General features: G+C 40.3%; 1 protein-coding gene and 1 long non-coding RNA gene across 2 annotated transcripts; both read left to right on the forward strand.

Moving 5' to 3' along the window:
* Positions 1–812: 812 nt before the first annotated feature.
* On the forward strand, positions 813–9,467 carry trhra (thyrotropin-releasing hormone receptor a; the record flags this gene model as incomplete). Its single annotated transcript, XM_079640782.1, has 2 exons — positions 813–1,622; positions 5,916–9,467. 2 exons carry the CDS (start codon positions 813–815, stop codon positions 6,351–6,353), a joined length of 1,248 nt encoding a protein of 415 aa, XP_079496908.1. The 3' UTR covers positions 6,354–9,467.
* Positions 9,468–41,765: 32,298 nt separating this feature from the next.
* On the forward strand, positions 41,766–43,512 carry LOC307013744. The gene is made up of 3 exons (XR_013801042.1): positions 41,766–41,815; positions 42,280–42,352; positions 42,752–43,512. It is a non-coding gene; the product is annotated as an uncharacterized lncRNA (long non-coding RNA).
* The last annotated feature ends 28,577 nt before the right edge of the window (positions 43,513–72,089 follow it).

The following is a 72,089-nucleotide window of genomic DNA, read 5'->3' on the forward strand; positions in this document are numbered from 1 at the left end:
GTATAGGCTCTGTTCAAATCTGGGCTTACTGTTTAAATGTATATCAACTGTATATGTATATTTTAATTAATATGTAATTATATGTGTCACTAATGTGCAGTGATTTCCAATTAAACTGTATGCTGTTGTTTGCAAATCTAAATATGGACTGACTCTTTACTCCTCTTATGAAGCATCAGCTGTAAAAAAAGAAAAAAAGAATGCTTAATGACTAAATCTAGTCGTTGGCTTCCAGTAGGAGCCTGTCTGTGACCTCACTCTCTCTCTCTCTGTGTGTGTGTGTGTGTGTGTGTGTGTGTGTGTGTGTGTGTGTGTGTGTGTGTGTGTGTGTGTGTGTGCGTGTGCGCGTGTGTGTGTGTGTGTGTGTGTGCTTGTGCATGTGCGTGTGCGTGTGCGTGTGTGTGTTTGTGTGCGTGTGTGTGTGTGTGTGTGTGTGTGTGTGTGTGTGTGTGTGTGTGTGTGTGTGTGTGTGTGTGTGTGTGTGTGTGTGTGTGTGTGTATGAAACGCTGCAGGAAGCTCTTTCTCAGTCATGACTGTGTGAGCAGTGACACAGGAGCAGGGTGCGGAGCTGTCTGCAACACCACCTCTGTCTTCCCCCTCCCTTAAAACTTCAATCAGCAAGAGGCTCAAACTGCTTTTCAATGAATAGGAGTTCCATTTGATCATTTGCAATATCAAAATCTGTCTTCACTTGAGAAGAAAATACCATTTGCCTGGATTATATGTGGATGAAATGAAGTTTTTTGGAGGATTTATGCTTGTTGGACTTCCAGGGCCCTGCAGGTAATTACAATTTTTTGATTTCTCAATTATGGAAAACCTCACCATGGATAACATGACCATGGAGAATGACACGTTGGTGCATGACAATCAAACCACGCTGGGGGTTTGGACTGACTACACAAATGAATACAAAGTGGTCAGCGTGTTTCTGGTGTCCCTTATTTGCGGTATGGGGATTGTGGGGAATGTGATGGTGATCATGGTGGTGCTGACCACCAAACACATGCGGACCCCCACTAACTGTTACCTGGTGAGCCTGGCCGCGGCTGACCTGATGGTGCTGACGGCGGCCGGGCTGCCCAACATCACCGACGCCCTGCACGGACAGTGGGTGTACGGCTACGCAGGGTGCCTGGGCATCACTTATTTCCAGTACCTGGGAATAAATGCGTCCTCCTGCTCCATCACAGCCTTCACCGTGGAGCGCTACATCGCCATCTGTCACCCCATCAAAGCACAGTTCCTGTGCACTTTATCCAGGGCGAAGAAGATCATCATGGTGGTGTGGGCGCTCACCTCCGTCTACTGCGTAATGTGGCTCTTCCTCTCGGACACGGAGAAGTTGGTGTACGACAACGTGGTGCTTCTCAGCTGCGCCTACAAGGTGTCCAGGACTTACTACCTGCCCATTTACTTCACGGATTTCGCGGTGTTTTACGTGCTGCCCCTCATGCTGGCCACGGTTCTGTACGGACTCATCGCCCGGATACTTTTCCTCAACCCGCTGCCATCTGATCCAAAGAACAGCACCAAGAAGTGGAAGAAGGAGGCGAGTCAGGGCGGGAGAATGGTCAGCACCTGCTCCTCCAGCAGCACCACGGCCGCCTCGCGCAGACAGGTGGGACACTGTTTGTTCATAATCAGTGCGTTATCAATGATTGTCTTTGGAGCTGTGTGAGTAGGGAGAAAGGGGCCATCTGGACCACTAGAGTACATTTCCTCCAATCAAGAACTTGCTTGAGTGATAACATTTTTGTCTACTCATGAGTGGCTTTAGCCCTCACCTTAGCACCACATTTAGTATTATCTATTCTCAAAACAGAATGATTTACCAAATTATTGTAATCTGAAAAATATATATTTGTATTATTAACATTTTAGGAAAGTTACCATTGATTTGCATAGCGTCTAAAAACAATTTAGACATAGCCCACAAGTAAATCTGTGTCATAATAGAAATGTGTTTTTCGAGAAATAACTTTTATTGAAAAGTCTGTAAAAAAGTAATTGAACGTGCAAAACTATCAATATAAGAAAAAGAAGCATAATTGTGATGAAAAACTGATAAAACTCATGTCATTTCCAAATGATAATGACCACTAACCTGTCACAATACTCCAGGTGCTAGTACAATTTACTAAAAATATTCTACAAAAGTTACACAAGTAGTTTTATTCTCTCATTGTTTTGGTTCCATCGTACCCCTCCGACCTGAATGTAATAATATACTATAAGATTTAACAAAGCAGTAAAAACAGACAACAGCAAAAATACATTAATGTGTCAAAATATCAACGCAACTTTGAGATGGATTAATTTAACATTATACTTTGAGATAAGAGAGCAGGCAGAGAGCGATGGCCCCTTTCAAACTTGATGTTAATTTTAATCTCAACTACCCATCTGGTAGTTTTGTCACTGTCACTGCACGGTTGCATTGCTGTTGCAGGAATACAATCTGTCCAGGAACAAAAAGGGATTCCAACGCTCCACTCAAGAAGGTCTCATTTAATCATGATGACACTCACAAGCTGAAAACAATACCAGCTGAAAGTGGTAATGAGAATTGTTGTAACACCATTAAAGATTATTTTGTGTCATTGCGTACTATTATTAAAGCACATTAACATAAATCCTAATACATTTATTTTGGAAAAATACAATCGACACAACTGAATATGAAAATATATCACAAACTGGAGTATCTGTCAAAATGTCCAAAACAGAAGATCTTTAATGGACTTCATACAAATACATCAGTTCAAAAGATAAGTAAAAGTTATGAAGTATTATGTTGGTAAATGGCTGAACCAGCGGCTCGCAGCTAAGGATGCAAAGAACACCATCAGGGCTGAAAACGCTAACAGTGTTTACTGAGGAACAAGAGGGTGGGCCTTACGTTTATAAAGCTATTCAAGTCTTTCAACCACTAAAAGCACATTCAACACATACCGATTTAAACTGAAGGCTGCCATACAAGGTGCCAGTTGCTCATCATCTAATGTAATCGTCATTCCCACACACTGACACACAAATAGCTAGGCTTTTGAGAGCACATTCAGCTTCAATATCTTGCCCGATAAAGCTGGGACATGTAAACTGGTCGGGCCGGGGACTGAACCGCCGCCCTTCAGATTTGTTGACAGCCCACACATTATTAAGGGGTAACCATTGCGACAAGAAAGTATTATCGTTAATAGTTGATTCGTCCCACAGTCTTTTTTCACCCTGTGGGAACTCCATGCTCTGTTGGATTGCCTAATCAGTTAACTCCAACTCAAATAGGCTTTTGGCGTTTTCTCCACCAGCCAGGCTTGTTTTTAATCTCACATCCAGAAACACACACTCACATGTGTTTCTGTGGACACAATCCACCATATATCATCGTGAATTACCTAAAGGTCAAACAGTAATGAGAAATCACGATTAGGTATTTTGCTCACTGATGACACTGCAAGCGCCCCCATCCAATCCAATCATCCTCACTTGACTGCAGCCGAGACGACGCAACATAAATATGGAGAAGATTTATTAATGGGAAGTTTCACAATCAGTATTTACATCTGGTAATTATATTAACAAATCCAGGCTTTGTTAAGTTGTGCATACAGATCAGGCTTCCTAGTTGGGAATTAATTAACAGCATCTGAATAAATAAATAAATAGGGTTTAATTAGATCTACAATCGCATGGTTTTAAAGATTCCAAAGGGTTGTTACATTAATAATTCTCATTGTATCACTGTTGGTGCAACATAGTAGTTGGATACATCTCTATAAATCGTTACTATTATTTCCATCTAAAATGGCGTGTCCTCATTAATTTGTATGTTGTACAGTTGAATTGAAACTCTCTATGAATATGACAGCATATATGCCCATTGTTGGTTGGAAAAATAATTAAATGATAGACCTGGGAAAATAATACGAAGTAAACAAAACTCAGACTTTACAGAATTTTCAGTTTCATATTTATGATAAGCAACACTCCTCAGAGTAGATTTCAGGAAAAAAACACAGGAATTAACAAAAATGTAAGTACCAAATTTATAAGAAAAACAAATGTTTTTCTAAAACTCGACCATATTGTTAAATATTTCTGAACAACAGTGTCCTCATAAATTATATTTAAACAACACATTTAAGTTGCAATTGTGACAGCCTTTGTTTGAATACAAACACAATTCAATCAATCAATGTTTATTTATATAGCCCAATATCACAAATGTTACATTTGTCTCAGTGGACTTCAAAGTTTGTACAGAATATCAGTATGACAATACGACACCCTCTGTCCTTAGACCCTCACATCGTACAAGGAAAAACTTCCAGAGAAAACCCCACAGTTTAAAGGGGAACATGGGAGAAACCTCAGGGAGAGCATCTGAGGAGGTTATCCCTCTCCCAGGACGGACAGATGGGCAATAGATGCCGTGTGTAAATCTAAGAGATAATACATTTTACAGCATAGGTAGACCAAATGTTTGGAAATACATGTGTCTATAATAATAAGATGAATCCACGAGTATGTCAATAATCCTGTGGGAGCCATCAGGGAAGTAGTATGATGAGAGTCAGGCTGGACCACAGCAACAGGATTAGCCTCGACTCAGGATCCCGGCGTAGATATAGACACAAAAAAGAGATTTGGGGGAAGCTGGGTTATTCGGAACATCAGAGTACACAGGTACAAACAGTAAAACAGAAGTAAGGTGTCCCCGACAGTCCAAGCCTAGAGCAGCTAAACTAACGTGTCTACGTACAGCACTCCCTTAGGATAGGTTTAGGGAAAGGGGAAAGGGATAGCAAGTGAGAAGTACAGTAAGAAACAGAGGTGGAGAGGCACACGCAGGGAGAAAGGTCCCCACTGGAACCTTAATTGGAATTGGTGAGAGGTAAGGAGTAGGTCTGTGACTACGTTCCACACTCCCCGGCCGGAATGTGGATTATATTGTATCTGTTCTTCTTATTTATAACATACAGATTTGAGCTGATGTTGATATTGAATGCATTCCCCTGTGAGGACACTGCTGCTTTCTGCTTATTCCATGGTGTGTCCTTAAAAAAATAAGTTTAAAGGCTTCACATTGCAATGAATACAATTGAATAAAATGATCACAAAATGATCATACATTTTTTTACTACTGTTGCCCTAAAAATAAATACTCAGACCCAGCAAACTGAACATTCAGATCTTCTGATTATGTTTCTGTGGCAGTTAGTCGTCCCAAAATACATTCTCCCCTACAATATTTGAGAAGGAGCATGGCTGCACCTCAGTGGATAGAGTGCTGGTGAAAATGACTTTTTATTTTCTTGGGCTTCACAAGTTACAATCCATCAAGAATTATGTTCTGACAACACCTGTTGTCACTGATGCAGCTTATCACTACAGGTCCTAGAATTAATAGTTTTTTGCATCTTTTTCAGAAATACAACAGTATAGTAGTTTTTTTTTATCTCCTTTGAGAGGAGATTAAACATTTATGATCATACAGTATGCTGACAATTTCTGTTTCCAGGGTCCTCATTGTCAGACTTTGTTAAGGGCTTTCTTCTTTATTTGCATTCCAAATAGCAAAAAAACTAAAGGAGATGCTAAAATGTAAATCAAGAAAGTCAAACCTGAAAAACTAACCCTAACCCTACATTTGAGCCGTATGTTTTAAGGAGTAAAACACAATAGGGTAATAATCTGTAGAGAAATTTACATTAAACTTCTGACTTTGAAAAAATAAGGATATTTAGCTAAGGAACATCCTGGGAACGCAGATAAGCTGCATAGTCTACTTGGACTTTAAAAATGTTCTTGTATTCAATGTTTCTTGGGCTATTTTTTGTGCATGAAAGATTAGATTTCTGTGTTTTCCTGTTGTTGTACCCTTTTTTAACACATTATTTCATTTGATTAGGTGACAAAGATGCTGGCTGTGGTGGTGGTCCTCTTCGCCTTGCTTTGGATGCCCTACCGGACCCTAGTGGTTGTCAACTCCTTCCTGGACGACGCCTACCTGGACAACTGGTTCCTGCTCTTCTGCCGACTCTGCGTCTACCTGAACAGCGCCATCAACCCGGTCATCTACAACGCCATGTCCCAGAAGTTCCGAGCTGTTTTTAAGAAGTTGTGTCACTGTGGCCCACAACGTATGGAGAAACCAGCTGCTTACAGTGTGGCGCTAACCTACAGCGCCATCAAGGAATCGTCCAATGGGGAAAGTCCAGACAACTTCCCTTCAGGATTGGACGAAGTGACCACGCCGACGGATCAGTACTTACCCGGCGTTTTGCCAAGTAGCAAGAAGAAGCCGTTCCTAAAGCACTCCCTATCAGGGAGTAATGTCAAAGTCTGACTATAAACAAACGTTGCCCTTAAAGACAGTAGCAGATCTGCAGGAGGGATTTAGTTACCCATGGGACTTTTTAGAGAAGATTTAATTAAAAGTACCCCAACACAACCAATTTGATGTTTTTTCCCTTCCTTTTCTTTTTGGCCCAAAAATATAATAGGATGCTATTTGATGAGCCAAGTTCAGCATTTTATACAAAGCAGATACAGGTAGCTTTCACAAACCTTGCAAAGATACAATTGATTGGTACAAAAAACAGAAACCAAATTGGAGCATCCACTTCCCCGTCCCTCTTCGCACAAAGCAGAACCAGACTAATATGCCACACTTAATATTGGTAGTTTCCTGCTATATGATGCGGCTCAGTGATGTTTAAAAACATACTTATTTCAATATTTATCAAATAACTATTGTTGTTCTAACCAAGAATCATGCAAGCTTCAGACAAAATATATATTTAAATTATTAAAATGATCATAAATAGAAATAGAATATTCAATCCCCTCTAGTCCTATTAAATCCCCCTGTGCATAATGTTTACAGCCATGGTCTTCTCTTGGGTCAGTGTTGTTACAGTTTGTTGCCGATGTGTTTTAATGAGAGCCTTACTACTTGTTCCTACAGATCGGTCTACAGTAATTACTGGTTTGATGGCAAGTCCATGTACTCTGTAGAGTATCAGATTGTGATGCTTCAGATTTAAATGATTTCCCATCTTGCTGTTACAGTATCTTTTTCGTTTCAGTCTCTAAATCACATTAGCGCAGTCCTGTTTGGGACTGTCTTTTAACTGTTTTTTAATTAAATATCCAAAACTAAAGGGAGTTTTGTAAAACCATGCTGTACCAGGCAGTGGAAATGTGGCACAAGATGCCAAAGTAACACCTAGCTGCTTTCGCAGCCATGGATGCGGAGGGGTTCAGGGAACTTTATACGCGGGGAAGTCAAACTTTTTGGTCTTCATGGGCCGCATAGCAACTTCCAAAGAAATTAACCGGGGCCCGCCTCTAACGCTATATCCAGTTCTCTGAAATGAGGCTGTCAGTTGCTAAAATAATATCATTAGCAGTAACAAGTTATGTAAGTAGTTTGTTGGAAAGGTAGGGTTAGGGTTATCAGTTTTGGTCTCAGTGCATTCATTGGACAGACCGGTCCAATTGTGCTAGCTTGCTGTGTGCTGGCGGTTTGCGGGGTGGATATTTTTTATTAAAATAAATGAACTCCCAGTTTTCGAAAAGCATATTTTGTTGTTTTATCTGGAATTTCCAATGCTCCCTTTGGAATTGCCCCCCATTGACATGATGTCTTTTGTTCCCTCGGCCCAATTGTCCACATGCAAATAAACACAGGCGACAATAACCAACGTGTTTATTTGTGTTAAGTGGTAGAAGTAAATAAATAGATTTTGAAAATTAAACAGTATTGGAAGTGAGAATTGAGGGCTTTCCTCGTAATGTAGAGCTTTCTCCCTTGATTGAGGCATCAAATCTACTTTGTTTAAGAACATATCATGGTTTAAAATGGAACCTTTTGGCAGAAAGCCCTCAAGGCTAACTTCTCCCAGGTGGAGCCACTGATCTAATGGAACACAGGGTTGAGGGAACAGACACGTACAGCACTGGCACTAACATCAAGCTATCTGGTAGTGTTAACTGAAATCCTCCAAACAGTCGGCTGGGGTTTTCTTTCCTACACATGTTAAATATGTAAGATGTAATGAGTGGTTTTGGAGGCTTTAAAGTTGTTGCAGTCAATTTTCTGTTGAGTAATAAGTAAAGTAACGTCATTTAAATTAATAAAATGTACTGTAATGGGAAATGTTTCAAGGAACTTGGCCAAAAGTGCATAAGACTGCTTGAGGATAGCTTGTGTTTTTGTGTTAAGACTGGGTAGCATGTAAAAGTATGTTGTTAAGCAATCTAATTTATCAAAAGTATATCCAAGTTCCTAATGTTATAACATAGAACATTGCATATCACATGTGTGTTTATATCGCCAAGCCCTACGATGCAATCTAATTTGTTATTATGGATAACTCGTAGCAAAAGCCTTTGTTCAAGCTCCTCCTTTCAAGAAACTATGTCATTCACATCGTGAAATTTTAATCTCACTCGTAGAGAGAAAAAGCATGGGCATGGAATAAAATGACCTTTTAAAAAGTTAAATAAAGGCCAGCTATTACAGAAACTAATTTAAACCTGCTGTGTCAATCTAAGGCCGCAGGGACTTTGTCTTTACAGTGACACAACAAGCTTTACGATGCTTTGGACACTGTGAATAAGACCAATGAGGACTCTGAGCAGTCTCTGAAGGTTAGCAGCCAGTGTATAATGATGAGGAAGAAATGTGTAACCCTGACAGCGAGGCTGTTTGTCAAAGGGTCAGCAGGCAGTAATTCACTAATACTGGCACAGACTGCAGAGTGCAGCCATTTTCTGTGATGTATATGCTCAGCAAAAATCTCGGAGCAATGATGGAATGTGTAAATAGATCACGACAAAGTGCCATACTTAAGTTGGTGCAATCCACAGTATGTATGACCTATGTATACAAATGTGTTTGTTTGACCTATGTATACAAATTGAATAGCACTCAGAGGGAATGACAACTGTGTGAACTCAATGAAAATAACCTGTTCATTATGAGCAGTCAGCTTTTCTGTGTAAAGTTGCTGAAATGTAATTGTGCAGTTCAATGTAAAATGATTAAACATTTTATTTTCAATTGTGTGCCAGCAAGTGCATCTAAAAAAGAAAAAAAGCTTGTTTCTATCCATTTTTTTTTTTTTTCATTTCAAACAAATCAGTGGAAGCTAACAAGCTCCAAACTTGAAGATGTGAGAGATAAAAGCTTTGGAGTTTGTAGCGCAAATTACCTTTTATTCATGCACTTTTATTTATTTTCTTCCTTTGCCCTCAGTTAAAATGCATTCTGTTTATAATAAAATACCACAGTTGTAATGAAGATGTGTTGCATCGTGCGCAGTTTGCAACATGAACGCAATGCTTTTGTGAGGTGAACATGAAGATCTTACACCAGATGTATTTTCATCTGAGGCGAGGCTTTTTCCTTCTTGCTGTTTAATGTATTGTTTTGTATTTTGAATTGTTTTGTCTATAATAAACAGAGACTATCATTGCAGCATATCTGCTTCATGGTTGGTGCAATATTGCTACATTACACTGTCCTGTAAGATTAACCCTCTACCTTCACCTGTACTTATCTACTACCAGCAGTTATTAAGAAACTGCCCCATCCAAGCCGACCAGGAATCAGGCACAGATAGCTGTATGAGCTGTGGCCAAATGGAGGACATCAGTCAGAGGCACTGGTGGCTTCTTTCTGCAGTCATTCAGCAAGTGGTGGCCTGCTTTGACACAAATTCATCTCACTGAAGCTATCACAGGCCAACACTGTACTCTCAACACAAACAATGTGACACCCACACAATTTATTTGCTGTAGGTTATATCTGACTGGTGACACCTCGCCCTATTTGGTTAACTGATCAATGCTGATAGCACTAGAGTATATATTCCAATAATTACCCATGCGATGTTATAGAGCTGAAAAGAGCTTAATGTGCTGGGAGAGAATCTCCTTGGAACACAGAGGCACTCATTTGATGACGGATGTTACATTTCATCTGCTGTGTGCACTCCAGCAATACATTTTAAGGCCACCCCCAAACACACACAAAATAATGCTATTTATTACATAGGCATTAAAATACCCACAAACAACCACTGGGAACATATAAGTAACCATAGAAACAAAACTTAACTAGCTAATTTCCCTGCCAGGCTTGGCGCCCATCCTCACATTGAGCAAAGGAAACACTTTGCGTATCATGAATGCAGCTTAACCCCCCGACCCTGACCCTAACCCAAGAGAAGACATATTTTTGATATAACTATTTTAGAAAACGCTTGTCATTATTCGAAAAAGCTTGCTAACCATTAGTCATTTCTAGTTTTTGCCAGGCCAAACTGGTTCCTCTCCAAAGGCGCCAAATGACGTCACGTCCAGGCTTCCCATAACCCTAAGTCATGTAACAACTATTCTTTTTTAATTCAAAGGTTGATCCTTTTACTAACCTAGTAGTTTGGATGGATAAACCTAACAATGAGCCCTTCACAGCTTCAACCATGTGTTACCAAGTATTGGAATGTGTTGTAAAGCTACCAACGCACATCTTTTTTGCATCAAGGTATAAAGTTCTAACTAGCAGAAGGAAGTGGGGTTAGGTAAACTTTTAAAGTGATTGGCGAATCTTTCTTTCAGAATGTGATAATGCTGAATGGATGTATTTACTCTTTTACTGGCTGTAAACCAAGAAGAATCCGAGCCACACAACCTCAAGAAGTGGCTATCTAATCTCATTCTGGTCACAATGTGTTCGGTATTCAATTACACTTCACATTAACATGCAACATCCCTATCCAGAAAGAATAGATACAGATTTAATGTTAATGGCAGGTGTAAATGGGGAACAATTGCAATGCAATCAGGCTATATAAAACCAGCCAATCCAATAACTTTACCATTGATGATAGATTGTATGTTAAAGTTCACTTTCTATACTAAATTAACCAGGATGGTTGGCTCCTGATCTGACATTGGGACTAGCACAAAATATACAAATATTGTGGCTGTATTGTGGCTGTATATTGTGGCAAATATTGTGCCCTGGCTTTTAGAAATTAAACCTAAACCTTTCACGTCTTATTTTCTATTTCCATATTCATAGAGTTAAAGGTGATGCAAATAACCACTTTGCTGAGTTATGGCAAACAAAATGTTTTTCTAAATAATGCTACCATTAAGAAATAAATATTTCTCCTCAAGTAAAAGATGTGTCCTCAACCTCTTGTGTTTGACATTTAAAGGTCCAGCGAGGTTTTATACAGCACTCTGCTGGAAACATGATTGATCCATTTGAGAAAAAGCTGAGCAAGACTTTCCAGCGAGTAGAATATTGTGTGCAAAGGGAACACTTTTTATTGAGTGTTTTGTCCAAGGTCGCTGAAACGCAGGCTCTCCTTGTACTTCATTAAAAAGGATTAAGCTGTATTAAGCAACCAGAAACACAATTTTTGTTCTACAAATCTATCCAGTTATGCTGTGAAAAGTGGTTCTACCGATACAGACTTACTGGCCATTGAGAGCCAGTCTGATTTGGTAAAGAGTAAGAGATCCAAAGGGTAAAATTGAGAGACTGTGCAGAGTTGAAGTGGCACAGAGAATGAGGCGTCAGCATAAAAGCCTCAGCAGTGCCCAGCGTCTATGAACCTAATTTATTTTCCCGCTTCTGCCTTCCAGCTCTGTAACGTCTGGAGTGCTGTACATTTTTTATGCTCATTTTTTAAACCGGAAGGGAAACAATGTTCATGCCATCAGCAAAATGCCAGGGCATTTGCACAAGAAAAAGAATATTGCTGTGGTGATGAACATTTAGCACCAATCATTCACCCCCACAGTGAATCATGGTCTTTGATTCCTTCTCAACAGTTAGTTTGACAATTTATTCAGCCATTTCCCAAGGAAATACATTATGCCAGATGACATCATTAACATCTTTTGAAATCATTGTTTTACCATTGTTTTGGCTAGAAAGCAACACAGTTGACGAATGAAAGCAGTGATCTTGAAATGTACAGTCTAATTGCTAAGCTAGTCCTCTGTGCACACATACTTTACCTTTCACTTAACCTGTTGTTGATATTTAATTGTCCTTGGGGGCATTTGTCAACACAATCCACACAAACTAATGAATAAATGTTCCTTTGTTTATGTAGTTCCATACACAGGTGTTTTCTGTAAGAAAAATGCTCTTTAACAAGAATCCCTTGCTTACAAAAATAATGTATGCTTCAATTCACCTTGTCCTGCTCTAGCAAAAGCTATCATTGTTTAAGAATGAGCTATTGAGCTATTAAAGGTCTAAAGACAAAGGCAACAGGCAGTGTGATTGATCAGGGTTCAGAAAAGGTTGCTTGTTCATCATCTCACCTTCCTACCTGCAGTCTGTCCCTCAAAGCTTGTCACTGCCTTGCTCCAGGGTCAATATTTACAACAAATGGGCGAAATACGCTCATTATTCTTTGCTAAAACCTTTTGAAAGAATGGATCTGAGGTATACTTGCGGGTCACCAATATCAATGAGGAGCAGTACAACCCTAGAAATCAAATGTTGTTATTTATTACTGTGAGTTCAATCAGTACACAGCTCAATTTACATTGTATTGGCAGGGGTGAAAATGATGGAAGGTCATTGTATTGATCAGGAGAGAACATTATGTTTGTGTCCTGAGTCTGACGTAATTATTTCAGACATGTATTCTTTGCCAAGTAGACTAAATGTAATACATTCTAATAAAAGTAATATCCAATTAGGTTCAATTATTTCACACATTGTGCCTTTTAAAAGGACCAGATACAGAGCCAAAGTGAACTGGAGCTACAACTTATTGTTTTAAATGTAAATGATTACAAATTCCGTCTCAGAATGTGAGATGCTATGTTATTGAACCCGTACTCAGTAAATACAGTACGCTACTGTATGTCTATATATGGAAGGTGCAACATAATCTAATATCCTTGTTTATTCAATATTTCAATTTTGAGCTTACTCATGACTTAGATGTCATGAGGTTGTCAGCCAGTTCATACATGTCTGTAATTACAACACAAAGGGCAAAACAGTGTGATTACAGCAGAATAATAGTAAACAATTGTATTAGATGCCTTTAGATATCATGAATATGGTGGAAACTAGGATACAAAGATGTAAGTACACGAAGGGAAGTGTGCTCAACGAGAGCTTGCTGTGATCAATTGTAGCTAGCGGAACAGTGGCTAATATAGTTACAACCATATAGTTGCACGTTTCTGCCTAAACATTCCACTTAAAAAAGGTACAAAACTCTATTTTCAAAAATTCATAAATGGCATGACAGTGATCATGTTATGCTTTTATTTGTGTAACAGTTGTCATGTGATAATGTAGACAAGATTAGGAAAAAGGTGACTTAGCAAACCAGCTAGCTAGCAACTAGCAAAAGCTAGTTTTTCTTTGGAAAAATTATAAGCTGTTTGGCTAGTCCATAAATAAATTAGGATATGTGAAAATAAAATATTTGCTGTTTATTCAAGATGCTTTTCATTTGCAAAGTAGAAACAGAAGAAAACAATATATAATTGTTATACTTGTAGCAGAAGCATTAGTCTGTCAAAAAGATAACGCCAAAAGATAAAATGCTGGGTCACACATGACACATGCTTGTACTCACACCATAACGCAGAAGATTCAAAGACACAAGGTAGATCTACAACCACTATAACTTACACAGCAGACAATAATAGTGAGGTCAAGGAAGTCAAGGCTTTCTGAGTTCTCTCCAACACCAATATGTGCACCTGTGTCAGCATAAACCGGCTGATTGGGAGGGCGGGAAGCAACCTTGATTGTTGGTTGACCCTCTGTCCATAACCCTGCACATGCTTCCCTGATGAAGTCTGAGGATCATCTGGGACTTTAGAGGCATGACTTAGTAAAGTGTACCTTAAGTCGACAACAATTACATTTGAATATTTTTGCTTTTGCAATTGCTCAGTTGTTCAACTATATGATTTGTTTGATCAAATGTGTTTATCAATGCCCAGCAAAAAACAAATCCATCTCGTGAAAGAACGTTTCAAAATTACAATATAGAAACTATCAATCATCAATATTAATGCTGAATGAATTACAATAAATGACATATATCTACATCTCACCTTCAGTTAGGTCTACCTTTCTGGGTGATTTAAAGACATCTTTATGGACATTTTTTGCTTTAAACTTGTATTTACAGTTTTCAGATGTCAGGCAACTAAATAAGGCTAAATCTTTAAAACATAATACGTATAAATATAATAGAAGAAATAAGATACTTTTCTCATTTGAGTTTCTAGTTACAGTTGAGCTCCTGCAGAATTAGGTTGTGGTTGAACGTCACATCAATCAAGTCAATCTGCAAAACAGCTCTAAGACAAAAGCTGTACGCGCACTGATGGAGAACCAAGTGAGGCATGATAAATACTGGCTGAGGAGAGGAAAATAAACACCATGCAGGCTAATGTTTCCATCACCACAGCCAATCGAATTGCGCACAGAATTAGAAAGACTGTGGCATGAATGAGCCATGTAGTCACAGCTTGTTTCACAGGCGTCCCTGGAAATATCTCACAGGAGTGCAGCCTCTATGAAACATGTCAGTGGTGGATAAAAGCTGGAGGGGAGGAGGCTAAACAAACAATGTGTGTGAGGTGAGAATCAGATGAGCTTGTAAGGTAGACTTTGTAGAGAGAATTAGTGCATGAGTGTGATTTATGAAACACCCTTACACAAATCTGTGAAATGACCAATGAAATAAAGGCAATGTGGGTCCAAATATTTTGCTCCCAGACCATAAACTAAATAAAAGATGATGTGACAGTTACATAAATTCACAAATTCATAATTTATTAAGTAGTTTTTCTAAGTTAAGAGCATTCTGGCCTCTCCAGGTCATGTTCTTGCAGATTAATTTAATCTGTTGTCATCAGGGCGTAGATATGCTCTACCTGCTCTAAAGACAAATCGCTTTTCAAAATCATTCATCCCCTCTGCACTCAAACTTTAAAATTCTTGAAAGGCTTTTTAACTTGATTATTTATTGATGTATTATTGTGATGCTATGAACTATCGTGTAAATTGGAATGATCCACATCTCTGCTCCCGGGTGTATCTGTGTGTTTTCTTCCTGTATGTTCCTGCCTGTGTACATGACATAAGCTGCTCATGACCAATTTCCCCTTGTGGGATTAATTAAGTTGTTGATTGATTGATTGATTAGTGTAGCAGTGCCCCTTTAAAGGGGACATATCATGCAAAATGAAGTTTTTGATGTCTTTTATACATAAATATGTGTCCCCGCTGTGTCAGGGAACTCACAAAGTGTCAGAAAAGAAAACTCTCTCTCTTTTCATCCGTACCAAAATCTGTAAAAACGGGGATACAACAGGCTCTGATTCAGATTTGGGTCCGATATGGCGGAAATGACGTCTTATCGGAAATGTGGACCCACGGCACTATCAGAAACAATGCCTGGCGTGTTTTGGACGTAATATGGTCTTTGTTTACATTAGCAAGCATCGCTAACACTCAGAACTAACCTGTAGCCTACTGGAGAGAGTATGTGTAAAAAAGCAGGAAATAAAAAAAGGAACTAACCTTGTGGTATACCAGCAAGAGAGAAAGCCTTTGAGCGCCATAATGTTTCAGAAATAATCCTTGATGTGGTTTGGAACATGATATGGCGTTTAATCATGGCAGAAATAACCTGTAGCATGCCAGTAATTCTGAGCGGGCATTAGCTCCCCCTCCTCTTTTTTTTTTTTAGCTAAGGACCCAAAACAGGCCTGAAATAGAGGGATATGAGAGATATCTAAAATGCATGATCTGCTTGGTATTTTGAGCAAAACACATCATAGACATGTTTTTTATATATTTCTATATATCTGAGACCCATAATATATGCCTACAAATAGAAAAATTACAATTTGGTTAATCAATGTACTCCTTTTTTATACTAAATTTTGCAGTAATAGGTTGTGCAAAAGCTCGGACATAACTCAGTTATTTTCAATCCAAAGTTCATAAGAACATCTACCTTTTGTTGCCTTTTAGTTGTATAATTAATTACTATTTACGCTGTATCAATGCTACTGTTTTCCCATTTATGTGGGTTAATGTATTAAAAGTAAAAAGTCAAACTTTCTTTTACAGTATGTTCTCTAGTAGGTTAGAAAGCTCAAGTACAAGAGAAAAACAAATGGGCTTTAACCATAAGCAGGGTAATTGTCAACTATCTAATTCAAAGGGCTATAAAACATTATTACACGGCTTAGTTGAATACTAGATCCGATTAATCAATTTGGACATTCCCGAGGTCTGTTTTGCTAACAGACGGCTTTTTAGGAGAACAGACCATTGATAAGGCAAATCCAGGGACTTTGTTTAGTCATATAAATCGTCAGAAAGAAGGCTTGACGAGTTAACATCAGCTGTGGACAACAAACATACATGTTTGCATGGAATACTTTTTGAATATACATTTCTATATTTGTGAAGAGCACAGAATGCTGGATTCATAATGGCTAAACTTTCCCCAGTAACACACAAATAAACCACAAGACAAGAGATGTTAATTAAGACTCTAAAAGACAAAGGGCTGGAAATCAAGACAAACAGGAAGTAAATCTGGCAGTATTAGATTAATGGAAAAGAAAATGTGAACAGACGTTTCTGTAACCTGCTGTTGCCTGATCAACCTTACGGTGTTCGTTTTTATTAATGACAACCTCGCTGCACATTTTCCCCTACATGTACAATATTAATCAAGAGAATATTTTTAAAACAGCAACAACAGACCTGAGTCTTTGTCTGCTGTCCTGTTGTCAGTATGTAACAGAAACCCAAACCCTAAGCAGTATAATAATAATTGACGTTAAACAGCAGCCACAACAGACACTTAAATCTATCTCTTCTGTGCTGTTTTCAGTGTTTTCTGCTGCAGGGGCTACTGCACAACAAGGGCCTCTGTGTTTCCCCAGCTGGTGGTGCTCTGCATTCTGTTCGTCACATGTGAAAAGTGTCATATGGATGAGTATTGAGCTGCAGGTCATTTAGCTCCTATCCGTGACGATGCTCTTAGGTTGAACAGTTCAAACACCATCGACCTGTTCCTTATGAACATAATGATTTGTGGGTATTTGCTTGTCGCTGATGCTGGCAGTGTGTATGCTGACACAATCAGTGATTCTGAATGGAACAGTTCCATTAATCTGTAGATATAAAGATTAATTGTAAACAAGCAATGAATCAATGGCAGAGGAAATATTCAGATCCTTGTAATCAAGCAAAATTACTAATACCGCACTGTGAAAATACTTTTTAAATCCTGCATTGAAGATTCTACCTTAGCAAACAAATTGTTATTACTGTTAAATCACTTGGGTACGATAAAATGTATTCTATCAGGGTTTTTCTTTATAATGGTTTTGGATTCTTATTACACTTGCATTAATATGTATTTTGTAATTTATCGCTGTAGATATTTAAGGCATATTATGTTCTACAAGTAAGCTTTTCATAAGCTCAGTTTTGTGACAATTCATTTTCTAGCTGATCCAGAATGGTTTATAAATATTGTATTAACCTTATTATGCAGGAGGATAGATCATCATTAAGTTTTCTACAAACATTCAATCCAAACACATCTGGAGATTCATGTTTTTTACTAGACGCGGATAAAGTGGATACAAAACTGTAACCTGAAAATAAATGAAAGCTGGTAGATTTTAAAAAGTACAGAGGTATAAAGTTGCATGGAATTAAAAAAAAAACACAAGTAAAGCAAATGCTGTGTCTCCAATCAATATTAATATCACTCAACAAGAGAACGGGCACTATAATAAGCATACAAGCGTCATCAAGACGATATGTCATTCCAATATTTGAACATGTGCTGAATAAGTATTTTGCTTCCAGACAAAACATAGATAAGAAACACAAAAATCAAACAGCTGTAACAGCTGTAACAGAAGAGATATGTGTACATGTGCTATTGATTTGATGGGAGCAGTGCCAGGTGTGTGTGCACAGCACAGAACGTTTCATACACAGCTCACATTCCCGTCATATTGCTGACAGGGTGAGCGGCTATAGGAACCCTGCTCACATTGACCCTGCCTTTCTCCTTTTTGACAGGTGAAGAAAGTGTTGCTAAGCAGCTTAATCTGTTTTACGCCTCAAATTTCAGGGATATAAATTACCCTTTTTGAACTCTAAATTATATCCTTGAGGGTATATTCAAGCAGTGTTTTTGAATATGGCTAATAACTATTGATGGATGGCATGGCTTGGTGACTACTTGTTGCTAAAAAGTTGGTTCTTTAAGAACTTTGCAACAGTTCAACATGTTAATTGATAAATGACAGATGACCCTCAGGCCTTTTTACAGAAGATAAAGCCAAATATCTTCTCCAGAAACCCTCTCTAGATAAATCTTTCATCTTTTTCAATCAGCAGTGTAAACAGTTGTACAGTATACACACACAATATTAGATTTGTTTGTGTTTTAATGAACAATTGATCTTAAAAATACCCATCTAAAAAAACTAGTTCAAAACACGATGGACTTTTCACTTCTTCACCTTAAAATTACAAAAAGTCAATAGTTGTAGGCAACTTTGTTACAATTGCCCTAGTTTTGCTGGAACGTACCTTTTGGATGCCACAGGGCGACTGTGGCTGTGAGGGAGTGTGGTCGTCTTTCAACCAGAAGGTTGTGGGTTCGATCCCAGCCCATGCAGTCAACATGTCGATGTATCCTTGGGCAAGATACTTAACCCTGAGTTGCTCCCGATGGCATGGCCAACGGTGTGTGAATGTGTGTGAATGTTAGGTCCTAGAGTAAGGTACACTGCTCTGTATGAATGGGTGAATGACATATAGTATGTAAAGCGCTTTGAGGGGTCTTAAAGACTGGATAAAGCGCTATATAAGTACAGTCCATTTACCATTTACTTTGGTGGATAAAACACGACAAGAAAACCCTCTAAAGGAGCTCTTCCGGTTGAGAAAACTTGATAAAGTACCTTCCTAAGGTTCCATTTCAATGGAGAAAACATGACAGATACCTTTCTAAAGTACAATCTAAGTTGCCTTTCCAGTGGAGAAAACCCAATGCAGTTTAGGCTGCCCTTCATGCAAAAAAAGAGATGACTTCTACGTACCTCTATGGAGAAACTTTTGTCTTTCATGGCAGAAGTTTACTGCTACAGAAACTGTTGTGTCCCGTCAAAAGTGTTAAGTTCAGTCATGTTTCATGTTTTTGTTGAATCATTTTCTGTCTTGTCTCCCACTTCCTATCCTGGTGTGTGTCTCCCGCCCTCATCAGCGTCAGCCCCGCCTCTGATTGTTTCCACCTGTGCCCAGTTACCTTTTGTTTATAGTCCCCAGCTTCCCTTTGTTCTTTGTCAGTTTGTCTTGTCCTGTCCCCATGCCAGTACTCTGCCCACCAGCGGATTATTTTCCTCACGTAGTGAGCTATTTTCGTTGTGCCTTATTGGAGCTTTTTTCACCTCGCTGAGAGTGTCGTTTTTCTTTTGTATACCTTTTGAAAATAAAGTATATTTCTTATACTTTACCTCTGTCTCCCGTGTCGTGCATTTGAGTCCTTTTCCTTGTTTATCCAAGTTTGTGACAGAAACACTTTGAATATTAATCACATAAATAAAATAAATGTATTTCCAAGGCTCACAGAAGAGCAGGTTTCTCACAAAATTGCTGAGTTGATAGACAAAGAGAAAGACAGAAGAAAGTTAGGATGGAACGACATCTTTCATTAAGAGGCCAATAATAGAAGAGAATAATCTTGGTCAGATCTCAGTCTCCCTCTATTGAATTGAAGGCAATATACCGGGTTCAATAAACACTTGTTCATGCTGACATAACAATATCCAAGGACAAAGAGAAAAAAGCTTTAAAATGCCCAAGAGTGCATTTTAAGCACTCAGCCTAAACTCAGGCTATTTGGCCACTCTGAAGCGTGCATTTTTGCTTTATTGGGGGGGTCTGGGGGGGTCCGAAAACCAGTCAGTATCTGGTGTGAGGGTTAGGGTTAGGGTAATGTTGTGAATCGAGTGGCCTGTGTTCGTCGTCCATAACATACGCCTGCCCATACCATAACCCCACCACCACCATGGGCCACTCGATTCACAACGTTACCCAAACCCTAACCCTAACCCTAACCCTCACACCAGATACTGACTGGTTTTCGGACCCCCCCAGACCCCCTCAATAAAGCAAAAATGCACATTTCAGAGTGGCCTTTTATTGTGGCCAGCCTAAGGCACACCTGTGCAATAATCATGCTGTCTAATCAGCATCTTGATATGCCACACCTGTGAGGTGGGATGGATTATCTCGGCAAAGGAGAAGTGCTCACTATCACAGATTTTTTCAGATTTGTGAACAATATTTGAGAGAAATAGTTATTTTGTGTATATAGAAAATGTTTTAGATCTTTGAGTTCATCTCATAAAAAATGGGAGCAAAAACAAAAGTGTTGCATTTATATTTTTGTTCAGTGTAACTCTTAAATAAAAGGGCTAGGACTGGGTATCCATATCAGTAAGACAACTTATTAATCAAATACACACATGTCTGGACTCCCAGTCTTTAATTTAAGAATATATGTCAAGCCACATTATGTTGTTGTATACTTTAAATGAAAGATTTTCCTTTAAAAAACATTAAAAGTGTAAGTATTATAATATTCCTGACTTAGATAAGATTCTATCTTAAGGAGTTAATTATCAGAAAAAATGTTTTGATGCTAAAGACCAAAAACCAGCCCTACAGAGTAAACTTTACATATCTACACATCAGTTAAGCACTTTGTTTTATGGAAAAAAAAAAAAATAGTTGAATATGGCCTGCGGGTCATGGACTTTTGAGTTTAGTATTTTTAAATTGTGTCTAAATGGTAACCCTTGATTCCGAAACTTTTGAAGGTATCACTTTACAATAAGACTATACATTATAAAGGATTCATAATTAGGTTATTAATTGTAAACACTTTATTAATCATTAAAGGCCCAGTGAAGTGTGCACCTGTGCATGATCTGTTATGCTAATACGTATAGTAATGACCAAAATTGTCCATTGGAACCCATATCAAAAAATGTTGGAATAGCAACAAATTTGACGAGTTTTGAATTTTCCGGGGAAATCTGCAGTCGACCTTCGCCTTCGTGGGCGTGGCTTGCGATCTACTGCGTGACGTCACGAGATGGACGCCGCCGCACTGTTTACATTCACCACCGTTCGTTTTTTCTCTTTTTCAAAGTCGAATTTCTCAACGTTTTTGAGCTAGTATTTTCCTGGAAAGTGTGTCGGAGTCGACTGGAAGTGATTGCCAATCGAGAAAACCTGACAATGGAGGCGACAGTGAAGAAAGAGGGATGAAAAACACAGGGGAAACGATGCATTGCCGCTGGCTGTAGTAATGTCAAGTCTGCCGAAGTGGCGATGTTTCTGTTCCCAAAAGATGAAGGTGAGCCTGGCTGGTGTCATTGTTTCGTAGATTATTTGATTGATCATGATAAATAAAGGCCAGTGGTCGATTCGAGAGAGAGAGAAAGAGAGACTGACAGAGTTACAGGGTTGTTGTTAGCATCTGGTGCTAGCTCGGAGCTAACGGAGATTAGCTGTTTCAACAATAAGGAGAGGGAGAGTGCTCTCCTGTGGGACTGAGAGAGATAACGTCAGCTCAGGGAGGTAAACTGTAGCCTAAGTTATCTCAGTGGGTTTGGTCATCTATGTAAACAAATATTTCCATCTATGTAATATTAGTTGTATAAAATAGGTTAAGAAATCCTTCCAATGTTTTTTGATTATTGAAATATATGTTTCATATGAGTGTTGAGAGCTGTATCCATAAATCTCTTAATGTTGCCCTCAAAGTGCATCAGATTGATCACTTTCCTCATCTATCCTGTCCGAAAAGCTGTCCAAACAAATCATTTCTCTCACACTAGTATCACTTTCCAGAGTCTCCGCCATGTTTACAATCGCAACTGGGTACATCTTGTGACGTCACAGCCACTATCGTCTGCAACTTCCGTTAGGCTCAGACGGCAAAATTAATAATTCATTAATTATGAATTATTAAAAATTATTTTAGCCATGAACAGGCACAATGATATGTAAGGAATGAAACTGCCATTTCATTTTGGTGCAAAAACATGCACTTCACTGGGCCTTTAAGTACCATTTATAAACCAGTTCTAACATAGGGGGGCTGCGATAATAAAAGGGGGTTAGGATACTTAACGCTAACCTGGGTTCCCCAGTACGAGCCCTTAGGACAAGTCACGCAGAAAAGAATAAAAGGATGGACAGGGACGCGGCCTCAAGTTCAAATGCTTACAAAAGTTTATTATATAAATAATCAGGTAAAAGTTCAGTATTATAAAGTACCGATTAAAACTTATCCAGCTTTCCCAGTCGACACACCTAAGTCCCACAATTTGAAGGCTGGCTCTGATAAGGAGAGAATAACTAGAAGAATTACAATATCACACATAGGGGAGAGTGGGGTAAGTTGAGCCATTTTTTAGTTATGCTGTCCTCTAAGCAAGGAGAAATTACACATAGTAAAAATGAAAACACACACCTATAATTCAGGATGTCTCCTATCAATGGCAATGATAATAATTAATATTTGATCAAGGGCAGTGAAAATATTACTTCTTTTAAAAAAATTTTTTATTGTGGCTCAACTCGCACCGGGTTAGGGGTAAATTGATCCAGGTCAGGGGGTCAATTGAACCACTGTTCAAACCTGGGCATACCTGTTCAAACCTGGGCATACAACAAATCTTAAAGGTAACTATAACAAATAAATAACAAACCAAATACAAGCTTAGTTTTTCAAATATAAATTTCGATTGAATTATTTGATTTTTTTTTAACATGTTAAAAGGAAAAGTAATCATACAAATGGTGATACAATTTCACACATATTGCCAATCAAACACAGGGTAAATTCAACTTTAAAGTAGCCCACAATGAGCTCTTATTGACAACTTGGCCTACTTTCATTAATTTCTCCATTGAAAAAGTGGCTCAACTTACCCCAAGGCCCATGGTTCACTTTACCCCATAGCCACCATTTTAGAAAAAAATAGCCTAGCATTAAAATTCAGAGTCATCTTTAGCTTTATGATTCACATGGTTTAATATGCTGCCAACACATACAATATATGTGTTTAGACCTGGATACTTTTTTTTTTGACATGACAGCAGATATAGCTGACATCTAGAAAATGTACTTTGACAAGCAAAAAACGCTTTTTTGTAAAAAGGTTTACTTACCAGACCACAATGAGTATCTTTCTTTCACAGGCAATGATAAATGGGTGGAGCTTGCATAATTTCTGGTCACTTTATTACAACTATAAGGCGTTGCCTGGTTACAGGGGGTGGTTCAATTTACCCACTGGCTCAACTTACCCCCTTCTACCCTATAGTGATAGTTAAATATTTAAAAAATGATTATTCTGGCCAACTGCTGAGGGTTTCCCCAAAACCACAATATCACCACGTGTAGCTGTATTCAATCAACACTCACTGCAAATCACCCATATCTGCATGCAAAGAGTGCCCAGCAAACCACATGCTCCACTCCACAGTATGGCCAGGATCGTCACTGAAGAAGTATAAGCACAGAGACAGTAAACTTGTGGGACAGGGTGGGTCGTTACAAGGAGGGTGCTGTAGCTTTAAAGATTCAAATCACTAGTTTGTACACAATACAACAAACTAGTCAATAAGCAAAACATAGAAGGCAGGCAAATCAATACTTTGGGCAACAAATAGCCTGTAGGCATGGTAAAAAATACAGCTAAAGCCTAAGATCAAGAAAAGGAAAGGCAAACGGTAGCAAACTAATCCTAAAATAAATGGAGAAAGGAGATTAGAAATTGTATTAAGACTTGTATGAATGTCCTTCAATGTACATACAATTAATCTCCTACCTTTGATGCAAACGCATCCACTATCAACTCACTGGACACCTCCGCAACGCTGATTCTCTACACCAGGGGTGGGGAACCTCTGGCCCCCGGGCTGTATACGGCCCGCGAGACAATTTGATACGGTCCTCGAGGTAATTTATAAACACACGCAAAAAAGACAATAAATTAAGAAATATAGACCGCAAAATAATTAAACAAGCGAGTGCCTGTTTTTCCTGGCCACGGTCAGGGTCCTTGAACACAACACGATCCTAACGTGTCATCACGTGGTATATGTCTCGTCTGACAGGGGTGCAGTTCTGACGGAGAGCACCAGAACGCCGCTCCGGCACTTCAGATAAGGAGCTTTACATGCCGCAGTTTTTGCGTGGCTGTGTCTTTAGTTGAAAGCCCAGTGGCGATCTGTTCATCTGTCATACTGATCATACAGTAGATAACTTTGTTATTATTAGCATCTGGTTAGCTAGCTATGCTAACGAATATAAGAAGCTTTTTCTACAACCAGTGAGGTAGAGGCACATATTTATTTGATCATTATAGTTATAAACAAATAAGAGAATAAAGTAAACAGGTATAAAATACTATGGCAGTAAAAAAAAAAGTTGTTACAGAATACAGTTTAAAAGGGGAGTGATTTGTAAAATATCCATAAAGATGGACGAGTCATGGTGAGATATCTGGATTAAGAGGTTGCTTTTTCTTTGCACAGCATGAAAGAAAGGCCAAATGAATGGGCTGTGATTTTTAGTATTTTTAAGCAGAGGTCAATAATTTGTACGGCCCTCGGAGGATGTTGAACAAATTGAAATGGCCCTTGAGAGGAAAAAGGTTCCCCACCCCTGCTCTACACAGTCTCTGCTGGGGCTGTCAAGAAGCCTGGCGTTTACAGGCCACATGTTAATAATTTAGTGGTACACTGAATGTTACAAGTCCTAACAGCAGCTTCACATACCTCGTATAGTAGGGTGACCAGGCGTCCCCGTTTTCCGGGGACAGTCCCCGTTTGTATTAGCCTGTCCCCGGTTGAAACTGTCCCCGGAAATGTCCCCGTTTTTTAATATACGTTAAAAACACATAGCAAGGTAAAACAAAACATTTTATGTCAGGAAACACTGGGTAAACAGACTGTGGTCAACAGCCCCCACTTCGGAAAACACAGTCAAGCCAGCCCACACGTTGTATTGCGGTGCGCGAATATCCTATGCATTACGGTAGAGGCCTGTAAAAACTGCCTTCAAAATAAAAGCGTTTACTCGGTCAATAACAAATATACCTAAAAAAACACACCAGGGTCATTCCAAGCATTCGGTGCCATTTCAGCTAGGGTATTCAAAAATAAAAAACCTAATTTTCCATGTTTTTTTTTAAATGTAATCTGACTGATGGCTTGTTAAAGTATAAGAAAAATATTTTGGTCAAGCTCAGGATATTATGCTTACATTTTTTTTTTTTACCATCCCCAGTTACTGTGTGTGCACCCTGTTACTGTGAAAAATAGTAACAGGGTGGACATTTTATGCTAAACTTGGCTATTGCTACATGTGTGATGATAATCAAGCTAGCACTTGGTGACAACAGAAACATATATTTGATAGATATATTCACCATATTTTCTAAATGTAAAACAAATGATCAGTTGCACTAAAAATGAGCACAACAGGGTGGACATTTTATGCTTTAGTTTACCGCAATAGTTAGGTTCTTTAAAACATTAGAAAAACGTTGAAGGAAGAACGCATTCACTCTGCTTCTTGAAGATTATTTCCCACTCAAAATGTATCCTTCTTCTTCTTGAGTCATACAAATAGTAGAATAGTAAAGGGGCGTGTCCAGAGGGATTAAAATCAGAGTAACAGGGGGGACATTCAAACAGGGGACACACACTTTATTTTCAATACAAATGAATTAATAACAACAATTTCAATTTGGTGAGGAATATTAGCAAAAGGGTCATACAACAACACTCACAAAAATGTAGAATTTTGTTTGTATTTCTTTGATTTCTTTTTGTATATCTGTTACAGACGTTGAGCAAACATGATTGGGGACACAGCAATTTGGCCTACTTGTGCTAAAATCAGAGTAATTATTTAGAATTTTTAATATCCTGGCTAAATAACATTGTTGTTTTATGGTAGAGGGTATAAACATTTAAAACCAAGCTTTTAAAAAATAAGCATTAGACCTTTTTAAATACAAAATATATGATATAATGTGGTGGGGACCTAAATGGCACCGAATGCTAGGAATGACCCACCAAACATATTCATATATACTGGAGCTTAAATTAAGAAATATGTACTATATAATGTGATCGATAATAAATTAAAACAAACTACGTATAACTACCAAATTATAACTGAGTGAATGTAAAATGTAAGGATACAGTTATGAAGACATATCTAACATTTCCACTGGGTGACTCATTTCAATTGATGTTGACACCATCTCTCAGCACTCCTAAAATAACATTACTTTCTGAAGAACAATTAAAAATGTATGCTGTTTAAAATCTCAAATTAGATCTATTGTACATCTATATTTTGATTATTATTTAATGGAAACTGTCCATAATCAAAGAGTCATTCGAAGTCAATCAAATACTTATTTCACTTCAGGGTGATAGCAGGAGACCCCATCTAGTCCATCAGAGAAAATCAGGAAATTCTGATGTAGAGTTTCAAAATAAAATACTTTTGAAATCTCATATATGGGCTATCGTCCTTCTGTTTTTATACAAGAATAAATAAAAAACTGTCAAATTATCAAAGACTTATTTCACGCCAAGGTGATAGCAGAACACCCCATATAGTCACTCAGAGAGAATCAGGACAATCTGATATACAGTTTCAAAATAAAAGACCTTTGAAGTCTCATATATGAGCTAGTCCTTCTGTTTGTATCCAACAGTTAAAATGTACGAATTACATTGAACCAGAATTGTCCCCCTTTTTTCTTTAACAGTGAAGAAAATTGGTTATGTTAATGATATATTGACGGCAAAACTCAAAATGTCCCCGGTTTTAATTTTGAAAATCTGGTCACCTTATCGTATAGGGGGAATACACGCCTATCAGCCAGACAACGATGACGGGAACAAGAACACTCGTAATAGTCACAGCTGACTTGGGTGAGGTGTCAGTGGGCATTTAAAGTGTAGTGGGAGATGCTGAATTACGTACAGCTGTGGCATTTTCATTATATGGAAGGGCCAGCTGACTAAAGAAGGGGGGGGGGGGGGGGGTGTGTCTTAAAGGGGCAGTGGCGGCCCAGCCACGTGAAAAAATGATCTTACAGCTAATCTACACAAGCTCCACCCATTTCTCATTGCCTGTGAAAGGGAGATACTCATTATGGTATGGTAAGTAAACATTTTTACAAAAAAACGTTTTTTGCTTGTCAAAGTAAATGTTCTAGATGTCAGCTATAACGGCTGTGATGTCAAAAAAAAGTATCCATGTTTAAACACATATTGTATATGTTGATGTGTTGGCAGCCTATTAAACCATGTGAATCATTAAGCTAAAGATGACTCTGAATTTTAATGCTAGACTATTTTTTCTAAAATGGTGGCTATGGGGTAAAGCAGGCTGTCCGCGGGGTCTTAAAAAGTATTAAAAGTTGATAAATCAATTTAGCGAAAATTAAGGCTATTAAAAAGTATTAAAAAGTATTAAACGGCATTTTCCAATTAAGAAGTCCCACAGCAACGACAACATGAAACACCCTTTAATTTACTGAAACGACATGTCGGGAAACCCCCTCAAGGCGGCCCCCATAGCGCGCCGTAAAATGCTGCTTCTTATTTTAAGTTTTGTTGCCTTGCTCTGCTCTGTGGGGGGGGGGGGTCCCAAGGTGGGTAGACCGGCATACGCAACGCTCTGGGGGTCCAACGGCTCCGTGTGTAAGCCCTATAGGCCTATGATCATTTTCTGATTACGATGAAATAGCCCGCCTCCCTCTCCCCACGTCTCCTGCTGCTGCTGGGCTGTCAGAAGAGGGGGAGGAAAAGAGAGGCAGGCACCGTTTATTAAATATTATTATACAGAGAACAGAGTCGTTATCAATTTGTTTTAAAGCTCAATAAATAACAAAGAAGACCTCTGATCGGCACTTTTCTAGTTTTGTACGGAAGATTTAAACTTTAACGGACATGTTGACCTGCGGACATTTTTTTTTTTCACAAACTCTGCCGCACGGTTCCCTCGTCCCTTGGAACAGGCGGAGAGGTGGGTGTTTTTCATCTGCTGGTGGACTACCTGAGAGATATACAGCAGGAAAACACGCCATCCACCGCGGAGAATAAACAGAAGGGCAACCATGGCAACCATGCTCCGGGGTCTTCTTCGCTGCTTTTGGAGTATTTTGTGGCGGCAGCAGCGCCACTTACAGGCCTGGCATAGATGAGAGTAACACCTATTTTCCGGGCAAAATTACGGCCCCGCCCACTTTTGGGGAAAACAACGCTGTCATTTTAATGGCGGTCAATACAAATTCAGAAGTTTTTGCCCATCCGATAAATTTTTTTGAAAACTGTGGATTTTTGGATCTTCAAAGAGCTCGATTACGATGGCCAGTCAGGCAAACAATTACATTCGATCATTGGTAATCGACAATCGGTCTTGATATATGGTTAAATTAAAATCAGTAGGCGAGGCTGTAATTTCTCCAGCTGTTACTCTCATGAGTGAGGCGGAACATAATAGTTTTATCATGCCAAAAAGCTGCTGTGTCGTTTATTGCACCTCAAACATTAAAACAAATCCAGATTTACGTGTTTCTGTACTTCCTCTAAGAAGAAAGGACAGTAACAGAAGATCTCTGTGGCTTCAGGCTCGATCGCCATTCAAATGACAGCCGTTGTTTCCCCCAAAAGTGGGCGGGGCCGTAAAATGACGTAGATGTTATTCTCATCTATGAAAATAAATAGCCTACTGCTATATTTAACCATATATCGAGCCCGATCGTCGATTTCTAATGGCTTAATGCAATTGTTTCCCTGTCTGGCCATTGGAATCGGGCTCTTTGAAGATCCAAAAATCTCCGGTTTTTTTACATTTCTGATCGGATTGGCAAAAACTTCAGAATTTGTATTGACCGCCGTTCAACTGACAGCATTGTTTTCCCCCAAAAGTGGGCGGAGCCGTTATTTTTGCCCGGAAGTGATGCATTTGTTACTCTCATCTATATGTACTACAGCGTTTCCAGCATTTCCAGCGGTCTAGTGTGAACGGACACATTAATGAATCGAATGCGTGTGAACGTAAGACTTTTTTGCGTTTGCGTATGCGTTTTACCGTATGCGTCCTCGTGGGGCCGGGGTCTAAGCCAAATTATATGCGGTCACAGAGATCTGCTATTTTAAAGTAAAGTCAACACATATAGACCCTAAATATAGTCTATATTAAGAACGAGAAAAGTTTTAACATATATATCGTTTTTTGTAAACATATGACAAATGTGTGAGGGTGATGACGTCAGAGCATCGTCCTATGTGCCAGGGCTTAGCCCCGGACAGCCCCAGCCCAATTTAACCCCTGGGTATTTGTGAGGGAGCTCCTACAGTATATGGCATTACCCCGCTGAAGCTCACCAAAGTTGAATATATTTCATAGTTCAAAGTTTTGTCAATTGTTTTGTTTGTTGGTCAAATACTGGTTTCTAATGGTTTCTGAGGAGTTTTACTGGAATGAAAGAGCACAGAGTACAGAAGCAACAAAGCAGCAAACTGCATTAAACCTGACCTTCACAGAGAGGTTGAAGTTCATGTGGAGAGGAGGCTTCAGTAGTCTGTCTGCACTCTGTTTAGTTGTGCTATCTTACAATCAATATAGTAAATGTGAGGTAAAGTGTGTCGCCAACGTAACCGGTTAGAACTCAAAGTTGCGATGAGGTCTTAAAATGTATGGAAAGGGTCTTAAAAAAGATCTTAAAAGGTATTAAATTTGACCTCAGGACTCCTGCATATACCCTGTAAAGTGAACCATGGGCCTTGGGGTAAGTTGAGCCACTTTTTCAATGGAGAAATGAATGAAAACAGGCCAAGTTGATCATAAGAGCTCATTGTAGGCTCCATTTAAAGTTGAATTTACCCTGTGTTTGATTGGTAAGATGTATGAAATTGTATCACCATTTAAAATCAAATCAAATCAAGTTTTATTTATATAGCACATTTATAAACGATTTTTGGTCGAGCCAAAGTGCTATACATATAATAAAAATAGCCTACAGTAGAGAAACTTTACAGCAAATTTGTAGGATTACTTTTCTTGTTTATGTTAAAAAAAATCAATCAATTCAATCGAAATTTATATTAAAAATATTTGAAAAACAAAGCTTGTATTTGGTTTTTTATTTATTGTTTATAGTTACCTTTAAGATTTGTTGTATGCCCAGGTTTGAACAGGTATGCCCAGGTTTGAACAGTGGTTCAATTGACCCCCTGACCTGGATCAATTTACCCCTAACCCGGGGCGAGTTGAGCCTAAGAAGTAATATTTTCACTGCCCTTCATCAAAACAGACGGCGCATGAATGCAGTTTTACGGTAAGTGAAATGTGAGTACTTTATTTATGCGTTGCTTATGTTTTGAATCAGCTAACGTTAATGAATGTTAAGGCTTGGGTTAGTAAGCAAGTGGTAGCTACATCTGTGCTAACGATGCTAATCGTAGCCTCCAAGTTAAAACGTAATGGAGAAGTGTTACGCATTAACCTGTTCAGCACTGAGCCTGTTTTTCAGGTCTCAGGCTCGAAAATGACAATTCTAGAACAAATGACCATAACTACACTTCTAAAAGGGAAACATTTATAATCTTTTTTCTCAAAGTAATGATAAAGCTGTGTAGGAGAGTGTAGGAGAGTCAGAATCAATATAGATGTTTTTTATTTTAAAGAAAATTCAGATTGAACATAGTAAAAAACTGTAAATTATAGTGTCCGTCCAAATATTATTTTGTACTTATAGTGAAAACTACCCTTGGATGATGGTAAGGTAGACTAAAAGCTTTAATAATCCAAAGTACAACATATAATAAGTACCCTGTATCAAGATTGATGCAAAACAAGTGACATTTGACCTTTTTAGTGAGAATTAGCAAAAAAAACTCCACCTCTGAGGTGATTTGGGTGGAAATGGCCGTTTTTACCGTTTCTCTGGAACCCATTGATCGATTTTGGTGATTGACATCTCTTTTTGACCGTTAGAGCCAATAGAATCGAAGGGGAATTTCCAAATACACACACACCTTACCATTGAGAAATGAAAGCTATGCATACACATTTTGCATGAGAGCGAACCTATCTCTCGCTCTGACATCTGGAAACGGAAAAGCAGGTTTATGGACAGAGATGGGGTCGTTACTAAAATAAAGTGATATATTACATATTACTTAAAAAGAATTCCTGTCTATTCTTCGGACGAACTCAAAATAATGGGCATACCTCCACCCCTCGAAAGTTATCGCTGACTCAGCCATGTTTATGCAGCACTGCACATGGAGATGTGGAGGCGCAAGTCGTGCAGATTACGTACATATCAGTGTGATTAAGACTGATTTTATAAAAGTAACGAAGTAACTCGTATCGGGGCAATGTTAGTAACTGTAGTGTGATTACTGAATTATAAAAGTAACGCGTTACACTACTCCGTTAGCCAGGGGCGGTGTGTACTGTAGGCTAGGGAAGGCTAAGCCTTCCCAAATATTTTTGTCACTGCATCCTGGTAAAAATAAAAATATGATATTTGTGTCTTTGACATTAGCGCTGCTATGCAGCCACCTGTGCCCTGTACTACAAACCCAGTTCAACATACCCTGGATATGTTTCAGTTATCTTAACTAACCCTAACAAACGAGATCTCGCTAAGCGGTCCTACGACGCTGGTTATCAACTCCGTAAATCAACCCAAGGTTTCTCTCACCAGCTGAGAGGGCGTTCATGTGAAAGGGGCGGGCTTAGCAACATTTGACCAATCACAAACAGGGACAAGTGTACTGACAGCGCAGTGTCATGCTTCATTAATGAAAAGTAAACTAATATTAGACAAATATGAACTTTAAACATCAATGACTTAAACATATAATCCAGGATACAAGCCACATAGTTGCTGCAAGGTGAATATAGAACAACTGGTTAAAAAATAAATAAACTACACAGTGTTTGAATGCGTACAACAGGTTTATGATATCACTGCTGCCCCATCTAAGACACGAGTAGATCTGACTTTAATTACATTTGAGTTGAGTGTTTCGTCAACCTAATCTATAAATAGTATGTGACAATGTAAGCGTTGCATGGCCAGATACGGATCGAGAAGCTTACTCAGATAAGGAAATATGACATATTATTATGATATGATCGATGATCTGGTTGATGATGTGATATGAATGATAAGTGCGACACGTCGGCGTCTTCTCTGCATTCGGCAGTTTAAACTGTATTTCCTTTATCCTGTAATATGACTTGATAGATTTAAACTCAGCACACTGAGCTCTGATTGGTCAGCAGGCGGTGCTTTCACTGAGTTGATTAATCTCTTTTCTATAGACGCCGGAGGCGGGCAGCGTCAGGTAAAAAAAAAGTTATTTAGCCTTCCCAAACTATGCCGTTACCGACAAAAGTAAGTTACTTTGTAACGCGTTACACCCAACTCTGCTTATGGATTATCAGAAATAATTTCAAAAGGACACAGACACATTGAATTAACCTTCAGCAGCGTTTTTATCATTTTAATGCCATTGAAGACCACTTTTGATCAGACAACAACAAAGGTAAGCCATTTTGCCGTTTTTAGCTACCTAGTGCCACATTTTTTGATGTCTGTTCTTGTTAATATCTTCGCGAGTTCTTATCATAGAGTGATGATGTATGTACCTATCGATTCTGTGTCATCTCACGATGCTAGTTGATATGTTGGATGTGCAGTTAAGATAAGTAATAAGGGTGTTATGAGTGAGTTTCTTTGCAGTAATCCGTTTTTCCGCTCGTGGCTAATTCAGAGGCAGAGCATTTGTGGGTTTTTTAAAAAAAAAAGGAAAAAAAAAAGATCAGTTAGCTGAGTTTCTTCCCGTTAGATGGATATAAAACATTCATAGTTTATTGAATATTAAGATGCCCTCAGACGCTGTTTCCTTCAGACAGTGTTGTGCTAGTTACTGAAAACCAGTAACTAGTTACCATTACTAATTACTTCATTTCAAAAGTAACGCAGTTACTTTACTGATTACTTACACCAAAAAGTAATGCGTTACTGTGAACAGTAACTTTTTAGTTACTTAAAAAAAGGGCTCCCATTAATGACTTTATCCTTCATTTCAGTACTGTTATTGCATTGGAGAATAATACAATCTGTTGATCAACTTGACATGCATTTGCATCACTGAACTCTGCTAAGCAATGTGGTCTATACAAACACAAACACAAAGATATGTTTCAAAGTGCCAATTTATTTCAGGCCAGAACAAACTGACAAAACTTTAGTTGCCTGCAATCTACAGGTCATAGTTGGGTGTAGTCATAATTAACACAACATAGCTGTAAACCTGTTACGGTGGATCTGAACACACTCAACAATAAACACACTAACATTCCCAAGATCAAGGAAGTGTGGCTGGGGCACACACACACACACACACACACACACACACACAGACACACACACACACACACACACACACACACACACACACACACACACACACACACACACACACACACACACACGAGGTAGAATGAGCACCATAGCTACTGTTGTGTTTAGCCCCAAAAAATGCCTTCATATCTCAAATCTAGCAAGCAATGTACAACATAAGCACACAATACAATTTTCCTCAAGGCATTCTGAAATAAATAACTGCATACAAATACAATATGAATATATTATTCAGAATCAAGACAAGGTACAGACAAGACAACCATAAATGCATTAAACAAAAAACATCAGCTCCTCAAAAATGGCTTTTCTGAAACTAATGGAGAGTAAGCTGAATATATTGTTCAGAATCAAAGTGCAAAGATTAAAGTGCTTTCAGCCCCATATAGAGGCAACTGCTGTTGTAGTCCAATAAAATAAGTATAAAAAAAAGTCAGTGTTTTTCCTTTAGTTCAAGTATGAAGTCCAGCAAGCATACAATAAGTGTTGTGGAATATATATAACAGAAATGAAAGTGCTGTTGTGTCACTGTGGCACACACACACAGATAACAAATGTGGGCCTAGTTAATCAAAACAACAAAAAGTGCTTATTGGCAAAGCCCTGAATTACTGTTTGAGTGGAGGATTAGCTTTCGAACCAGTGGTTGTACCTCATGAGAAACAGCTTCTCAAACCTTTGGTCAGACAGCCTGTTCCTCTTTGGAGACAGTACCAGACTTCCCGGACTGAAGAGTCTCTCAACTGGTGCACTGGATGGGGTAGCTGCATTTTGCTTCAGACAAATTGCCTTTATTGTGGGACATTTTTTTAGAATCTCCATGACTGTTTCGGCTGTTTTCAAGTAGGCCATTACCTCAGTTTCCACAGTGCTGAAGGTTTCATCGTCATCCTCAAAGCGAAAAAAGTCCTGCACTTTGTCTTTGAAGGATTCTGAGTCTGGTAGAGTTGTCGGAGACACAGGATTCCTTGCTGGTTGCTGATCAGGGCCTGGGACAAACTTGTGACACTCTGCTGACAGGATTCCCTTGACCATCTCTTTCTTCCTCTGGTCTCTCACCCACCGTAACTTAAACTTGAGAAGTTGCTTTCCAAGACGGATGCAAATTGTTTTTTGATAGCCTTTAAAACATACACACAGTGACACAGACATTAGAATAAGTGAGATTCCCTTTTATATATTCATTTTATTTGTGTACACTACACTTCCATGAAAGCTGCACACCACCAGGTGATTTTGAACTATAGTTATTATGAGTTATTAAATCATTTAACTAAAACTTTATTTAGCCAAAAAAAGTATTACTATTTATTTCTGTTGCACCCTGGAGTAGAGTTTATATATTTCAGTCAGTTTATCAATATGTTCAAGACTTATTGTGTCCCTTAAATAGAATGCCTTGAAAACTACTTTTTGCACATTTCATTCATTTTCTTTGGCTATATTAGTGCTCTCTCTCAGCTAACAATATTAATGACATCTATTCTATAGTTTAAAAAAAAGTATAAACTTCTCCTTTAGTAAACAATTATACCACGTGTGCTGTAATAAAAATGAGTGGTGTCCACTGATTAAATGCAGTCTTTCTGTACAGTGAAGAGGGAAAACCAGATAATTACAAAAGTGTTGATGAATGTTTCTTACCTGAACTATGGCTTCAGGTAGGCCAGTTGCTACAGTCAGACTGTCTTTCATCTCCAGGGTCTTTGACATTATTGTTTCTAGAGTGGGCAGGAGGGTGCCAAAGTAACAGTTCTCCTCTCCTCAACTGTGAGTGGCTTCATTATGGCACAATATTCCTTCAGAAAATGAAGTTCCCTGTCGCTAATATATTTTAGCTGTAAACGATCAGAGATGGCACTCAAGTCAGTCATAGGTATTTCAACAATTCTTGCCACAGCATCATAAAATGAATTCCATCTTGTAGTGCATGGCACAAGCAGCTTTTTGGTGACCACGTCACACTGTCTCTGAGGCCACTGTGGACCTGCTTGCCTTATTCCACAGTGCCGTGCACTTAGCTTTGGACATACCTGGAGAAGGAAGAAATGGGTCTTCGGAATGATGGGAGTTAAAGACAAAAGGCGGAGACTAGTGTTGAAACTAGTGGAGAAACGATGTAAACATTTATAAATAAAGCACATACTTTTAAAAGACTTAAAATTGCCAAAACTCAAGAAATTGTGTTTTTCAAGGATGGTACAGTGGTGGTATGAATTTGGCTTTCTGTCAAACACCTTGATAGCTCTCTTGTACAGCTGTTCTATGGGTTTCAGTTTTGTGGCAGAAGCAAACGACCAGTTTGTAAAACAGTATTCAATGTGGGATAGAATCATGCAGTGGAGGTATGACTTTGCAGCATTGACAGTTATGAAAGGTCTGATTTGTTTAACATTTTGCAAGTTGAATTTAACGGTATTGGATACTTTCTTGATATGTTTCTTAAAAGTCAAGTTCGAGTCCAGTATGACTCCAAGATACTTGAAGTGGGAGACTAGTTACTATTTCTGCTCCGTTAAAAAATACTTTGGATCCTTCGATTTTGACTAGTCGTTTACTGACTGACTTGTTTACAGAACATCATGGATACTGTTTATTTTTACGTTTAACTGTAAGCAAATGTGGTTCAGCACAAGATGTCATTATTTCAGTCTTTTTTCCCATGTACAAAGATGACCGCATCATCGGCATACATTTGCACATCCAACTCAGAACATACATTAGGCAAGTCATTAATAAATGGTGATGTGTTTCACACTTTACAATAAGGCTCCCTTTTACCAATTATAAATGGTAGAAACTCATTCATAAATGGTCATAAGAGATGCCAAGAAACATCAAGATGGATGGGGGGAGAATCAACTCGGTGAACAACAGATACCAAGGATGCTGGCTGATGAAGAAGATGAGGTAATCTAAGTAGCCAATATAAGGTTTAGCAGGACAGATACATGTGGGCTCACTATTTGGCAAGCAACCGGTCACAGTTGCCCTGTTTATCCCATGTCTTATAAAAGATTATTAATGATTTATAAAGTGTTCACAACCTAATTAATAAATGAATTACAAACTATTTGTCTTATTGTAAAGTGGTACCCTTTTAGAATACAGTTAGCGTTAGGCTTTTTCCTCTAATGACTAAGCTTACAATATGTTACTGCCAAGATGGTAACCCTTAGTTTCCAAAAACTCTAGGGAGATGGTTATTGGTTAAAATGTGTCCATAAATGGCTAACACTCGGAAAGGTCGTTGAGCAGTGAGTCTCATGGGTTTACTGTCTAGACAAAACCTTAAAATCCTGGCTATTGCATTATAATTTCTACCTGTAATATGATCATTGGCAATGTTTTTTTTCGAGAAGTACTTTCTTGTTCACTCATAACATGTACAGTTAGTCGATCGATGTGGTCGGTGGTTGTACGACTTAAACACGGGCTCTTGAGGATCATGTCCAGTGTGATTTAACTTCAGGCTCCTCAACCTGTTTCTTTTTTTTTAGACTGCACAACAGTGGTCAGACAGACAGAGGTTGTATTAGGACAGTTTAGAAACTACTTCAGCTACCTTTCCAGTTTTTACCTTTTTGTCATGTCGAGCTAACCTCCATCCACTATAAATGTGAATGATTTGTTATATTACAGTACTCTAACAAGTCTATAACATGATATAACAAGACCATAACACTAACACCTATGTGTCATAATGACTTTTCCGCACAACAACAAGACATGTTCTCTCAGGGATCTCCTGTCGCCTGCAGGTTAATTATTTCTTTATCATAAAGGTCAGAGTGGAACCGGGTTCAGGTCTGGACACGTTTAATCCCCTCCATCACAGACTGAACCTGACAGAACTGTTCAGGGAAATCATACAAAAATACACTGAATTGGAAGATAATAGTGAGAATGTGTATAGGAGTCAGGTGGATGGCTATCTTATCCACAGTAGATCAAATAGTTTTGTGAAACTTGTTCCTTTGAAATACATGAATTGACTGATTTCCCCTTTACAACTAACATACAGCTCTTACAGGTCAGCACTCTTACTCTCTGTGTCTGCAGTGTTAGGTCAGAATATGATCACATAAGCCTGACCTAGTTGTGTGTTATCATAGGAGTTCTCCCTATAGTGCACCTGAAGAACAACCGACAGTTACACAGTAATGTAAAGAAAACACACTTTGAGCCCTGGGTACGGCGGAACTTATTAAACATTTAAATTAGTTTTAGTTTGACCCTCACTTTAACTAAGAGGAATTCCAAGCCAGAAAATACTCCAAAATTCAGCATGACTGATACTGTAAATATTAATTGCACAGTCCATTCAGAAAACGCCATTTCAGGAGGTAAGCCTTGACTAAGATCTATTGTGTCATAAAATAGAAGACTATGCACACTGTAGGAGAGAGATTACCTGCTTTTAAGGACAAGACCTTGTCTTCCAAAACTACAGTGGTAATGGAAGTAGAATGAAATGGAGTTTGATTTGTGAGCCTTGTTACAGATAACACAGCAGCTTGTAATTGCCATGGAAAGCCATTTCAGCTGAGTGGAGAACTGGCCTGTCTAACTGGCTGTGCTCGTAAATCATCACGTATATTTTGCATAGACATGTCAGCCCAGAAAACATCAACATCATGGGTTCGGGTTCTCAAACTCACGATCAGTGATACTTAAGTTTTGATCGACCTACATACCCAGAAATAAATAAGGTGAACATCATTTAACTGCAAAGTCCTCGTTAAAACTTCACTATACATAACTGAAAAATAAAAGGTTGCGAAAATTACTATGTGTAACTCAAAAAGTGACAAATCCACAGTAAATTGTCTTCTGAGTCTGCAGTTTTCTCAGTTCTCTTTGCATTTTATTGGCTTGGATTTTACGGCCTGAAACTTTACTGTTTTGGTTTAGTCCAGGTCAGAAGCCCGAAGTGACTGACAGGAATCTTAAAAAGTGGTTTATTAAAATAAAATTATCCTTTATAAAGGGGTCTTAGCAACCACAGTTGTTTTGCTCAATGTGTTTAAGCTATACTTGACAATAAAATGTTTGGCTGATATACATATTCCTCAGTTTTCATTTTTGGGACAGCGCTTATTTCTGTACAAAGGGGCACAAGGCATATGCGTGCTATGCTGAGCAGACGATATACCAACCCTAACCAATTATTGCAAACCACAAACGAAGGGACGCAAAAGGGAAATGAGGGGACCGCCAAGAAGAGACAGAGCACTGCTACACCCTGTTTTCAGAAAAAAAAAAGCTGAACCGATAGCATAGCCAGGAACATAATAATATGCCTTTCGCATAATTAAGTGCCATTAATCCTTAAGTTTAGAGAAAGTCAGAAAAAGCAGAGAAGCAAAGCATGTTTTGGTCTGTTTAATCATACAGAAAACAACACATTTAAAGTAACGCCCTTTTTTTGTATGCAAACTCTTTATATCTGTTAAACTGAGCCTGATTCGATTTGCATCAGTGTAGCAGTTAACTTTAGTTCTACAAAAAGTGCCTAATTACCAGAAACACTACAACATTACTGGCCTAAACTACAAAATGCCATGCCTTAGGCAACATCGGTAACACACGGACAGTAGCTTATTAAACAAATAACCATCAACCTACACTCTAAAAACTAAAACGATGATGTACTCAATTTATTGGTGAAACATTGATTATATAAATGTATGTTACATTTACTTATTTTTTTAACTGTATTAACCCTTTACTCCAGGAGTGCTTTACCTGAGGGCAATACATCTAATAAAACCAAATGATAAACATAAAGCAATTGTACATATGACACATTTATTGTTCAAATTTGACCATACCACATGACATTAAGTCTCAACCTGGTTTACTTTGCAAATTATATTTGTTAGAATTAGGGGCTGTTCTTGACAAAATAAATTCTTATTCGACTAACACTCATACAAATTTGATGACTAATCGATTACTCGATTTAATCAACAGATTATTCACAAAGAATTACACAAAAACACGTGTTTGTGAAACACTCACACGCACGCACGCGCACACGCACACGCACACGCACACGCACACGCACACGCACACACACACACACAACTGAAACCAAAATCATTTACAAACATATGTAAAAATCTCTCATATACACATGTGAAACGCTCTCCCGCACACATCTGAAATCCAAAGTTATTCACGTATACATGTGAAACGCACTCATATATACACACCTGAAATGCTCTCACACACACATGAAACGCACTCATATACACATGTGAAACGCACTCACACACACATGTGAACCGCTCTCACAAACACATGAAACGCTCTCATATACACATGAAATGCAATTTCAGTATGTTGTGTGAGGGATTTCAGTTGAAACGGAATATTTATGTACAGAGTATTTTTGTTGGGTAATCTATGGTAGGGCTAACCCATACAGTGGTGGGGCTCAAGTCAGTATTTGCAATGTAATTACACACACGCTATATATCGCCCCCCTTGACAGTGAAACGCCATGCGTGAGGTTTACAGTAGATTATTTCCCTGTCTCCTTTTTTCAGCAAAATGACATTGAGAGCAACAGGTGTGAGTTAAACCAGTGGTTCTCAACTGCTCTGCTTCAGGACCCACTTTTTTCCTTTCTCAATAAATCGCGACCCAAAGATATGATACCAAAAAAAGTGCAGTAATATATGCTTCTCAGCATCCACTTTTAAGTAAAGTGAAGTACAGTGCATACATTTTCAGTAAATGTAGTCCATGGGAATAAACCCACATCTTCAACATTGTTTGAGCCATGCAAGTCTGCAGATGATATCCCTTCACAGAACTACATGCTTTTTAAACAAGTTTAAACTGATGATGGCCATCAAGTTTCTAGAATCAAAATTGAACTGTATGAATTAAAAAAGGCACATTTGTCTTGTAGTAAATAAAAAGGGCGACATGGAGCCAATCCTGCAATTTTGCCACAGGTGAAAGAGTTGACATGCTGAAAACCCAACCCCCCGCAGGGGATTTTTTTGAAATACTGACATAAAATACACATTCTAGTATTCTCTTGAGAAGAAAAAAAAAATCTATTACTACACGACATATTTAAAAAAATGAATACCATTTTAGTTCGTTGTTACTTTGTTCTGAAAGCTGAACCCGCTGCTCCTCACAGAGAGAAGAGGGAAGAGGCTGTGTGAATTACTTTACATTGTGGGTAAGGGTGGATAGCCCCCATTGTTCTGTGTGTCAAAATGAAAGACAGCCCACACACCGAAACCATCATCAAACCGTGGGGTCTTATTTCATTACGTGTTGATTTCTATCAACATGTAATGTTGTATCGATGTATAGAGATGTACTACAGCAAAAGTATTCTCCGTCAGGACTTCCTGTAACAACACCACGCCGTTATCGTGATTCTGATTGGCCAGAAGACATTATCAAAGATGTTCTATTAAGAAGACGATCACTACTTGACAAAGGTTTTTAAAAGCGTTTCTAGTTGGCTGACTTTTTTTTTTGCTTACTTTAACATCATTTTTCAAGGTGGGGCTAAGCCATTTATTGGTATGGCTGTAGCCTACCAGCATACCCTGGAGCCGCCACTACATCTCAGTTGAAAAGGAAGTCGTTCTAAAAAAACAGCGAAGAAGCGCAAATTTAAAAAAAGCGAACACAATATTTTGTCCTTTTGCGATTGTTCCATCATTTATGCACAAAGCTTAACTGAGACAGCAGCGTTGTTAAACAATATCCTGGCCTCAACACCATGGACGGTCAGCTATCGTCCCTCTTCCCGTCCTGCGGCGGGCAACGGCCCAAGCCCCCAGGAAGTGCGCCGGACTCAGATGAAAATATTCGTGCTGGCCAAACGGCGGTACTACACTTCCGTTTGGTTGCCAGGCCCGGAAACACTTTTTCCCATTGACTTACATGGGGAAAGAATGGTCTGTAAATCGTTGGATAATTTTTTTGAAACTAAATAAACTACCCAGTATGAACACTTGTATAGCCCTTATTAAAAACATTCGTTCCTCAAGTTGTAAAAATGTGCTAATAACGTTATTCTGAGAGTTATTTCCCTCTGCATTATGAACGCGCATCTAACCCACGGGAGCGCGCCGCCCGGCACGTTCATGTGATGTGACGTGTCACATCACATGAATCAACAACTTTGACAGTTTGCTCCAAAAGGTAAGAGACGGAAACATATTGATTTTGTAACCTGCCTCCTTAATGTCTGTATGTAATGTAACATGTTCTCATATAAAATAGTAAAATAAGCTAAACTACTCAACAGCAAGCGCAACTGTGGCTAAGCTAATGTTGGGTGTTTGCTCAGTAGTTTTCCATACTTTTCATAGTTAACCAAAATGCTAGAAATGTATGCATGCCAGCAGTTCTGCAATGTTGACTCTGTATGCATTAGCTAACTTTCTAGAAACCAGACTTTGAATTTATAATTCGTTTTATATTTATTTTTTTATTTAAAATCTATAAATTTGAGATGAAAAAACTAAAAATGACATATCTTTGTCACAACAAATGTCCAATGCAATGTCCCTACCATTGTAAATGACGATGCATACAGAATCTTCAAGAACACATATTATTTTTAAAGAGGCGTGAAGAGCTAATCATTTGTACTTTATTTATAGATGGCAGAAATAGCCGGATCAACATCCAACCCACTCCTGAAGGAGAGTGGGTAGCCCGCCATACTTGGACAAGGTGCTGTATAGTTCTTAAAAGCATTTGTATTCATTTTGTTTCAGTAATTTGTTGATTGCATACCCTTTAATTTCATATACTTATTTTTACATCTGATAAGTGAAATCAGTTGATTGTGACCTTATCACAAAAAGTCAGTGACTTAATACATCCTGCTTTGTAATAATGCATGCAATCGTCATAAGTCATGCATTAATTAATGTAATATTAATATATCATCTTAATCCTTATAACATTTCATCATCACTCTATATACAATTATAGAGTTATATGTAATATAATATAAACATTAAACTTGTGTATTCTTCCTAAAACAATATGACAACTCACCTTTTTCTAAAAGATGATCACCAGTAACCACTTTTTTTTTCCTTTTTCAATATATTTTATTAAATCTAGGTCCCAATGTGTGGATAATAGGGAGCAGCTACGTTAGACGTGGGGAAGAAAGAGCCAGACACACCATGGGAAGCAACCTGGGTCTCAATTGCCGTGTGTGGTGGTTTGGCAAGGGTGGTCTGAGGTGGAGGAACCTTCTTCCCTTTTTCTATCAGTCCTTGAGAGGAAGAACAGTCCCGGATGTCCTGCTCATCCACTGTGGCGGCAACGACCTTGGCAACATCAAAGGTGTGGAGCTTATCACAGCGATGAAGCAGGATTTTGGATTCTAGCCTCAACAGGATATGTATATTTAACAAAAATAACTTACGGTGGAGAGAGTCAGCTGCTTCAGGTTCCTCGGGGTCCATCACGGACACGGCTGCATCACGGCCTGGTACGGCAGCTGCACCGCCCTCAATCGTAAGGCTTTACAGAGGGTGGTGAAAACTGCACAGAACATCACCAGGACGGAGCTGCCATCCATGGAGGACCTTTACTCCCAGTGGCTCAGGAAGAAAGCCCTCAGTTTATGTTTATGTTAGAAATATTTTGGCACATTTGTTCCTATTGCAGGATATTTAAGTTTCCCATGTACTTTTTAAATTAATAATAGTATGTTCATCTTGATGTTTAACTTGTAATATTTTAATCATCTTAGTTAGAAATGCTGTTTCCACCCCAACCTCTGCTGCTGAATGATTTTATATATTGTTACTGAAAGTGCTTGTCTTTGACATTATAATGATTACACCAGAAAGTCACTCTGTGAGATTTATTTGTTCACATTTTTCCCAGCCACAAGATGATTTAATTCATTGGAGGCCTCAAAGCTGGGTGAAGTTATTGATGCACGGATCAATACAATCCTTGACAACAGCATTCCACTATGGTTGGGGATGTCTGTAAAAAAAGGAGAAATAATCTTAAACAAAACAAGTGTCTCACTATAGGGAAACAAACTGACAAAAACATATCAATTAGATCAGAATCAGAATACATTTACATTGTTACAGCAGAAAAGAGTCTAAGACAGCCTAATGTTAATTAAAGTATGCATACAAATAAGTATTAAAGATTAAAAACAAGAAATTATAATAAAAAAAGTTACACATTTTACAAAATACACATCCTGTAAATGTTTGGAGGGTTTAGCAGCCAGCTATATTACACAGTTTTAGTGGCATATACATGGTTGGTATTTAACAACAAGGGGTGTTGTACTGTGATATTGGTATTTATGGAAACATTGTACACCTTTCCTTCAAGTATTATACGTTTTAGTTACTTGTTGGGTACTTAACATGCATAATCACAGTTACTATCGTTTTACTCCATCACATTTCAAAGAGAAATAGGCTATTGTTATTTTAACTCCACCACAGTAATCCATCATCAGCTTTACCTTTTAAATAAAGATTTGAATCACAATTGATCATAATTCAAAATACATATATTTCAAGTGGTTTCACGTACCACACAAATATCATGCTAAATTCAGCTCTGTTACTTGGATATCACTAGATCCTGTTACATCAGCGTAATATAAAAGTACATAACGATTGATGTCTACCATAGACTGTATATATAAAGATGTCTACATTAGCATAATTACTAGCTAGCCGCTAGCTGCTAACTGCCACCTCGTTAATATCAAACTCCATCATATAACAATCCAGTGCCATACTGTCATGAACGTGCGGTGCTGTTACGTGTACGCAAATTCACGTGCTTGATGTGAACGAGCATTTTGGGGGCATGGGTTGCGTTCCAATAGCCCATTTAGCTTAGGAACCTTCCTAACCAAGTGAAATGACCCGGAAGTACGTCAGTGGCAGCCATGTTAAGTGCCGTTCCAATTCTCCAAATGAAAGGAAAGGAGGTTTCAAGCTTCCTTTATAACCTCCTTTAGCTTAGGAACCACTGGACCTCCCTTGCCGAAAGGAAAGGAGAAAATGCTGCCCCACAATGCCTTGCAGTCGCAGCATTTGCGTCACACAACAGTAGGCCGTTCGCGGAAACAAACGATTATGACGGAGAAATTATATCATGAAAATTACGGTGCTTATTAAGCATTTTAAAACGTATGTGGTAAGTTGCCAAAGTGCTTTGTTTTGAACGTTCATCAGTATTATAATCAAAAAGAGAGATATGAACGTTAGTTTTTACTGAAATGATCAAATAAAGTTAACATTTCACTGAGCTGTGTGGGGTTTGTTCAACTTTTAAAAGATGTTTGAATGATGATGTACACAGTGATAGGTGTTAAGGACTAACGTTTATAATAAATACATTTGTATTGATTTTAAGATATTTTCATACAATCATACGTATTGGGATCATTTGTATTAATGTGGAGTGGAGGGAGAGGGAGACGAGCATAAGTTTCACTTTCTTTTTTTATTTCAATTACAACTTTGGTCATGAAGAATATGTTTCTCTGTTGTCCACGTTCATAAAGCATAAAACAACAGCATCAGAGCACGGTGCAGAGTCTCTAGATGAGTGCCTCGTTCTTATTAAACATCCATGTAGTCCGTTGTATAGAAGACTGTAGTTTCCATAGTTTCACCACAGCAGCAGACGCACACAATGACGTCCGCTGGCGCATCATAAACACGTCAGATAGTGAAAGTGCATTCGGATTCTCTAAAGTACCGCAGTCTCTTCCCCTAAGTCCTTTTGAATTCTCCTATCCACTATCCCTTAACCGTGTGACGTTTCACTCAGAGGTCAAGGAATAGTAGATAGGGTTAGAATTTAGGAGCTTATTTTTAGATTATCGGAACACAACCATGGTTAAAGTTGCGCAGGCGCTATGAGCGCACATACGGGTACTTCTCAGGCATGCCGGGTAATCTGTGACGTTTCGCTCTCTCGAAAGTTGGGCCATTTTATCATCATGCGCTAATGAGCAGCTCTCATAGGAATGAATGAGGCCCCGCCTCCCACGCTGTATCCAGTTCTTATTATACATCCATGGCAACGGCCCACTACAGCTCCCCTTAGGAGAGACTGTGTACCCCGCTGAGGCCAGGATATGCTGCTGCCTCAGTTAAGCTTTGTGCATGCTGCTGAGCAGACATGATGGAACAATCGTAAACGGACAATATGTTGTATTTGCTTTTCTGAAATCGACTTCCTCTTCAACTGAGCGCATTATGTGTGTGAGAGCGCTTCAGGTGTATGTGTGAGTGTGTTTCGCATGTGTATATGAGAGATTTTTACATATGTTTGTAAATGATTTTGGTTTCAGTTGTGTGTGTCTGAGATTGTTTTCACATGTGTATGTGAACGGTATTTCTGAATAATGTCCATAACGGCCCTCATAGATATACGTTTCTTACAAATAAGTCATTCACCATGAAAAAAATACATTAAAAGATTACTAATTGACTAAAGAAATCTTCGTCGACCAAAACCACCAATAAAGTCAACTAATCAACGAAGAAGGGGCAGCCCTGGTAACAATTTAAAAGCTATAAAAACGATGAGCTGAATTGAGCTCTGCATATAACTAAGCGGTCCTTTAAACACGGTTAAAATGCAACAAGACCAAATGCCAGTCAGCTCAGCAGAGAAAGTTTAGCATTAATGGAAATCTCAACTTGGATTATTTAATAATAAAACTGTTAGGCATTTTATCTAGCTTAACTTTCAACCAGGTATATTTTTGATATGAGCATGTGAAATGTTCCATTGAGCTATGGGAGCAACGGGCTGAACTGAACTCTGCATATGACTGAAATGCACCAAGAACAGTGACACTTTACAACAATACCAGTTCAAAATGCAATTCAATCAATGGAACTCTCAACTTGTACCTTTTAGCATCTTGCTGAACAGTAGTCGGTAACTACATATGCAGGCGTTTTTTTAGTCTCTGAACCTTGGTTGAAAGGTTGCAGGATCCAGCTCCAACAGTAGTTTTTGGAATACCTCAAAACTATATTTGAGATTCTTGGAGTATCTCAGATCCAAGGCATAGATGTTAGTCCCAAGACTCCGAACAGATAGCAGCCAGCTCTGCTAAGATCCCCAAGACTGCTGAGGACAGGGATGCCCTCAATCACAATCTCTACATCAGTAGGTTCTTCGAATGACCCATCTTGGTTCTGCATCAGGTAAATCTTCATCACCTCCTCTGCCAACTCCTCCTGTCAGTGGACAGCATGCTGCAGACATTGAAAAGATAACTGGTTAGTGCTTACTTTCAGCCTGCATGTTACAAGACACACAAAGAGCAATTCCTCCCTGCTCACTCACTATGTATGTTATTGATCGTCTCACAGTCATCCACGATTACATTATTTAAAATTTTCAAAACTAACACTTTTAAAAATCCTGAAAACTATTGTACTAACTAGGGCTGCAGCTATAGAGTATTCAAACAGGCTTCTATAAAAATAAGACCGGTCTCTTAAAATGAACAACAAGACAAATTAACATTGTTATTGTTTAAATTGCATACAATAATGTTATCTTTCAAAACTAGACCCATTTATTGCATCTAAGTTCCATATTACCTTCTGGGTTTTAAAGAACCCATTTTCTGAAATGAAAAGAACTAATCATTATTATTGTTTTTTTATTTCAAATAACTTTTTTTTCAAAAAGGTATACTTCTTCTGGGCTACTCATATAAGGGTACCACAATTGTAACTGATCACTGCACATCTGTATCGGCCTCTGTCTCACCTCTGCGTCACGCTGTCGTCTGCTTGACTGAGTGCGTGTATGTTTGTCCCACTGCCCGATAATTTTTCGTACTCGAGGAATCATTTCAGCCCTAGTACTAACCTCAAAGTCCTTGATCAAGGCACTCGCATCTTCTCCCAGATGGTCGATGAGACATTGGATGACAACCTCTTGTTTTTGCTGAATGGGGATTCCACTCTGCACAGCAGTCTTTCAACAACTAATACAATATATTACTCTGCACATTCAAGCTGAATTTTGCTTTACTGTAACAACTTTAATGCCAAACTGTTTCAATTTAATTAACATTAAATACATTAAACATCGTCAGTATAGTATGTTGTGGAGGGATGCAAAGTAAATGCAAGAATAAAACAAAACATGGAACCTTTGGCATATGAACAGAATAACGTGAAGAAGCCAATGCTGATTGATATATGTACATATACATGGTGGTGGGGTGTCTAGAAGATGTGAGACATTGAAGGGCAGAAAACTAAGGAAGAAAACACAATAACTGTTAAGGAAGACAGGAGGATAAATAATTATGAGAAGTTTGCAAGTAAGCAATATTTGAACAGGAAGGAGAGTCAGAAGGGATAAAGAGGAGTTGTCAGATTAGGATACATGACTATCTAAAGTAATTAGTGATTGTAATTAACTTACACAAAGGAAAGAAATGCAATTGAGACAGGTGGAATTATTAAGGCAGTTAAGGAAGTAACTCACAAAAAAACTCAGCTCTTCAATCTGGCTTTTAATGTGTGATTGTTTTTGTATTAATTGACTTTAACTATATATATATATATTTATTTGTTGTTATTTTCTTTTCACTATATTTGTAAAGCGTCTTTGAGCACCTGTAAAAGCGCTAACACAATTAATCTATTATTATTATTATTATTAAAGGTGGGGTAGGTAAGTTTGAGAAACCGGCTCGAGATACACTTTTTGTTATATTCCATGGAATGCTCTTAATATCCCGATTGCAATGAATATCTTAAGTGCTTTGACAAAAAATCCATAAAAAAATATCATCTGTGGAAGCTGTGGTACTGTAAAAATCACGACCAATCATTTTTGCCGGCTCGGCTAAAATAACTGGATGGCTGGATCAGCCTTCCATCTGTGTACAAATGTATCTTGTGTCCTCATTGGTCATGTGTAGTGCTGCGTACCGGTACACCGAACCGGTACTGGACTTGTAAAAAGTTTCGGTTCAAGTCCGGTTAAAACCGGAACGTCGGGAACCAGTACTTGGATTCGCAAAAAAACTAGCACTTACGTATATTCTCCTTTTTGTTCTAAACCATCTAAAACCTTCCATAGATCGAGACATTTGCGCTGAGAAAAGACGCAAAACATTGTGTCGGCTTCTGATATGGCGGCCATTACTGAACTCACGAAGTCTCGCAAAATATCGCAACTGCTCGCGAGGTCTGTGTGACGTCAAGGGAAGCTAGCGATGTGATTGACTTAGACATAGTGGACAGCGTGACATAGATGATAGATTCTTAAGTTAACTATGTATGACATTTGTATCAAAATTGTATGTATGTATGTACATCACTATGTATGTAGTATGTACTGTATAATGTACACATGTAGAGTTGTAGAAAAGACATGGTGTACAGACAGTACAGTACACTGACTGTACACAACTTGACACAAGCCATGGGTCCTGAACCTCTGGACTTAAGTCTGGACCTGAACCTGAATTTGAGTCCAGGTACGCAGCACTAGTCATGTGCGCATTCGTGTGTGTTAGAGGAGGGGCTCTGTAAGGAAGTGGCAGATTTTTCCGGCTGTGTATTTTCAAATTCTAGCGCACTCGAGCTGGTTCCTCCGAAATTACCTACCCAACCTTTAACTGTCTAAGTGGGGGATAACATTTTAATACCTGAAGTAGAATACTCCTTTTTGCCCGATGTCGCTCTCCGAAAGCACCCTTTTTCCGAACATGGACAACAGTTTTGGGGAATAGAAGTCCAACATTGACATGAACTTTGGCTCAAGATTCAGTGTCCCTCTGAAACTCTGCGCAGACCCGAAAGAGAGAGATGAAAAAGAGAAAAAATAACTTATGATTCAATTTATTGTCATTTCAATCCATCAAAAACTAAAGTCCCAGCCTGTCCTCCTACAAAAAACGACCATATAGGCCGATTGTTCATGCCCTTATTACGACCCAGAGACACATTTTAAAGTGCATGTTGTTTAAACACGACCACTAGAGGTGCTCTAGTGATCGTGTAAGAAACAACATGCTCCCGGCCCGTTCATTGCAAACGCTCCAGAGGGACGTTTTTTCACAAATAATCCTCTCTGGAAAATCCTAAATTGTGGAATAGTTTGGCCATTAAAATGCTTTTTGCTTCGATTTCTGGCGAGAAGTGTATATTGTACTCTCGGAACCCACGTCCAGTCGATGTGTAGGATCTATAGTTTGATAGATATTACGAAGATGATTTGAGGTCTCGCCAGGAAAACGTGTATGCAGGTTCCATGTAAAGTTAGCGTGGGTGGAAACAGTTTTTCCGGTCTCAAAGTTTTCACAATAAAACCGGATATATCCCCGCACTGTCAAATGATTACACAGTGATATCTGCATTACTCATCCACTAAAAAACATCAGTTTAAACCAATCAATATTGTGTAATCAGCAAGGGCTGATTACACAATATTGATTGGTTTAAATTGTGTACAATGCTTTTGTGTTTTTAACCTTCGATTCAGAGAAACAAATTGTTTTTTAGGAGTTTAGACACTACAGTTTTCCGAAGACACTACACTACCCAGAATCCCTAGCTATCGTTTGGGACTACAACATCCGCCTTCTTTTACAAACCCCGTGATTAGTCATCAAGCCCTGTGATTGGATGTTGTAGTGGCAACCCAGAACTACACATGCTGGCTATTGTGTGTTTCGCAACATGTTCTATGGCACGTCTCTTTATAAGACGTTTTCGTATTTCCCACAATTAGAAGTTGCCAGTATTAAACTGTGTACACCCTGGAGGTTTAGGGGATACGAAGCACAGTGGTGTTATCACATTTAAAACATATAATTAATAAATGGGTGAATTAATATACCCACATGACACCTAAGGTCAGAAGAGCTTTATTTAACAGCTGGTCTTATGTCTGTGACCCCTCCTGTTGTTCATTGATAAGCCTGAAACATGTACTTGTCAAGGTTCAGAGGCACACATTTTGCAAATATGGCAGTAGCCATCGATCATCTTAAGATAAGATATACTTTAGTGATCCCAAGTTGGGAAATCTTTTTGTTACAGCAGCATACTACTTTGTTCTACTACACTACAATTCAGAGGTTAACCTGGTATTTTTACTCCACTACATTTATTTTAGTTACTTTGCAGATTCTGATTAATGATGTGAAATATAAACAAACCTTAAATCAGACTTGAGTTACACCTGAGTCAAATTCAGGGAAGGTGATTGTCAAATGCCAAAATAAAATATGCAATATATTGGACGTTAAGTACTTTGTCAGACTTCATATTTATCTGTGGATAACCCCAACATTTTTTTCTTATTCAAAAAAAGACCTTAACTTAAAGTATTCTTTAATGTTTAAATAAAGCCTTATTAGTTTGTCTGTTTTGCACATCCTCCTGTTAATATCTTTGGACGTCCTGCATTAAACTGTTTTATTGTAGAGATCACTACAGTATCTTTTTGATATTTTCTATTCTATATTTCTATCATGACTTCTACTTTCCCCCAATTGTGTATGTAGGCTACTCTTCATATGTAAATGTTTTCATCAAATAAAACGTATTCAACAACAAAATTCAATAACGTGCTTTAACCACTAGGCGGCGCGGGTTAAAAAAACAGTGGTGTAGTTAATAAAACATAATAATATCAAACATAATATAACTATTAACTTTATTGTGAAATTAAAACAGAACGGTAAAGGAAAATACAGTTTCAGTCTCTCGATTTGAAGCTTATGCATTGTACCATGAAACTGTATAGACCTGTAACAGTCAACTGCATGAGGAGTTGGAAAGGTAGTTCAGTAAATAATATCTTTAAAAACTACAAAACAAATCCCTTTCTATCAGCTGTGCACCGTTATGGTGTAAATATAACCTATCTACCAATCGGATCAAATATAAAAGTCAGCCGAATTAGTGTTGATACTGCGAGGAGACGTATTGTGTGAAAATAAATGGAAGATATTGTTTAATTGCTAATATATTTATGATCCACGTCACGTATTTCTTTTTGGTGGCATTTCTTACAGTTTGTCAAAAGGTCTTCTGATCAGGGCTCTATAAATAAATAAAGTGTATAACAATGCCGTTATGCGATGACTTCCAAAGAGAAAAAAAAGAACACTCGGAATAAAGTATTATTTTATTTTAAAAAAATGTTTTTCCGATTTCATATCGCAAAAACACCATATCCCGACTTGCATTGCGCCTAAAACAATCGATGTTTTAGCCTATTAAAACCTCTGAAAAAAGAAAGGTGTCTCTCAGAATCGAAAGAGAAAAACCTATGGGAAAAACACAAAATCATTGTAGACAATTTAAACCAATAAATGTTGTATAATTAACAAGGATAAACTGATGTTTTTTAGTTGATGAGTACTGCAGATATCACTGTTAAATCATTTGATCATTGTTTTTATTATGAAAACGTCGAGACCAGAAATACTGTTTTCAACCCGTAACTTTACATGGAGGCTGCCGCATACCTCAAATCATCTTCGTAATATCTATCAAACTATAGATCCTACATATCGAATGGACATGGATTCTAAAAGTACAATATACACTTCTCGCTAGAAATGTAATCAAAAAGTGTTTTAATGGCCAAACTATCCTACAATTTAGGATTTTCCAGAGAGGGTTATTTGTGAATAAACGACCATCTGTAACGTTAGCATTCAACGGGAGCACTAGAGGGCAAAAACTTTAAAAACGTAATTATAGGACGTATTAAGCGCTTGAACAAACAACATATTTGGTCGTAATAAGGGCCTGAACAATCGGCCCATTTGGTCGTATGAGTTGGGGGACTTTTTGTAAATTCCATATAGCTTTCAACAGGATGTAAAACTGTGACACATGCAGGTTATCAGTCTGTAATGTCGTGTTGACCACTGCTAAAAGAAAATTCCATTTACTCACTTGGAGACATCTAACAAGACATCTGTCCTTGATGTCTTCAATGCTCATCTGTAGACTGATGACATCATGTCTTCTATGTGTAAAAGTTCTGCACATCAAGTCCTTGATGGCTGTGCAAAACAACAACATAAGTAATACATTTAGACAAACTACTAATAGTAGATTAACTACATTATTCAAAAGTTTACAGTAACTTCGGATAATAACACGGAAACAATAAACGGAGCCTCTCTTTTCCTCTCTCTCTCTCTCTATCCCTCCCTCTCTCTCTCCTGACAACCCGTCTGTATCTCATGCAGCTCGCTGATCCAGTAATGAGTGACCAGACAGTAAAGAATACAAATATTTATAACTAGTTTGTTTACTTCCAGAGGTAGATAAGATTGCTAAATGTGTTAGGTCTAACTTGAAGCCTGTGCTCTGCTCAACGGTCCCCTCACAGCTGCATGTCTCAGTCAGCAGATCCTGATCCTGATCACTCTCTCCCGATTATACTTCACTCACGTTTATGTCCATATCGATCAGATCTAGCTAGTTCTAGTTAATTATATGACTGCCTGCTTATCAAGGAACACCTAAACAAAAAGCTTCATAACCGGATGTGGTGGCAAAGCCCCCTTCAAGGCGAGACTGTTGTACCGTTATTCCGGCATGCCTAATATCACACACTGGGGCAGCATTGTCTGGTTAAGTATAAACAGTTGACGTAATGGCGGATCTTCTTTACTATACCATTTCTGAATAACAGTGTAAAAGGGGCTTAAAAGAAACAGATAACATGCTACATACAGACAGCTGGTTGGTTACTGTAGGTAGGCCACGTTAAAACAACAACTGTTGCAGATAAAGCAGATGCTAATGTTTCTACTTTTTACTAGAGTAAAACGTTAGCTTCACTTAACCTGGTTGACTGTGTCCACCTCTCTGCTATTCTGTGTGCGTGTGTAGAAGCGGACAGAGAACTAGCTAGACCTACGACAGCATGGCTGCAAGTGTGACAGTATTTAGATAATTACACCCTATAAAGTTTTATATGCACAAAGACAGGGTCAATATTTCATTAACTTTTGCTAGCTACTTAACATGATTTGCAGGGAGTTTTCCTGGTGGTTCTCGTCGTGGTGTTTCCTTGCTTGTTGCGGTTGCCACATGTGGCGCAGATAGAAAAGTACATTTCCCATGAGCACACTGTATTTGCGCAAGATTGTTAATGGGGTCCACTCATGACGTTTACAGTAGTGTAATTTACTCAATGTCTTAAGTTGTTGTTAATGATGAAGAATATTGATTTGGAATGAGTAATAATTGCTGTTCCTGAAACTGATCAGTATTAGCCAACTCTCAAATATTTTTGATTTAAATTTACCAAAGATATTAAGGATAGTCTATCTTAAAAATATAATTTGTTTATTTTATTTTACTATATTTATTTGTTTGCCTGTCCTTGTTTGTCTACCCTCCCTCATACTGTAAAGCGTCTTTGAGTTGTGAAAAGCGCTATATAAATAAATGTATTATTTCATTGCAAATAACCTTGCCTGAGGGGATGATTGTACCTTCTCATAGTTAATTCATTAATGTATGTTACTTGCACTTGTAAAAAAAAGTAGAAGAGAGAAAAAGTACTGATTTTCCTTTTTTAGAAGCATTTTACGGTGGCCCTGAAGTGCAAGACACCACAGCATTTCACAAAACGCTACAGCATTTCACAAAACGCCGCAGCATTTCACCAAAAGCCAGAGCATTTCAGAAAACGCCGCAGCATTTTACAAAACGCCACAGCATTTTACAAAACGCCACAGCATTTCAGAAAACACAACAGCATTTCAGAAAACGCCACAGCATTTCACAAAACGCTACAGCATTTCACAAAACACAACAGCATTTCAGAAAACGCCGCAGCATTTCAGAAAACACAACAGCATTTCAGGAAACACCACAGCATTTCACATTGGACGGAAAGGGTATTCCTTTAGGGAGAACACTTCTTGTTTGTGATTGGACAGAGCCAGCCAAAGAAGCACTGCTGTGATTGGTTGTTTTTGCTGCCAGTCAAGAAATGACGCTTCGTGATTGGTCAACGCCCGACAGCGCAATATGTCCCAACCATGGTCCCAACACATTAGCCATTAGCACAAACTCAGAGCTCACAGCTCCTCATATCTGTTCAGAAACTGGACAGAAGTTAAACATGTAGAAACCACAGACTGTCTATGTCAGGGGTCGGCAACCCCTGGGGCACGCGGCACCGTAACCATTGGCACACTAGGAATAAGTGGAATAAGTGTGCAAAAATATTTAAATTGTATTTTCGGATCCTGAACGAGACCGCCGCCAGAGCGCGTCTCCCCGTTACCTGCAGAAGGAAGCCATGCACGCAACGCAGCCCCGCTCTCTTTATCTCCAGGTGACATTCTGCCGCTTTCCTCCGTGGTGCAGTGCTGATCGTTTCACCACGGAGGAAAGCCCTTCACTAATTGCAGTACCCATAAGGAGCTGTACAAATGCCGCAGTTTTTGCGTGGCTGTGTATTTAGTTGAAAGCCCAGTGGCGATCTGCTCATCTCTCATCGACATAATATGCTACAAAGGGGCGGACTGGCCATCTGTGTGTTGAACTTTCCTGTCGGCTCCCAGACCGTAGTCGAGGAGGGCAGAAGCAACAAGTTCAGGTTCAATAACCCATATTAGAGAGAGGCGAGCTCTTCTTGGGAGGCCGTTGCATTTATTTCGTTGTTTTTTTGTTTCACAAAATACATCACAGACCTCTGTTTTTCTGCTTCCTCGTTTCACTTCCAGAAACATACACACGTTCTCTCCATAGGTTCTCTCACTGTCGCTCTACCATCCACAAACACACATGCACAAGCCACACCCTTCTCTCTCTCTCTCTCTCTTAAAGGGACAGCGATCTCATCTCACTCTGCATGACCCTAATATCATAGCATGTGTGCTCTGGAGAATCACAGAACGGACGATCGTCCTTATTATTATGCCGTTTAAACCAATTATTTAAATGTGTTTGTTAAATTCGACATCACGTGAGTTGCGCTGACAGGTCCACACACACTGCTTCCCCGCAGCGAGGCTCCCCCGCCCTCCTGCTGATAGTTGACATGCGTCAAGCTCCTCAACCCCCCCCCCCCCGCCGACCCCTGGTCTATGTCATGGCGAATACAGTCGCTGCTTTATTTATGTCTGTATGACGTTGTTGTGATAGTGTAGGGAGCAGCTACAGGTTAGTTTAGCCCAGGGGTCTGCAACCTTTTTGACCAAAAGAGCCATTTTGCTCCTTTTTCTCCAAAACATTTTTCATAGTTTGATAGCTAATAAAGTTGTATTTCTTTTTATATCAGTCAAAAACTACAGTTTTTTTGCATTTATTAGGCTATTTATTACATTATATAAAACTGTTAACCTCTAATAAGAAACAAAGAACTCCTATAAGGAGAATTACAAATAATACACAGGCCTACTTTAAGATAAATTAAACACAGCACTTGGGGAGTCCTCTGCACATTTTGAAGGGAAAAAAAATATTAAAATGGGCCCACTTTGAAATAAATAAAACAAGGTAGGGTAAGTAAGAATGGAGAAACCAGCTCGAGTGCGCTAGAATTTGAAAATACACAACCGGAAAAAATAGACCTCTTCCTTCAGACTTTCTTACAGAGTCCCTCCTCCAACACACACGAACGCGCATCATCAATGAGGCCACGAGATAAATTTGTGCACAGATGGAAGGCTGACAGGCAGGTAGGCCATCCAGTTATTTTAGCCGGGTCGGCTAAAATGATTGGTCGTGATTTTTACAGCGCTACGGCTTCCAGAGATTCATTTTTGTATGTATTTATTGTCAAAGCATTTAATATATTCATTGCTATCGGGACGTTAAGAGCATTCCATGGAATATAACAAAAAGTGTTTTCTGAAATAAATTACATACCCCATTGAATTATGACTGAAGATTGTCAGCTGTCTTCCTCTCCCTTGTTGTTCCTCGATACGTAAAGGCTGCAGCACCTTTGACAACTTCTCTCTACATATCAAACATACCGGTAAACCAGCATCGTTTGCTGTGAAAGCATATAACTCTGTCCACACAGAATTAAATCCTGTGTTCCTCCGGTACTTTTCTTTGATTTATCCATAGTTCGCTCATCGAGCCGGGGGTCCCCGCGCGAGCGGCTCCAAGAAAAGGCGCTCGCGCGGGACCGTAGCAGGACTTGACGCATATTTTAGTTGACCTAATTAAAACCGTTTTGTTTTTTATTTATGTGTCACAGTATCACCTCAAAATACAAGATACGAAACATTTTCAACCGTGCAACAAAATATAAATAGTCCTACAAATACTTTTATTTTATATCCTTCTTATTTTTGTCTAAACTCAAAGGAGCCAGAGCAGAGGGCTTAAAGGGTCGCATGCGGCCCGTGGGCCGCGGGTTGCCAACCCCTGGTTTAGCCTAATGGATCCGATTCCATTCAGAAAACACGCATTTTAAAAGCTTTTCGCCTTCCGTCTTGTCTGCAGACTTGTCAAAGCGTGAATTCATGCTTTTTACTAACCGTTATCAGTATGTAGTTACTTCGGCATCACTTTGAAACGTATATTACAATTACATCACGGTCAAATATGGTTGTAGTTGGTATCTCCCATAGGATTTACATGGAGATACGCCCCGCCCCCTCTCCAGCGCGTCTTGTTTGAATGACAGGAGCAAACCCAGCTGACAGCCGCGGTGAAACTCGAGCGATTAGAGCGATGCGAATATTGGGTAGTCTACCATAGTATTTACATGGATATAAGCCCCTTAAAAAACATGAATTAATAAAGCATTGATTCTGTGTTTACTGCTGTCATTCAAACAAGACGCTGGAGAGGGGGCGTGGCGTATCTCCATGTGAATCCTATCGGGATCGGATCCATCAGGCTAAACTAACCTGGAGCTGCTCCGTCCGTCCACACTCACAACAACGTCATACAGACATAAATAAAGCAGCGACTGTATTCGCCATGACATAGACAGTCTGTGTTTTGTATATATTTAACTTTTGTCCAGTTTCTGAACAGATATGAGGAGCTGTGGGCTCTGAGTGTGTGCTAACAGCTGATGTGTTGGGCCAAGCATCATTTCTTGACTGGCAGCAAAAACAACCAATCACAGCAGTGCTTCTCTGGCTTGCTCTGTCCAATCACAAACAAGAAGTGTTCTCCCTAAGGAATACCCTTTCCGTCCAATGTGAAATGCTGTGGTGTTTTGTGAAATGCTGTGGTGTCTTGCACTTCAGGGCCACAGTACTCCCTGTCATTAAAGAGCATCTTGCAGGTTTTTATTATTTTTACATTAATGCTTAAACTTGCTTGAAAATTACAATTAAAAAACTGAATGCAGGATTTGATATGTTTTATGAAACATAAGGGCAGGAATTCAGAGGGAAAGGAGCAATTTTGAGCTCTGCTCTTAAAAACTGCTTTTTTTTAAAGTCATACGTCAAACGCGTCATATTACATCACACAGGGGACACATCTCCGCTCTCTGACCGCGGGTATAGTAGAGTTGCGTTGAGTAGAGCGGTTGTGTTTTAAGGAGCTGGTATTTTTCGGTAGTTTTACATTGTGTAAGAGCCATTATTTGATGGTAATGAATTATGTTTTTGTGAGCGAATTGAATATTCTTTAATTTAACTTAAATAAGCTGAAATACTGTGAATTATAATTATACTGTTTTGTAACGTGTTATCTTGCTTATGGACAGCTCTAGTTTATGTTTTGTTATTTATAGAAAGCAATCTTAGGGGCTGGCTCGGGTATAAATGACGCTGCCAGCATGACACAGCAGGAAGTCTAGAGAGCCAAGTTGGGAAAAGTTTTTGACCGTACAAATCCGTAAGACCGAGGGATCTTGTTTGTTTGTTTTTGTTTTAAATACTGTACAAATGTTGCACGTCGGCAGTGGGCCGCCAGCTCATGTTGAACCTCTAAATTAAGCACCTGAATGGAACAAGCAAGTATCTACTTTTTGGAATATACGCGAGTCAATACTCGAACTCGCCTCCTAGACTAAGTGGCCTTTGAACATTGATTTTCTTTTGGACAATTGGCCACTACAATAAGTCAAAAACTAACCAACAACGTTGTGAGGATTACTAGCGTGTAGGAACCTACTATCACTGGAATTGTCGGATGTGGATCTGATCGTGGCTACTGGAGCCGCGGCAGAAACAAAGTGGATCTGATCGTGGCTACTGGGGCAAAGGACCATTTGGATTATCCTCTACCGTGTGGATATGGACTGCAGGCTGTCACGCTACTCTGCATGCCTTTCCGTTGGAGTTTGAGTCACTGGGTAAAACAGCTGTTGTCTTTTGGTCAGCCGAACCGGTTGAATAATGTCGGAAGACAGCGCCAATGAGGGTGCGTTTACGGTCGACGCCCACAAGAGGGCAGCAAAACCAACAGAAAAGGCCATGGAGCAGCGGCTACAGCTCTGCATCAATGCAAGGAGAGGTCAATTAAGATAACTCACCGCCAAAATGAATGAAGTTGAGCCTTTAATGGGCAACACCTGTAACTTGGTGGAAGTTAGCTCAAAGATGAAACTTTTCAAGGCAGTCTTTGAAGAATTTAAAGACTGTAACTGCTCAGTTGTGCTTTTTATGTACGAAGAAGAAAAGAGCCATGATCAAGAGAGCTGGTTTGAGCCTAAATCTCAGAAGTTTCTGGACTTTATTAATGAAGCTGATGTGTGGATTAATTGTGATGAAAATTACAAAGAAATACCACAAGGTTGCAACGATGATGTTTCTCATATGGACAGTGTATCTGTGGTGGCAAGATCCAGTAGAGTAAGCAGGGCTTCATCCGCTTCAACAGCATCCTCAGCACGACTAAGAGAGAAAGTAAAGCGTGCCGCTTTGGAAGCCAAAAGCGGCTAAAGCTAAAGCAAAGTCAAGCCTTGGCATTTAAGGAAGCACATCTTCGGGCTGAGAAAGAAGAGCTGAAAATAAAAATAGCTTTAGCAGTGTCAAACCAGTGCCAGATCAGGAGGAAGGGTTCCATTAATGAAGCGCAAGAACTGTCACCTGCACTCTCGTTTTGAAGAAGCGATTCATTCGTGGGGATTTATTTGATTAAGGACATCTAAAAGTCTCTGCATCAGATATTCTTAGAAGGTCTGGCTATTCGAGGAATGGACCATTGATCTGTGGAGGATCTGCCGCGGTTTGAGGGCCTGCCGTCCACCCATTTCTGCTTCTGCTGGTGGTGGTTCCCACGGCTGAAGGCCGCTATCCACCTGCTGTTGGAGGCCTACTCCCACCTGTTGGGTGCTACTGTGCGGGGGAGGCCTGGTCTGGAGATACCGCGGAGAAACCGGAGTGTTGCCACACTGCTGCTTGCCTATTTCCTTGCTGCTGTCCTGACGTGGTTTTGCTTCGGGAACATCGTGGATGCTGTTGAGCTGGACCGGGAAAATGGCAAATGTCGTGTTTCCGCTGTGCCTTTTTTTGAGTGTGCTGGACAAGGAGAAGTTCGCTAGTCATCCTGAAAATTCTGCTGGATTCGGGTCTGTTCTGCCGCCCGCAGTGGACATCCCCTGTACAGGTTCGGATGGGTTGCACAAACAATTGCTAGTTGCACTGTCGCGGACATTCATTTAGTCAAATGTCTGTCTTTCTCACATGCCTGCGACGATGGTCCTTCAGAATTGTTTTTTGAACTCTAATCTCACTTTCGTGAAGTTTGCTGGTGACTCTAGAACAACTGACAGTGTGTTGATTAAGAGGAAAAGGTGCTTGGTATTTTTATTGTTGTTACTATCAGGAAATGTACAGCCAAATCCGGGTCCACCTAGTAGTTTTAGTCAAATAGCTACTCCTGCTGATTTTATTTCTAGATCGGGGTGCGTTGTGCATCCACCTCCCTATACACCTCCCTATACATACTCTCCACAGCTTTATCAGGAAACCGTATTACTTCTCTCCCCTCCCCTTCGCTGCTCTCTCTCTCTCCCCTCCGGTACTCGGCACCGTAAGACATAGTGTGGAGTTGCATTAGGTAACGCTGTGGTGGCTGTACTGCTCCAGGCGTCTCCTTTGTGTTTGTTTGTTTCCCCCTGTCTGTGTTGTTTGTGTGTGCGTGGTGGCTGTCACTCCTGGCTCCCGGCTCAACCTCCACTCACCTGCTGCAATCAGCTGTGCACCCTCCCCGACTACACAGCTGCTTTCCATCAAGCCATTTACAACGACATATCAACGGAGGCTCCACAACCTTTCTCCGCCAGATCGTCAAGTATCAGCCGTATCTCGCGTCTCTCCTCCGGTACACAGCACCGTAGTGTGGAGTTGCATTAGGTAACGCGAGAGACGGCTGATACTTGCACATTAGTTTTTGTTATGGATCAGTATCAACAGTCCTGCCAGTAACGTATATTATCAATGTTACTTTAGTTATAGCCTGATAGCTAACTTTACAATGTTGTGATGTGACGTTAGCTAACATTCTGTAGCTAACGCCGGTCACTCACCAAGATAGCTGCCCAGTTCTCCACTGGTTCTCCTCACACCACAGCTCAATTTCTCTCCGATGGCCGTTATTTCTTCTAATCCTTGGCTGCTCCTGGTCTCTTGGACGCCTAGCAGGCTCATAATTATAAGGTTGTGGTCCGTCATATGCATTCGAATATTCATTTTCAACTTCTTCTGTGTCTTCTGTGTCGAAACTAGCATTGGGATCCATGTTTATTAATACATTACACCGGCCGCTCTCCCCCTTATTCGTTTTACGTCACACGCGGGAGGTCACGTGCCCAGGCTTTTTTATGCGGAAGTGAACATTTCTTACAAAAACGACACCAGATGTCACTGTAGTGCAGGGGTCGGCAACCTTTTTGATATGAAGTGCCATTTAAAAAAAAAAAAATTATCAGCGTGCCAACGATCGAGAATCATCAGCAGGAGGGCGGGGAAGCCTCGCTGGAAAAGTGAAACGAAGCAGCAGAAAAACAGAGGTCTGTGATGTATTTTGTGAAACAGAAGAACAGCTAAATAAATGCAACGGCCTCCCAAGAAGAGCTCGCCTCTCTCTAAAGTGGGTTATTGAACCTGAAGCTTGTTGCTTCTGCCCTCCTCGACTACGGTCTGGGAGCCGACAGGAAAGTTCAACACACAGATGGCCAGTCCGCCCCTTTGTAGCATATTATTTAGATGAGAGATGAGCAGATCGCCACTGGGCTTTCAACTAAATACACAGCCACGCAAAAACGGCGGCATTTGTACAGCTCCTTATGGGTACTGCAATTAGTGAAGTGCTTTCCTCCGTGGTGAAACGATCAGCACTGCACCACGGAGGAAAGCGGCAGAAAGTCGCTTGGAGATAAAGAGAGCGGGGCTGCTTTGCGTGCATGGCATCCTTCTGCAGGTAACTGGGAGACACGCTCTGGCGGCGGTCTCGATCAGGATCCGAAAATACAATTTAAATATTTTTGCACATTTATTCCACTTATTCCTATTGTGCCACTGGTTACTTGGCACGCGTGCCAGGGGTTGCCGACCCCTGCTGTAGTGTATATTTCTGTATATTTTTTTGAAAATCTAGTGTATTCATCATTTTCCTACACATTTATTCACAGGTGTCTTTAACCTGGAAGTTGCTCTTTAAGCATACCCAGACTTCACTTGGGAATATAGGGTTTAACATGATATCTCAATAGGGGAGATAATATGTTCTTTTTTATTTTATGATAGCATTGAGAGATTTTTACATAACCTTTTGAAGGTTATGTAAAAATCATAGACCCTCCAGAAAAACGTGATTCTGCAATCGCAGAATTTACCGCATAATCAGCAAAATGGTGCAGATTTTTAAAAGGCCGCATATTTATCAAAAGGCCGCATAATCCCCGCATTTTTCCACACAAAATTGAGAAAAAAAAAAGTTAACTCGTCTTGACGTGACGTCATCAGCTCGCGCATCACAGAATGTAAACAACACTGTATAGAGTGAACGTGTGGAGCTCACACGATAGAGAAAATACCAAGAGGAAAAAATCTAATCCATCTCATTTACCGACGAACATTTATACTAAAGACCGGGCAAAAAGTGGGGGGAAACTATTCTGCACCCCGTGCAACTGTGTGTTGGAGCATAAGAGAAAATCGACGGTGACGACCCACTTTGATTCATTCAAACATTCGAAAATGCTTTCTGCTGCTGCGGACAAGAAAGCCAAACAACGCACGTTAACCGAGGCATCAACCTCCAAAACCCTTTCGAGGGCTACAAGAAACGAAGTGAGTAGCCTACAAGATTGAAGTTTGTCAGATAACGAACGAGTAAATGAAAACAGAATGAGGCGGAGAAGTGTGTGTGTGTGTGTGTGTGTGTGTGTGTGTGTGTGTGTGTGTGTGTGTGTGTGTGTGTGTGTGTGTGTGTGTGTGTGTGTGTGTGTGTGTGTGTGTGTGTGTGTGTGTGTGTGTGTGTGTGTGTGTGTGTGTGTGTGTGTGTGTGTGTGTGTGGGGGTGTGTGTGTGTGTGTGTGTGTGTGTGTGTGTGTGTGTGTGGGGTGTGTGTGTGAGATTAAAATAGCCCAATTACTTTTACAATAAATAAACATTGAATTTGTTTATTTGAATAGTAAAGGGGTTTAACGTTAGTGGCAGGTTGTGTGTGAGAGAGAATAAATAAGACAGCCCAATATTTAAAAAAATTGTTATTCTTTTTCCCCGCATATTTAGCATATTTCGCAACTTTCCACATATTTCGCAACTTCCCGCCATTTCACCGCATACAATCACATAAAAAACCCGCATGTTTAATCGCATAATCAAGGATTTTAGCCCGCATAATCAAGGAATTTAGCCCGCATAATCAAGGATTTTTGCCCGCGTTTTTCTGGAGGGTCTAATCCAGTGTCACGATTCTCATGTTATGTCACGTTTATAGTTTTGTAGGTTTGGGTGTTTTTGCTGTTTTCCATGTCATGTTTTCCTTAGGGTTATTGTCTGGTCCTTTTCCCTGTGTTTTCCTCTTGTCATTAGTTTCCCTGGTGTGTCTAATTGTCTGATTATGTTCACCTGGGCCCCTGTGTTTTCTCCTCCCTCCTCACCTGTGTCTTGTTGTGTGATTGAGTCTTGTGTGTATTTAAGTTCTGGGTTGTCTGTCTGTCTTGGTCGGTTCGTCTTGTTCCCTGACTAGTTCTGCGGTGAGTGTTCTGTTTGTCATTGTATAGAAATATCATAGCCTTGAAATAAAGGAAGTTTCAGTTTAAATCTGCATTTTGGGTCCTGCTTGTTTCACAAACCGTGACAGTACGAACCGACCCGAAATATGGGCCCAGCAGATCCTTTCGAGCAAGAGATATTGGAGTTAACCGTTGCTTTGGCTGTCTGCTCTAGTCGATGGTTGGGAGCGTCCAGGGGTCAGCAGCGAGAGGCTGTTCGGGCTGAGGCACACCAGAGGGCAATGGAGAAACCAGGTTTAGTTAAATTCTTACCTGGCTGGATTTTGGACTTCCTCTCAGTGTGTCATTCCCGGCCTGCTAGCCGCAGGTATGCTAGCTCCATGTCTCCCGATTCCCAATCTGGCACCATACGCCTTGGTGGGTTCCGGCTGAAGTCAACCCGTGCTTCTGCCCCAGTTCCCGCTCCTGTCCAGGAGTCATATTCTGGAACTCGTCTGGCTTATGGAGGTCCACGGAGTATTCAGGCGGCTGCTAAGAGGAGGAGTCGCAAGGCCAAGCTAGCAGCTCAAGCCCCAAGAGCCATGGTTCCGGTTCCAGAACCGGACCTTACAGCCATGTTTCCGGCTCCAGAACCGGACCTTACAGCCATGTTTCCGGCCCCAGAACCGGACCTTACAGCCATGGTCCCGGCTTCAGTGCCGGCTCCAGTAACCATGGCCCCGACTCCGGCTCCTCTTCACCTGCTGACTCATCGGCCGACGCCAGCTCCTCGAGTCCTGTCGGCGTACCGGCCGACTCCAGCACCTCGTCTCCGGTTGGCTGTTTGTCCGACGCCAGCTCCCCGAGTCCTGTCGGCGTACCGGCCGACTCCAGCACCTCGTCTCCGGTTGGCTGTCCGTCCGACGCCAGCTCCCCGAGTCCTGTCGGCGTACCGGCCGACTCCAGCACCTCGTCTCCGGTTGGCTGTCCGTCCGACGCCAGCTCCCCGTGTCCTGATGGCTGTCCGTCCGACGCCAGCTCCCCGTGTCCTGTCAGCATACTGGCCGACTCCAGCACCTCGTCTCCGGTTGGCTGTCCGTCCGACGCCAGCTCCCCGTGTCCTGATGGCTGTCCGTCCGACGCCAACTCCATGTCTTGTCACGTTGGAGGTCCCGCAGACTACTCTTCTGCCGGGGGTCCTGCCAACACCATGTCCTGTGCCGTTGGAGGTCCCGCAGACTACTCTTCTGCCGGGGGTCCTGCCAACTCCATGTCTTGTCACGTTGGAGGTCCCGCAGACTGCTCTTCTGCCGAGGGTCCTTCCAACCCATGTCCTGAGCCGTTGGAGGTCCCGCAGACTGCTCTTCTGCCGGGGGTCCTGCCAACCCCATGTCCTGTGCCGTTGGAGGTCCCGCAGACTACTCTTCTGCCGGGGGGCCTGCCAACTCCATGTCGTGTCCCGTTGGAGGTCCCGCAGACTACTCTTCTGCCGGGGGTCCTGCCAACCCCATGTCCTGAGCCGTTGGAGGTCCCGCAGACTGCTCTTCTGCCGGGGGTCCTGCCAACTCCATGTCTTGCCACTTTGGAGGTCCCGCCGACTACTCTTCCGCTGGGGGTCCTGCCAACTCCATGTCCTGTCGCGTTGGGGATTCCGCCAACTGCTCTCCTGCCGGGGGTCCTGCCGGTCCTGTGTCCTCTTCCATGGGGGATCTTGCCGACACCGGCTCCTGACCGGCCTCCGGAGCTGTCTGGTCTTCACCCCTCCTCGGACTCTGCCTTGCCCCCGGGCCGTCCGCCCGAATTCCCCTTTTTTTAACTCTGCCTTGTCCCCGGGCCGTCCGCCCGAGACCCGTCCTTCAGACCCCCTCCACCCACCCTGCTGGATTTTTGTGTTTTCGGGACGTCTGGAATCCGTCCCTTGAGGGGGGGGTTATGTCACGATTCTCATGTTATGTCACGTTTATAGTTTTGTAGGTTTGGGTGTTTTTGCTGTTTTCCATGTCATGTTTCCCTTTGGGTTATTGTCTGGTCCTTTTCCCTGTGTTTTCCTCTTGTCATTAGTTTTCCTGGTGTGTCTAATTGTCTGATTATGTTCACCTGGGCCCCTGTGTTTTCTCCTCCCTCCTCACCTGTGTCTTGTTGTGTGATTGAGTCTTGTGTGTATTTAAGTTCTGGGTTGTCTGTCTGTCTTGGTCGGTTCGTCTTGTTCCCTGACTAGTTCTGCGGTGAGTGTTCTGTTTGTCATTGTATAGAAATATCATAGCCTTGAAATAAAGGAAGTTTCAGTTTAAATCTGCATTTTGGGTCCTGCTTGTTTCACAAACCGTGACATCCAGGGGTCGGCAACCTTTTTGATATGAAGTGCCATTTAAAAAAAAAAGAAGATTTATCAGCGTGCCAACGATCGAGAATCATCAGCAGGAGGGCGGGGGAGCCTCGCTGGAAGCAGTGTGTGGACCTGTCATTGCAACTTACATGATGCCGAATTTAACAAACACATTTAAAGCATTGGTTTAAACGGCATAATAATAAGGACGATCGTCCGTTCTGTGATTCTCCAGAGCACACCTATATTAGGGTCATGCAGAGTGAGATGAGATCGCTGTCCCCTTAAGAGAGAGAGAGGTGTGTGGCATGTGCATGTGTGTGTGGATGGTAGAGCGACAGTGAGGGAACGTGTATGTTTCTGGAAATGAAACGAAACAGCAGAAAAACAGAGGTCTGTGATGTATTTTGTGAAACAGAAGAACAGCTAAATAAATGCAACGGCCTCCCAAGAAGAGCTCGCCTCTCTCCAGTCATTGAAGCTAAAGTGGGTTATTGAACCTGAAGCTTGTTGCTTCTGCCCTCCTCGACTACGGTCTGGGAGCCGACAGGAAAGTTCAACACACAGATGGCCAGTCCGCCCCTTTGTAGCATATTATTTCGATGAGAGATGAGCAGATCGCCACTGGGCTTTCAACTAAATACACAGCCACGCAAAAACGGCGGCATTTGTACAGCTCCTTATGGGTACTGCAATTAGTGAAGTGCTTTCCTCCGTGGTGAAACGATCAGCACTGCACCACAGAGGAAAGCGGCAGAAAGTCGCTTGGAGATAAAGAGAGCGGGGCTGCTTTGCGTGCATGGCTTCCTTCTGCAGGTAACGGGGAGACACGCTCTGGCGGCCGTCCCGATCAGGATCCGAAAATACAATTTAAATATTTTTGCACACTTATTCCACTTATTCCTAGTGTGCCACTGGTTACGGTGTCGCGTGCCAATGCTGGCACGCGTGCCAGGGGTTGCCGACCCCTGGTCTAATCATAGGAAAGGTCTGTTTAATCATTGTGTAAGCAGCAGTGTATATCTAACACAGTTACATTTATAATTTGCAATAACATGTTATTCAACATTTGTTCTTACCAGTACACTAATTGCAGCCAATTCTTTGAATGCCATGTATGTATTCAAGGTGAGCCAGATAGAGTATCATGTTTTGTATTGGCTTATTACAACGTCTGACATTGCCCTGCCATTTCATTCTGTGTAAATTGCCTTTTTTCAATTACATCAGAGTAATAATTACCCAAGGAGTGGCATGTAAAAGGTCATATGACTAAGACTTGCTTTCCTATTCACACTGGTTTTCTGGGATTTGGCGCGAGCAGCATCTATGTTCTCTTTTTCATAATTATGCTAATTGAAAAGATAATTTATTTAATGAAAGTCATCACTAAGGCAACAGTTACTTCACCACCTATGAGTTTGCGAAAAAGAACAGAAAGGTGTTAAAGAAAGCGGAGCATGTTGGACCTGAAAGCAGGATGCCGAAAAAAATAAAGGAAGAGCTTTTCATAAGGTAATGCAGGACAGGGCAAAACCAAACAGAACTTTCCAGCCCAAACAAGGATCTGATGAAGACGAAACAGAAGACCTGAACTTAAATTAAGCTTAGCGCAAGTTCTTTCAAAGAAGACTGGTATACATTCAGTCCGCAGCTGCTTATAATCAGCTCATCACGGGCGTTCTCTTTAACCTATTACATTCACCTCATTCTCCAGCAGCCAATCACTGTGCTACATCCAAACTTTAAAATGGTTCTCCTTTCTCCTGCAGTCAGCTGTGATTTCAGGTTGTCATGCTGCCGCCATACCCGTTCCAGATCCTCGTAGCAGATATCAAGTCTCGTCCAGCCCTCGCAGCACCATTCAAAAACCCAGCGTGTGGTTAAACCGGGTCACCATAATGCTCTGATGCAAGGGCGCCGGAAGCGGGGGGGCCAGGGGGCCATTGGCCCCCCCACTTTTCAGCCCTGCCCCACATTTTTGCAGCAGCAGATGCCGCGGAAAACTGTACAAATCCCGTTTCAATAATTCCCTTCTACTCTAAAGTCCCATCTAAAACGCGATCTGATCTAGCTGTGAATATTTTGTTATTTTCGATTGTTATATTCAATCTCACTAGCTACAGGCATGTTTGAAGCTCTCACTCGCCACTCTGCTGTTCCTCAGCGCCGCTCCCCCTCCCTCCCGCTGAAATTATGAATGTAAGGTGTAAAGTAATCATAGGTAACACGGCAGGGTCCGTTACAGTTTGTTTTTATCTGATTTCAAATAAACAAAGTCTTGGCTTTCAGAATATTAAACTTGTTTCGGCAAATTCAGATGATAAATACAGGTTTTGAAGCTTGTAACGGCATAACAAGCGGAGAACGGAGTAACTTAACGTCACAACAGGCATAACAACAGCCGGTGTTTCCCGTGAGTGCAGTAATCCAAACGAAAATATCTTCCCTCCGTAGTATTTTGATCATTTGCTCCGCTAATAATCAATCAGATCGATGGATTCCAGAGAAGAGAAAACTTTAAAGGCCTTTTCCTCAAAATGATGACTCTGTAATAGTCATTAATGTGACATATTTTGCTTAATATTTGGAGTAGCCTACAAAAACAATCCTGATATCATTAGAAAGCTAGGAATCAAAATGTGTCTTGGGGTCAATGCGACTGATTTCGATGGAGCAGGTCACTTTGCATTAGGTAAAATAAAGCAGGCAGACATAACAGGAAGAATATGTAAATTTTAACCCAATCAAATAGGACATTGTCACACCATTCAAATGTATCCATGTAAATTACAACCAATAAAAAAGCTTAGATTTGTTTATTTTTTACGTTGTTTACTTTATTTTCTTTACGTTGTTCTGTGTGTCAGCCGTTAACCTAGATAGAAAGAATATAGCCTACACTTGCAGACATGTCAGAACAACCAGCGCAGAAGAAAACTAAATACAGTCAATCTAAACTTAAATTTAACAACTGGAAGGTCACATCCCTGACATCCACATCTCCGGAGCCTGGACCTTCTTCAAACAGCGAAGCCAGATGAACCCAGCAGCTCTGTGGCCGCAGAAACTGTCAAAACCGCCGCCGCCCCCACCGCCGTCGTTGTTGAACCGAAACAGGCTGGTTCCGACTGCATGGAGGTTTGTTGTCGGGACATTGAGGCGGGTAAAGCTGTAGAGCTAACTATCGGAAAAAAGGAGACCGCTAGTAGATTATTTGGGCAAAGAGAAGGTACTTCAACGCAGAATGGTACAAAAACCGAGAGTGGTTAATTCTTTGTAAAACCACTAAACGATAGTGATAAATTGCGATGTTAACAAGCTCATGATAACCTCATATTTTTTTAACTTAGGATCATTGTTTAGTCTAGAAAAAGGTAAATGTATGCATTTTATTATAAATTATATTTACAGACTGTTGCAAAAACTAAGAAGCTTATAAACATCAGGTTTAAAACTAAAAGAGCTTTACAAAAAAGTTACACGATTAAAGATCAAAGACCGCACCTACAGGGTAACTTGGAGAGGGTCCGAGTCCGACTCTTGTCAATTAACTACAGGGGTCCCTCAGGGCTCTGTTCTTGGTCCCCTACTCTTCTCCTTGTACACAAACTCGCTCGGGTCTGTCATTAGCCCGCATGGTTTTTCATACCACTGCTACGCTGACGACACCCAACTAATTCTGTCCTTTCCCCGCTCAGAGACCCAGGTCGTCGCACGCATCTCTGCTTGCCTAGCAGACATCTCTCAGTGGATGTCTGCTCATCACCTCAAGCTCAACCTTGACAAGACTCAACTGCTTTTCCTTCCGGGAAAAGATTGTCGCACTCTTGACCTAACAATCAACATCGGCACCTCTGTTGTTTCCCCGACTCAGACCGCAAGGAATCTGGGTGTGACCCTAGATAACAAACTGTCCTTCACTGCAAACATTGCTGCTACAACCCGCTGCTGCAGATACACGCTTTACAACATCAGGAGGATACGTCCCCAGCTGACCCAGAAATCAGCGCAGGTTCTGGTCCAGGCTCTCGTCATCTCACGCCTAGACTACTGCATCTCCCTCCTGGCTGGTCTACCTGCATGTGCCATCCGACCTCTGCATCTCATCCAGAATGCAGCGGCTCGTCTGGTCTTCAACCTTCCAAAATTCTCCCACACCACGCCGCTCCTCCGCTCCCTTCACTGGCTTCCGGTAACTGCTAGAATCCACTTCAAGACACTGGTACTTGCGTACCATGCTGCGAATGGATCTGGCCCTTCCTACATCCAGGACACGGTTAAACCGTACACCCCAGCACGTGCACTCCGCTCTGCATCGGCCAAACAGCTCGCTGCACCCACACTGCGAGGGGGACCCAAGTTCCCATCAGCAAAAACTCATGGGTTTGCTATCCTGGCTCCAAAATGGTGGAATGAGCTCCCCATTGAAATCAGGACAGCAGATAGCTTGCACATCTTCCGCCGCAGACTGAAAACTCATCTCTTTCGACTCCACTTCGAGCAATAGAATTACTAACAAAGCACTTAAAGTATATACTAATAAAGGGCTGGCTTATCTAAAGCCAGTTTAGTAGCATTTGAAATGTTTGGCTCTATGAAACCACATTGTATTGTTTCTACACGGACCACTTTTGCGGTAAGCATGTTGTAACTTCCGGTTGTTGTTGTTGTCATCTCCGGGTATCCCGTGTGCCTATTCTGTTGCTGATAGCTTATTATCTTAAACTTAATCGATCGTTTTAAAACTCTTGATCACGGCAACTGCCTGATGTTGTAATCACACGTTACTACAGCTTAAGCACTCACAACTCTCCTTCTCTTAGCGACTGTAACTCCACAGTTGCCTACACTTTTTTCGGGTTTGCTAACGGTAGCTACTTAAGCTTGATAGCTAGCCATGGCTCTTTCCCCACCCTCGGGTGCTATTTCCTGCTCTAACTGTCTCATGTTTGGTTACTTCCCTACCTCCTTTACTGGTACCGATACATGTGTTAAATGTAGTATAGTTGTTAGGTTAGAGGCGGGAATCATAGCCATAGAAGCCCGGCTCCGCATCTTAGAAAGTAACTCAGCTACAGTAAAGCCCATGTTAGCCGGTGCGGACCGGCAAACGGTAGCTCCTCTTAGCTGTCCCCCGGCAAATCCTGAGCAACAGGGAAATTGGGTGACTGTTCAGAAGGGGCATGACGCGAAACCCGCAGGTCCCCACCAACCCGTTCACGTATCTAACAGATATTCCCCACTCAGCGAGACACCCGCTGAGAAGCCAACTCTGGTTATTGGTAGCTCTATTATGAGACACGTGAATTTAGAGACCGAAGCCTCCACAGTCACATGCATTCCAGGGGCCAGAGCGGGCGACGTTGGGGCGCATCTTGAACTGCTGCTAAAAATAAACGTAAATAAAGTAGGATTGTTATTCACGTCAGTGGTAATGATGTTTGTTTACGCCAATCAGAATGCACCAAACCTAATGTGGCGTCGGTGTGTAGTTATGCTAAAACAATGTCGGACACCGTAATCTTCTCTGGTCCCCTCCCCAATCTGATCAATGATGACATGTATAGCCGCATGTCATCATTTCAGCGCTGGTTGTCTTGGTGGGACAACGGTGTGTGTGTCTGCCCAAGGACAATTTCAGGTAAAACCTAATAGAGATGTCATATATAATAACCTACTAAAAGTAAATGTAATAACTACTACAGTGCAACAAAACAGGAAGATTAAATGTGGTCTCTTAAACATAAGATCTCTAGCATCTAAAGCAATATTGGTAAATGATTTAATATCAGATTATAGTATTGATATATGCTGTCTCACTGAAACTTGGTTGAGACATGAAGAATATGTCAGCATAAATGAGGCCACTCCACCCAGCCATATCAATACTCATATTGCCCGAGGCACGGGCCGAGGAGGTGGAGTTGCAGCAATCTTTGACTCAAGTTTACTTATCAACACTAAACAAAAATTAAATTATACCTCCTTTGAAAGCCTCGTTTTC

This window comes from Notothenia rossii (assembly GCF_949606895.1).
Source record: "Notothenia rossii genome assembly, chromosome: 7".
Classification (NCBI taxonomy): Eukaryota; Metazoa; Chordata; class Actinopteri; order Perciformes; family Nototheniidae; genus Notothenia; species Notothenia rossii.